This window comes from Trifolium pratense, linkage group LG2, assembly GCF_020283565.1.
Source record: "Trifolium pratense cultivar HEN17-A07 linkage group LG2, ARS_RC_1.1, whole genome shotgun sequence".
In the NCBI taxonomy this organism is placed as follows: Eukaryota; Viridiplantae; Streptophyta; class Magnoliopsida; order Fabales; family Fabaceae; genus Trifolium; species Trifolium pratense.
The window spans coordinates 60,817,764-60,889,426 of NC_060060.1; the positions used below are offsets into that span (position 1 = coordinate 60,817,764).

Here is a 71,663-nt window from a genome sequence, read left to right on the forward strand (position 1 = left end):
TGCCCTAGCAGAGCTAATCATAACGTTTTTCTTAATACTCTAAATATATATATCCTTTATTAATATCACAACTTTACATTGTATTAAAATATTAAAAAATAAACATTGTTTAATATAAATGACACTGTTATGAATAATATGTAATGAATGTTCATTATTGTGTAGGTTTTCTTGTCCCCTAATTGTGTCCTATAAACTAGTTAGGGCACCCGTGCAACGCACGGGGACACAAATACCTTATATGATTAAATAATGACATAAGATTTTTTAAATATAACAATTAGACAAATGTTAATTAACACAATACAACCATATAATAAGGAAAATATAATAAAGGTTACATAAAATCATATAGCTCCCGTGCGTTTTTTACAGATATAATCTTATGTCATTATTTATGCTAAAACTTTGATTATATTACTTTGTTGTATTATAAAGATCGAATTTGTAAGTGAAAATTAATGTAATTAGATGAGATGCAACCATTTTATCATTAAAATTGGAATTCTTAAGTTGCAATCAATCTAATTTGGTAAGATTGAATCCATAATACATAGAAGTTAGAATTACTAAATTGTAGTTAGTCTAATTAAGTGAGAAATATTGAAAGCTTGATATTGAAAGTTATTCCCATATTTCCCTTCAGCTTGTATCCACTTTAACCAATAGATCCTGAAAGACATCAACAACTGTTGAACCTCGCAAAAGTTTTAGAAACAAAATCAGATTGACAAATTTACAAAGTAAAAGGAAACATTAAATTAGGCACAATGAGTCTGAAATTTTGCAAGTTTCAGATCAATGCTTATACGATTGAATCAAAATTTCAAAATACATAAACATGATCGTGACTAAAATAATTAAAAGAATGGTATCTTGGGAAAAAGATAAAATGAATATGGTAGTCATTGTAAACTTAAGGAGCTGATTCAAAATGAGACTATGGCTTCAACGCATCTAATCTAACCCGGAGCATGGAGTTAAAGTAGAAAAACCATTCAAATATTATAAATTATTATTCAAGCAGATTCAAACGCATGTTTGAAATTAGAAATATCAATCAATTTCTATATAACACTATACAACTTCACATGTAACACATTGAACTGGAAAATTAAAACTTTAAATTAAAACACATAGAAGCTATATATAAGTTGTGTTTAAGACATAGTAAATAAGCTTACTTAATATAATAATCATGAGGCATGAAAACTTCATTTAGAGGACCAAAGTAGCCAATAGTCTACAAATCTTTTGGCCTGCAAAGTGCAAATAGATTATTACAGTTGATTTCATACAGGTTATGCAAAAATATAAATAAATCATTAAAAAAAATATGAAGAAGAAGACACCATTTTTATAAATACCTGAAAGTTGGTGATGTAAAAGCTAACAAATTATCTATTTTCACTAAATCTTTCACTAATCCTACATAAACATGGTGTCTTCTTAAAATGCCTTCTTCTTTGAATCCAAGACAAAACTCTACATCTCGTACTATCCGTTCTTTTATGTGTGCATAATATATAGTATGAAGTATAAAACAAACAACAAAACAATGATAAGATGTGCCTGCATCTTTTTTAGTTCATTCAAAAAATTGAAACACCCCATATAATAATCACAGAAAAAATGACAATTCTTCATCCACTTCATAATTATACTATTCAATCATATAAATAGCAAAGTCTCATTGCAACTCAAGCGTGTCACACAATGTCATATTAGACCCTACACCAAAGAACATATTCAATATTAAAATATATGAACAATTTAGCACTGCCCTGTTTTCTTGGTGTTCAGATTTTCTTTTTCTTCCCATTATAGGATGGTGATAATAAAAAACTAAATATATAGAGCCTCTCATCATCTAAAATATGCAGGCATAAATAAATCATGTACTCTGTATAGACCTGAATAACATTTATAATTTGCTTGGTTGCCCATCCAAATAAACTTGTGCCAATTAGGAAAGAGACCAGTGTTATCTTTTGTAAATTACTTGATAAAACATGAAAATAGAAACAATTAAGAAACTAAGATGATCGGAAGAAACCATCTAACTATCATAGAGTAGCAAAGCAAATCCCTTTTTGCCATTAAAGAGAAGAGTCCGTTTATTCTTTACCGAAACCTAAGAAGCATAAAACAGGTAAAACTATATTGCCATATTGTCTCTCTAGACTTTCCTCTTGAACTCCTTACTTGTGTCATTAGCTTTGTCCATACAAACAACACCAGTAGACAACTACATATTAGGATGATTAGGTATCCCTCTAAAGGTTAATCCACGATGTAGGTTAAGTGATAAATAAATATCAGTTCTGAACAGAAAATCACAATGAGCAATAAAAATGAGTCTTAAGGCATTCTATAAATATCAGTTATGGTTACTTGCTAGTGGAACCCAAAGCATTATGGTAGTGTTACTAACACAAACTTTTGAAGTTCTGACATATGGTAAGTAGTTAGATGAGTGACCATTGTAATGTATTCAATTGAATGTTGGTGATCCTAAAGAGCTTTGTGTAAATTTTTTGTCCCTTGGCTTATCCATCAATAATCAAAACAACTATTATAACATGATCATGATCTTTCAAAAAAAAAGTACATGAAATACAGTAGAAGCTAATAATCACAACAGCTCATTCGACAAAAAAGACTAACCTAACAATTTTTTTTTAACAGCGCTAACCTAACAAATTGCAAATTCAACAAAAAATAGATAGAATGCCTACAATCACAGCCACTATGAGCATAAGTTATCCACCGTGAACAGTGAATCAGGAAGTAATGAAAAAAGAGCATAAAGCATCCATTATTTTTATTCTAATCCTTATTTTGTTCATTCTATATAGGTAATAATGATCACACTAAGAGTAATTGACAATTCTATAAAAAATCAAAGCAATGTGAATTTGAATTTGATAGCAATAATTAAATCACCTTTGAAAAGACATAATAAAAATGGATGCCATAGTGAGCAACATAAGGGAAAGCTTACCATCCTTTCTGCCGAATGCATTCTTGCACCTTTCACATTTGCAGCTAATGGAGCAAACAACACCCCCCTTTAAAAGAAAACTACCATAAGTAATTCATATTATAACTGAAAGTGGAGGTGTACATCATATAATAAGAATCAGTACCTGATAGCATTCACAATATTTCTTTAGGCAGCTTGATTTCTTGCGGTTGCACCCTCTTTTATGGCGTGCCAAAAAAGAATATCACACAGATTAATACATATCATGAAATTTACAGATATGATTTCATATAAAAGCACAAAAAAAAAGACCACAAAGTCATCCATTTTTCATATTGAGACATTTCATCAAACATTTTGAGTGCTCACTTTCACAATAAAAAATTAAATCTATCTAATCAGTATTTTTCAAATACAATAAAGCTATGTATCTAACCAACTCTCACTAAAATAAGGAATTCAAAGAATGACGATAAATCTTTCTATCTAATCAAAATAAAAGTCATTAAAAGTATCACAATATAATTGATGAAGTTATACTGTGACGGAGGCATCACATTGAAGAAATTGTAGAAATATAGTAAATAGCTATAGCTGTGAAAATATACCTTTAAACCCCATTTCTCTTCAAAGCAACAATGAAACCTAGAGGAGAACCTGAAAGTAAGAAAAAATGAGAGATAAATGCAAAAATCAGAAATAAAAATTGAAATCGAAAAACAAATTAAGTAAATAATAAAATAGTGTGAAATCAAATTAAGTAAAGAACAATGGTGAAAACACAGAAAACATTAAACAGAACAATGGTGAAACCCATGAAATCCAAAGCCAAGAAAAACAATACATGTGTGCTGTGCTTCATTGATCTTTGTCATTGCTACTTTTGTGAATCTGAACAAACAATAACATTACAAAAACATAAAATCAGAATATGAATGAAATCATGAAATAAGGAAGGATTGAGAAGCAAGTTAAAACCTTTCTACTTTACAAAGTTGAAGAAGTCACACTCTAATTTGTTATTCGATCTATCATGCTCTTTTCCTTTTATGTGAAGCTGAGAAGGAGGCGAGAGGGGTTTCAAGAAAACCGAAAGAAGAGAGAGCGAGAGATCTGAAGAGGGAATAACTGAAATGAAACCCATGAATTTGAAATTTGAAATTGATTCCACAAAAAAACTATGTCTGATGTAGAGTTTTTCACCAAAATGGTGTTTTTGGGAAGGTGTAAAAGAAAAGAAAATAATGTCTTAGTCAAAAGAAGTAAACCAACCTGATTAAAGAAAAGGACGGGTCAACATATTGTCTCCAGGACAGCTGTTTTTTGTTTGGCCTCAAAGCTTTTCCTCCAGACGGACTGGGCTGGGCCGGATAGCATTGGACTGTCATTTGTTGGCCCATTTCGTAAAGAAACTGAAGGAGGGAATAACATTTCAAAATTTGGCTAAAAGCAGTATGTTTTTTGTCTATTTGTCCAGCTCAATTTCGCTCTGCAGCTCAGTGAGAAGGACACGTGGCAAAAATTACCTTATATCTGTGTTCAATGTGTGTAGTTAGAATGATAGGACCTCTTTGTTACAATGTAATACACACCTTGAATAGAATAATACAATAGTCTATTCTCTCTTCTCTTTCTCTCCTTCATCTATTCTTCCATATTATTGTTCATGCTTAGAAATTGTTCATAACACGTTATCAGCACGATAGTCTCTCCCCTTTCAAGAAAGGTATAGCAACAAAGGGAAGTGACAATTTTATTTTATGTATGATTTTTTTTATTCTATTCTTTCAGATAATTTTTTGTCTTCTTGTTTTTTTTATATTGATTCACAAACCTTCGATCCAGAAGTATCGTGGTTAAATTTTTGAAATATGAATCCTGAAGATTCATAGTGTGATAAATTTTAAAATATGAATCCTGAAGATTCATATTATGATGAAATTTTAAAATATGAATCCTGAAGATTCATGGTGTGATAAATTTTAAAATATGAATCCTGAAGATTCATAGTATGATGAAATTTTAAAATATGAATCCTGAAGATTCATAGATATAAGTAAAATGAACATCAATCCCTGAAGGATTGGATAAATAACTGATTGAATATATATTTGATCCGTTATACAGTTCTTAAACAATTTTAAAATCAATTTGTATTACCCACGAATTCCTGAAGAATTCATTACAGATACATCTTTGAAGGATTGTACAATTAGATATATTATAATATAACGAAGAATATGGATTATTCTTATGAGGATTGCATAAAGGATTATTCTTACATTATAACAATATTATATAGTTCCTGAAGAACTTAAAAGAAAAATCAAATTATTTCTTAAGAATTCCAGAAGAATTCAATATACATATGCATCCCTAAAGGATAGTTTTACCAATTTTTATAAAATTTTGGCAATTTACAATTTTCAATGGATTTATTTATTTATTTCTATATTGTACAAAACATAAAAAATGTATATCATATGCCAATTTTGTTATCAATACGTTATATGCCAATTTATTTTTATTTTTTCAATAAGTTACTAATTAATCTTATTCATAACATAGGTTACATTATAATTATTATTAAGTTACTATTTAATTTGCATTATAAATTTTCAGTACGTTACATTACATTAGTATTAATAAAAAATAATTGGAATTAATTTTTTTTATTTGACTATGTTTTTTCTTTTAATTTTTTTTTTTATTTGCTTAATTTTATTATTTGATGATAGTATATATCAATGATAAATGAATGAAAAATCATTCCCAGAAGTGAATGAAGTCCAACCCATTGATGTTACTCCATTCCCGGAAGTGAATGTAGCAACACACGATTACCATGGACAAAATTGTGGCCATCGTTGAGGTAATAGTCATGACCGTGTTAATTTTAAAAGCTCGGCTTCTCGCTAGAATTGAAAGAAAAAAAAAGGAAAAGTAGACAAATTAGCAAAACTAATGAAAATATATGTGATATTAGCTAGTTCCCGAAGAACTAATTAAAGAATAAAAAGGGAAAACCTTAATATTGAAGCATCTTTGAATGATTGCTCAAAGAATAAAATTTTCTTGAAGAAATTATGAAGATTATTATGATCATTATATGAAGATCACTTGTGATATAGTTCTTGAAAAGCTAAAGCTTTAATATTAGCGCATCTTTGATGGATTGCTCAAAGAATATGGATTTTCTTAACCAATATTATGAAAGATTGTAAAATTGTGTTTTTCTCTAGCCATTCTGAATAGAGATTTGTTGTTGAGTTCATGAAGAACTAATTTTTGTTTACAACATGATTAAAGTCCATATGATCTATTTGATCTTAGTATAAATTGGACCAAAATTAAAAGAACAATTATGTATGTCTCTTGAATATGCTCCTGAAGTAGCAAACTTATGAAAATAATTTCAAAAAAAAAAAATATTTGATTAATCATATTTTAGATTGGTACAATTTCAATAATTATCAATTGAAATGTGAAAGTTTTTACATGATAATTCGACTTTATTTCTCGATGTACAACTTAGTAAGATCTCAATCTATCTATTTTATATTTTACTATGAGGTAGACGATTATTATTCCCTATGAAATATATGCCTAAGAAAAAAAGTTACATTTAGCTTTTTATACATTAAACTTTGAATTTATTTTATGGTGATTATGTTTTCTTAAGCTTTGAATACAATTATTTTCTTAATTACTTATAATTATAATTCGGTTACAGTTTGTAAATATAAACTGATTTTAATTATTCTGGTTACATATTTAAATGAATTGATTGATTTTAATTTTAAAATCTTTTAATTGTTACTATATTTTAATTTCTAATTCTACTGAAATTCACATAAAAAAAAAAAATTTGTTATACTTTATTTTTACTCTTTTAATTCTCATACAAATAAATTATTACTATTTTTTATTGGGTTCCACCGAAAAGATTTTTTGTAGAAACATATTTGTTTAGCTTGAAAATATACTATTCATGAAAAATTAAATTTTATATTCGGTAGTACGAAAATTATTGAAGACTCCAGAAGAGTCAATGCATTGTTATATCGAGAAACAAAGTTGCACTTTGCTAATGTATTTTATATTTTAAGTCTTAAAGAAATTTGTTACCGAAGGATATTCACATAAATGAATATCATATTGAAACAAGAAACGACGGAGATATTTTATCTCTATATTACGAGACATATTATCAACTTTTATCTCTAGTTTGTGGTGTACTTATGATATTAGTGCAACTTAAGCACATGTTTAAGTAAACCAGAAGTTTACAATTTAAATGATATTAAGTTTGTAATTGGCAAGATCGGATGGGTCATCCCGAATCTATTATGATGTGAAATATAAAATAATTTTATATGAATTGAAGGGCCTGAAGTTTCTTCAATCTAATAATTTTTATGTGTTACTAGTTCCCGAAGGAAGTTGATAAATTAAGTAAATGAGCATCTTTTATTTTTTAGAATATATATAAGGTGAAATATTTGTAAATCAATACACCGATCATGTGGACTGATTAGATTCCTAAAATTTTAATTGATGCATCAACTAAATGGTCACATGTATGTTTGTTATAAACTCACAACCAGAAGTTTGTGAGATTATTTTTAAGAGATCGTTTTATATATATTATTCTAGAAAATATTTGATAAATATCATATGTTAATTGAAATTTATACCAAACATCTTGTGAAATATGTTCATACAAACAAAAATAATGGACCTGAAGATTCATTCTAAGTTATAGTTGGGAACACTCAAACATGTATGTTGAGATATTGAATAGTATCATGCCAACAAATTATTATATACATAAGCTCTCCCCTAATTTATTTGAATTTTAGTTTATAAACCTATTTTCCCATATAAACATTTTTGGATGTGTTGGGTACGTCTCAATTGCTCCAATATAATGCATTTAAATGGGTAGTAAAAGAATATTGGGAAAATAATTTTTATATGAATCTCCAAAGTGAGCCAATAATTGGAGATTTTTTTACTTATGGGCTGATTATCAATTGGTGAATTAGTTTTCCCAATATTAGGGGGAGATAATAAGCAGCTAAAAATATGAACTAGAAGTTCAATTGAAATGTTTTGAAATAAATTAATAATTGTTATTTTGATCCTCTTAGAAATCAATATGAACCAGAAGTTCAAAAGATAACTCATTTGCAAAGTTTATGAAATCAATCAACAGCTGCTAATGCTCCAATAAAAATGAATGTCCCTGTTGGACAATCTAATATTGCAAATGATTCCTAACCACGCGTGAAGCATGGTAAGCAAATCGGTTCCAAAGATAAAAATCCTCAAATAAGAAAATGAGCTAAAAACAAAGATGACCCGAGTGAGGATATAAAAATAGTATTTGACATAATTAATTTTCCAGTTCCAGAAGAACTTATCAGGTACCTGTAATTTACGAAAATATAGAGATCTCGACAAACTATGTCATGAATGGAATACGATGGAACCGAGATGAAGTCAACGTTGACAATATTTTTGCACATAATAAAGCGCTATATATGTGATAAATGACAATGAGGATCATAAATCAAAGTCTATTAAGGATTATAGACAATGAAATGATTGACTAAATAAGATAGACGCAGTGCTAATTTAGAGAAGAGTATAATAAAGAAGATATAACAGATTTTTCTACAGAGTCAACTTTTAGTAAAACTTTGGAGCAGCTAGTACATAAGATTATTTGATTTTTCATCTCATGTATAATAATTGTCTTTATGAGGGGGAGATATAAATATGTTCTGCACTCTTTTTCCCTTCACCGTGGTTTTGTCCCACTGGGTTTTCCTGGTAAGGTTTTTAATGAGACAGTTCACACACAAATGATGATGTACTCTTTTTCCTTCACTAGGGTTTTTTTTAGAGAAAGAATATCCTTCATGGACATTCAAGGGGGAGTGTTATGAATAATATGTAATGAATGTCCATTATTGTGTAGGTTTTCTTGTCCCCTAATTGTGTCCTATAAATAGGACCTCTTTGTTACAATGTAATACACACCTTGAATAGAATAATACAATAGTCTATTCTCTCTTCTCTTTCTCTCCTTCATCTATTCTTCCATATTATTGATCATGCTTAGAAATTGTTCATAACAGACACATATTTTTCGAAGAAATTTATTATTTTAATTTCAACATTGTTCAGTAGAAATTACACGGAGGGAGGGAGTAGCTGTAGAATTCTCTATAGTCCGCATGTCAAAATTCAATACTCTACCAGCTTTCTTTTTTTACAATCAATATTCTAACAGCCACGTGTCCTAGTTACAGACTAAATTTAAAATGTTTGGTTGAAAATATGAGATTGTAATCAATACTGCGGATAACTACTACAAGATAAATAAAAGAGATAAGGGTTATGCTGACATGAAAAGATAAATTTCAATGCTTAAAAAAAACATAGATAAATTTCAATATAATTTTGATGAGACTTATTGTACCCTTGATACTTTAGATATATTTATCCGACAACTGATTAGAACAAATTAAATCATATAAGGCTCGTTTGGTGCGCAAGATAAGATAGTGACAGGATAGGATATACAACATGATAATGATTGGATATGATATCAGCATGATAACAATTATCTTCTGTTATCCTATTCTGTATTTGGTGCACACAGGATAACAAACATGATAACTATTATATCATATATTTAATACATACTTGCTCATAACAATATGATAAAATACACAACATAATTAAAAGACAAAATTACCCTTGTAAAATAATTGTTATTTTTAAAAAATTATATTGCAATACTTTGAATTTTATAAATAAAAATATAAATAAGTAATCAAATACTTTATAAAATTTTAAATAAAAATCATGAGAAAATAAACAAATTAAATTTTTTATATGAATCATGACAAATAAATAACTCAATTATACATGTTAGATAAGCTAAATAAATATATGATATATCTCATATGTAATAATAAAACTACCATTACAAAAGAATCATATTTAATTTGTTATAAAATTTAAATTAATATCACTTTTTTTTCAATTTACCATTGCAAAAGAATTATATTTAATTTGCTATAAAACTTAAATTAATATCACTTTTTTTTCAATTTTTTAATAATTATTTTACTTTAAAATATTGTAATTTTAGTAGAATTTTGGTTTTTCAGATTATATAAATTACAAAATTACCCTTACGAGAAAATTGTTTATATATTTAAAAATTAATTATTTTATTTTAAATTTAATATCAAATTATTTTATTATTTATATTTTTTATTTATTAAATAATTAATTATTTAATTATTTATATTTAATTATTTTATTATTTATATTTGTTATTTTATTATTTATATTTTACTATTTTTTATTTTTTATTTTCTTATCCTATCCTGCTGATAACCCAGCTCAAACTCAGGATAAAAATTTTAACTAGAGAGACAGGATAGGATAAGTTTCAGGATTAACTTATCATATCCTACTGTCGCACCAAACGCTGAATTGAGACAGGATATGATATCATATCTTGTCTCTTATCCTGCGCACTAAACGGGCCTAAGTAGATTTACATGTGGCACTCACAACTAAGGTATCGATTGGTCTAACTTTTTTTCCTTTTCTTTTTCCTTAGAAGTAAGAAGCTACGCCAAACAACAACTTTTAAAAGCTCTACTAAAAAGAAGAAAAAAAATAGCTTCTACATTTTTTTAAAAAATTAATAATATATTATCAAACATATCTTTTAACCCTATTATAATAATAAAAAAATAATTTTTTTTAAAAAAAATTAAAATTTACCAAACAACTTTAATTTTAGTTTTAAAGCTATTATTTCTGGCTTTATAATTAAAATAGTTTCTACGCCTAAAAAATGTTGGGTCAAACAGTACCTAATTGTAAAAAACTTTTATTTCACATATATATGACTTTCATTACTTGTTGGATAAATACTCCCAAATTATCAAATGGTAGTTTGAAAAACCTATAATTTTACTAAATTTGATTTCATTAACTAGGATTAGTTAGCATTTTTTTATAATAAAATAAGGGTTTTGCTAAACAGTGCCCCCGGGGCACTCTTTAAGCATTCTATTTAAAGAAATAATTTACTCAAAAAGTGGAACATTTCAATTTTCGAGGTGTTGACTTCACACATTTTCATAAAATTTTGACAAAAACTTACTATTTAAGATGCTTAAAGAGTGCTCCGGGGACACTGTTTAGCATTTTCCATAAAATAAAAACCAGATCAGCTGAAAACAAACATGCGGGGTCAGCAAAAATAATTGATCCAGTCAATTATTTTTATTTTTTTTTCAGGAAATCCAACCAATTTTATATTAAAGTTAAAAATGGACCACATAAAGTTAAATACTTAATTGCATATTTGGTCCTTTATCTTTATTTTAAGTTTGAAGTTGGTCCCTTATCTTTTAAAAATTTCAAATTGGTCCCTTATCTTTTTTTCTGTTTAATAAGTTTGTCCCTCCCATCAACTTTTTGACTAACGCCGTTAAATGTGGACAAGTGGCAAACGGAAAGCGCACTACAAGAAATTTAACTTATAGCCGTTGCTATAAGTAAAATTTCTTGTGGTGTGTTTTCTGTTTACCACGTGTCCGCATCTAACGACGTTAGTCAAAAAATCGACGGAAGGGACTAACTTATTAAACGGAAGAAAAGATAAGGGACCAATTTGAAACTTTTAAAAGATAAGGGACCAACTTGAAATCTAAAATAAAGATAAGGGACCAAATATACAATTAAAGCAAAGTTAAACAATTATGCCTCTGTCATACTATTGGTTAGTCCATCGAGTGGATAAAAGTGGCGCCCAACACCAAGAGTTACTGGGTTAAACTTTTGGTGTGCACATTTTTTGTATTTTTTCCTTTATTTTTTTTTTTTTAAAGAAAATCAATTATTTGGTGAAAAAATTTTGTTTCAAGTCATTAACAAGAACATTTTTCGAAAAAAAACAAATTATTACATGCATTTATTTTATTTTCGAATATGAAAGATTAAAGTTAAACATGTCAAAGTGCAAAACTGCAAATGATATTTTACTCAGATCCATATACAAATTGAACAAATTAAATTTCACCTCTTTATTTTTTTTTATCATACAGTGTAATGACTAGAAATTGTACACTTAAAAGGAATAACTGAAATGATCAAAGCTCGAACTTTATCTCCTGCATTTATAATACAATGTCTCTGCCAACTATACTAAGCTTACGGAACATCTCTTAATAATTAGACTTTAAACAATATGCAAGTTAATTTAACCTATGTCTTTTTTTTTTTTTACGCAAATTTACCCTATGTCTAGAACTTCAGAATTATGAAATATAAATCAATTTTTTTTTAATAAAATTACAATTTGCTTACCTTTTTTTTTTCTTCATATATACTATAATTTTCGTCATAGAATTTCTTTATTCTAGCATGATTTATGTAATACTACATAAATATAAATTAAAATACAGTTTAATGGACATGATACGTCATATAAAATATTTTTACACGAACGTCCAATAGAAATTAACTATTCTTTTACATCATATCGTGTTGTGCAATAATTTGGCATAATACATGATTGATATTGAATAACAATGTAAAAATAGTTTACACCATGGTGCATGTCACATTTTTTCATTAAAATAGCACCTAATAAGCATATAAAAAACCACAAAAATATTGTAAATAAATTTGTCTAAGATTATTTAATAAAATTCAAATAAAATCATTTGGTAATGAAAAATGCATTACATCCTAAAAAAATATAGTAAAACACATGATTTTACGAAGTTATATATTATCACTGACAATAATTTATGAAGGTGGGTGCACGTCCAACGGCCTAGCTTTAATAGAAGTCTGAGCAACAATCTTTGTCTATACTATTGATAGTTACGTACATACACCCTCCGAGATAATATATAAGCAAAATTTAATTTTTTAGGTTCATATTTAATGTATTTGTCCTATAATATAGACCAGATACATTAAATATGGAATGAACCTAGAAAAGTGACTTTTAGTTATATATTGTTACGGAGGGAGTATTTTTTACTTTATATAAACGGTGGCATAGTTCCCTAGTTTCTACAATTTTATCTATCTAAGAAACAAGAGAATATCAAACAATGATGATGGCAATATGCACCCAATTAAGAGCACCACCACATGCATGGACACCAACAAAAAGCCACTTAAAGTCCCCATCCAAACCACTCCTAAAAGCCCAAAAGACACAATCATTGTCTCCTGAGAAGAAAGAAATTTTCAAGTCATTAGAGAGTTGGGTATCACAAAATGTCCTGCCACTAGCCAAACCTGTGGAGAAATGCTGGCAACCACATGATTTGTTGCCAAACTCATCGTTGTCAACCGATGAGTTCATCGATCAAGTGAAGCTCTTAAGGGATCAAACGGCTGAACTTCCTGACGATTATCTGGTAGTTTTGGTGGGTGACATGATCACTGAGGAAGCATTGCCTACATACCAATCATGGTTAAATAGGCTGGATGGGGTTGCGGACGAGACTGGTTCAAGCCACAATCCATGGGCCGTATGGACACGCTCTTGGACTGCCGAGGAGAATAGGCATGGAGACTTGCTTAAAACATATCTCTACCTTTCGGGTCGAGTTGATATGTTCATGGTCGAGAAGACTATCCAATACTTGATTCAAGCTGGCATGGTGATACACTTAACACACATTTATATATTATGGAACATGCACAAGCACAACACAACTTTTACAATAACTTGATTATCAAGTTGATCGATTCACATAAATTATTTAGACTTTTTTGCATATACATTTAATTGGGATTGGTTATTATACATAAGCTATCCTTATGCACCATGCATAAGTTACTTAGTGCACCCCCAAATTACTTGTGCACCCCCCAAATTACTAGCACACCCCCAAATTTCTCATGCACCCCCCAAATTACTTGTGCACCCCCAAATTTCTCATGCACCCCCAAATTTCTCATGCACCCCCAAAATTTCTCGCACACCCCCAATATGACTTTTGCCCCCCAATTTTATTTTTTTGGTCCCCTCCACATTTCTAGCCTAAACCATTTTGTTGTGGGAATGATTTCAGAGATATGCACTCCAAAACCATTAAGTGTATAAGATGGTTTTAGAGTACAACCCTATAATTAGAATACAAACAATAATTGTGATTTGAAACCATTTAACCAACATAATGGTTTCCAGAATTTTTAAAACCATATAAACACACATAAAACCATTTTACAATACAAATGGTTTCAGTGTATAACTATCTGAAACCATTTAACCAACATAATGGTTTCCAGAATTTTTAAAACCATAAAAACACACATAAAACCATTTTACAATACAAATGGTTTTAGTGTATAACTATCTGAAACCATTTAACTGGTTTTAAATAATGTTTATAATTGTACCAAAAAAAAACAATTATGATTCTAATTATAGGTTGTACTTCAAAACCATCTTATGCACTTAATGGTTTTGGAGTGTATATTTTTGAAACCATTCCCACAGCAAAATGGTTTAGGCTTGAAATATGGGGGTTAAAAAAAAATTGGGCGCACAAGTCATCTGGGGGTGCGTGAAAAATTTTGGGGGGTGCGCTAGAAATTTGGGGGTGCGCGAGAAATTGGGGGGTGCATGAGAAATTTGGGGGTGCACGAGAAATTTGGGGGTGCGCGAGTAATTTGGGGGGTACGTGAGAAATTTGGGGTGTGTGAGTTGAGATTGGCTAGGATTATTACATGTGGATGCTCAATCTAATGGATGTTATTGACTTATGTACCATGCATAAGGATTACACTTATGTATAATAACTTCTCCCCATTTAATTATAGCCTATCATATAGGTCTGTTTGTTTGAGATTTTTTTAAAAAATAATCTATTGTTTTTTTAAAAAAGAAAATCTATTTTATAATTTTAATAGTGTTTGTTACAGATTCTTTAGAAAATCATTTTGTAAAACAAAATTATTTTTAATCCCAAATTCCTAATAGTTTTTCTAGAATCTATTTTTTTAAAATAAAAAAACTAAGAAACATAAGCGTAGGAGCTTCACATTAAAAATAGTGATTTTTATGATAGTAAACAAACGGAAATTAGCTTTAGATTTTTTTAAAAAAAATTTAAAAAAGAATCTGTAATTTTTTTCAAAACAAAATCATTTTTTTAAAGCTTAAACAACGCACCGTTATTTATGCACATGTTATTGTTAAACTCTTAAATATATTAATTGATTGTTTGTGGTGTAGGATATACAAACAGGAAACGATCCTTATAAGGCTTTTGTTTATGCATCCTTCCAAGAGCGAGCCACTTTTCTATCAGACGGTAGCATGGCCCGACTAGCTAAGGAGAGAGGTGATCCGGCGCTTGCACTCATATGTGGCACGATTGCCGCGGATGAGAAGCGTCACGAGATTGCATACGAGAGGATTGTGGAGAAGTTTCTCGAAGTGGACCCCACAGAGACAATGACAGCCATAGCAGAAATGTTGAGTAACAACATAACAATGCCTGGACACTTGATGTATGACGGACGAGACCCACACCTCTTCGGTCATTTCTCTGCGGTAGCACAACGTATCGGCGTGTATACGGTTAGTGACTACATTGATAGCTTGGAGTTCTTGATTGGACGGTGGAAATTGGAGAAGATAGAGGGTTTGACAAGCGAGGGAAAACATGCACAAGAGATCGTGTGTGGGCTTGCACCTAAGATTAGAAGACTCCAGGAGCGCGCTGATGAGCGAGTGAAAAAGATGAAGCCAAAATTTAGTTGGATCTTCAATAAAGAGATGACTCCATGAATTAGACATTAATTTAGAAAAGTACTATGAAAAAACAATGATTATGTATCACATAATCTCTCCCTACCCTAGTGTTTGCTTATCATGTACTTTTTAGAGTAATTAATATAAATAAATAAAACATTACTGTATTCCTTACACTTTGACTCTAAACACCAACCTGCAACCTTTATTTCTGCTAATTTTTCTGATAGTATATCATCTTTGAGGGCCAAATTTATAGTGCGCATAAATGAGACAAATTTTTCACCATGCACAAACTAATTTTCATCAATAGATCGATCAATAAATCTCACTATTAGATCAAATGTGATGTGAGATATTGATTCAATGTGAGACTTATTCATCCAATAGTAAAACAAGATTGCGCATAGGGAAAAACTTATCTCACTTGTGCATGAGTAATAAACAAAAGCCATCTTTGAGGCCCTATTAGTTCTTAATGTTTTTGTTTGGACTGTTTACCCATTTTGTTTCACCAAAAATAAAATAACTTCAAACACCACAAAAACAACAACAAAATTAACAAAATCCAAATCTAGCTTATCTTGTATTAAGACAATCCCAGCAGAGTACAATTCTTTACATACAAACTTCACAAATTCTCACAAGCTCAATAATCCAAAAGGGATTATTTATGAAATTTATTTATACATAACTAGATAGAGAATTGAGTCCCCCAATAGGGACTATTTCATCATTGTTTTACAGTTTTACTCCTCCATTCTGATGATACATCTAATGGACTCCCCTTTCAGCATGTAATCAAAAGCTTTGTTAATCTCTGAAAATGGGATTGAGTGAGTGATGAATTTCTCAAGCTCCAGCTCCTGCAATATCACAGTAACATCTCATTAGCAAGTAGCAACACAAATAACATATCATTATGCAATACTAAATAATTATCCTAAAAACCGCACGATTCAATATACATAAACTTACCCCTTTCATGTACTGCTCGACAACATTAGGAAGATCGGTTCGAGGCTTGTAGTTACCATAGAAGGTACCCTTAAGAGTCCTCTCATTCAAGAAATTCATTGGATGAGTTTTGAATGCATCGTCTTTGTTTGGAACTCCAACAAGTACAGCAACACCCCAACCCTAAGAAGAAAACATCAAGGTTCAACTTTAGTAAGGTTTATAATTGTTTAAACAACAAGTAAGAGCAAATGAATTTTGTTTTGCATACATCGTGGACACATTCGAATGCTGAGATCATGGCCTGGATGCTCCCGGTACATTCAACAGCACGATCCACACCTCCATCAGTCATTTCAGCAATTACCTGCACAAACAAACACCATTTTAATCCATAGAATCATACTTAAAATTCAAAATAAAAATATAATAAACTACTATATATTAATTTGTCAATGAACTAACCTGTTGAACAGGTTTGTCGTGATCTTTCGGGTTGACGAACTCATTAACCCCAAACTTCTTAGCTGCAAACATGAAAAGAATAAGAAACGCCATCAATAAATGAATATTCATTGAATTTATGCTGACCTCAATCTTAAAGCATTTGACGGAATAAGAAATCATCGTATTCGTACCTAATTCAAATCGGCTAGAAACTAAATCAACTCCAATGATTCGAGAAGCACCAGACATCCTTGCCCCTTCAGCAGCCTAAATTAAGGTTTAAAGCAAATATCGGGAGTTAATATTGGCTCATTTCATTTCAAATCGTAACTGCAATACACACGCGCGCACAAAGAGAAAGGTGAAAGAGTAACATACAGCAAGGCCAACAGCTCCAAGTCCAAAGATAGCAACAGAAGAACCAGGTTTTGGTTTTGCAACATTGACAGTAGCACCAAGACCTAAGAGCATAAATGAAAATTGAATTAGCAAAACATAATTTTTTTTTATTAATATCTTAACTCGAGTCAGGGAACTTCTATATATGTACCTGTGCATATTCCACAACTGAGAATACAAACTTTGTCAAGTGGTGCATCAGGGTTGATCTTTGCAACACATCCCGCATGAACGACAGTGTACTCGCTGAATGTAGAAGTGCCGACGAAATGGTGTACGGGTTGTCCCTTAATAGAGAATCTTGATTTGTTGTCATTGATCATGACACCTCTGTCTGTGTTGATCCTAAGAAGATTACACATGTTACTCTCTTCTGACTTACAATGTGGGCATTCCCCACACTCCCCTGTGAATACCGGCAGGGCATGGTCCCCTGGTTTCAGATTAGTCACACCCTCGCCTACACTCTCCACAATCCTGATTAACATCATACCAACATTATCAAAAACATGTATTCATATTACATAACACATTAGATAATCAAGAGTATATAAGACATACCCTCCAGCTTCATGACCAAATATACGAGGAAACAATGGAGTCTGACCCTGAAACAATGGAAAGCGAGAAAACGATATTAAATTGCTGCAATGCACAACACTGAAACCTTGGAAGGCAACAAATAAACAGTATTCAAATATGAATTTGGCTTAATTACAACCTTTTTTTTTAATCATATGTAATTATATTTGTTTGAATTAATTACACATGAACAAAAGGTAGACAGGTAACAAGCTTTGCAGTTAAATCTTTCTGTATAGGAAAACTCGATCTTTGAAAAACTACCTTCATAGACCTAGGCGACACAACATTACAACTTAGGTCCCTGAACTATATATGGATTTGTTTTTGAATATATAGTTCAGAACGAGTCGAGTGAATTCGACATTACATCTTGACCCAAGACTCATTTTTTTGTCAAATATGAGAATTCAAACTCAGACTTGACACACCAACATCCTTAAACTAACATTAAAGTCCCCAAATTTTTAAATAATTTATAATTAATCCCTAAATTTTTAAATAATTTATAATTAATCCCTAAATTTTAGGGATTCAACTACAAATTTCATTTTCTACTTTTGAAATTCAATTGTGGATGATGTGAAAGAGACAAATAGACACAAAATGTCTTTATACCTTAGCTTCCCAGAAGTAAACATCAGTGTGGCAAAGGGAGGTGAAGAGTATCTTAAGACGAACTTCACCGGCCTGCGGTGGCGCCACCTCTACTTCTTCAATCACAAGCGGCTTACCAGCCTCCCATGCAACAGCAGCTGCATACAATACATATTTCATAAATATCAACCAACAGATTCATTCATTTAACACTAAAAAACAAATGAACAGTAATAAGAAAAAAAATTCCAAAATGGACCCTTAGAAGATAGATCCTTAAAAAGCATAAGAATGGATCAATGATCAAAATGAAAATTATGAAAACATAATTTGGCTTTCACCACCGGTTTAATCTGGTTCAACAGTTCTGACATACATAGTTACAACTTACAACCCGATCATAGTTGCGGGGATCGAACCATGGTACACCCTATAAGTTCAGTGTCAATCATAACTATACCAAATGAAAACAGAATTTGTAATAGATAGATGATCACCTCTGCACTTGATGACCTGACCAGCAGTGTTTGACATGATAAACAGATGATGATGATGATGATGATGATGATGATGATGATGACTGAGTTCTTTGCTTTGGTTTTGTTTTGTTTTGTTAACTTTGTGTTTGTGTTTGGAAACAAGTAGGTGTGATTGATGTTTATTTATAGTAATGGAAAAAGAAAGGAAATCTTTTTTGCTAAATAAACATAGTACTTTTTTAAAATAAAAAATTATGAATACCACTTTGTTGGTTTTGTGTGTGTTACCGCTGTCGCTGTTGTTTTATTTCCAAGCGGCGCATTTCAGCTTTGACTTATTGCTAAGCTAAGTTACCGACAACAACTGTCTACTTAGCTGGTTTTGGAATATCTTCTTCTTATATGCTTTTGGTTTTGGAGTATTTGGATTTTGAATTATTGACCGTTAATTATTTTTAAAATAGATAGTTCCATGGATTAACTTTGTTGATTGAAAATAAATTTTAAAAAAATTATCTAAAAAGATTTGGATTAGATGTGGTAATTGCATCGTGCAATTATTCGTGTTAGACGTTTAATCTAGAATCAACAATTGAGATTGTTTTATTGAAAATTGTTAGTGTATACTCTAAATCGAATTATCTCAATTAAGATATTACATTCAAGTTGTTAATGAGTTTCATCAAATGATAGATTATTCGGGAAAATCTGAGACAATATTTCAACCTTTTTTTATACCATGATATTTGTACGTCATTAATCTCCATCGAAAAACATGTGAAGCACACAATGAAGGCTCTCCCTATTGGTGCAAGCACAAGAACACAAAAAATGAGCACGAGATAATAGATTCAATACTTGTGCATCAGTGAAGGGAATCCTAATTAAAAGACGAAATATTCCTATTATGTCAATGTCATATTAAATCAATGTTATTAGCTGTGAATTCAAACTTTTTCGTATTCTCTGTTTCTTCGAATGATATGATGGGCAATCATTTGCTTCATTGGTTTTAACGGTGGCAACAACAAAATCAGCTATTTGGTTAGTCATTTTTGTGATAACTTTCCGAGTTTGAAGGACTATTATTGTAAATTTTATTGAAGATGACTTCTAAAAGATTACCAAAATACAAAATTATCCGCGCAAGATGGGCGCATAACACTGAGGCGCACCAAGCACTTACTTCGCAAACAAGAAATGAACGCACTAAAAAACTGAAATTTAGAGAATGAAAGAGAGAAAGAGAACGGTTGTAATTCACTTATTCATTAGAGATTAAACACAAATGATTACAACACTATTTATAAGCAATGTCTTGTTAGCTAACTAAGTAAATATTAAAACTTTGTCAAAAAAAAAAAGAAGTAAATATTAAAACATTTCCAAAATTTCACCTATATTTCACATTTGCTCAATTTTAATTTTAAATATTTCGTATAATCTAGGGTACTCGTAATAGTTAAATAGCTAGATTTAAATATAATTTTGACCTCTCAAATTTTATAATTCCTTTAATTTAACCCTTATATTTTAATTGCTCGGTTTTAATTTTTGAATTTCAGATTTTTTACGGGTCGCTCCATTCTAGCTTTTCCAAAGAGTCTTTAGACTCTTAATCATCATGAGTAATACTCATAAATTTATAATAAAAAATTATTTTTTGGGTTTTGGTTTTTCTTTAGATTTTAGATATTCCAATATAAATATTTAAAAATTTTAAGTAATTAATCAATGTTTTGATTTAAAATGGAAATAAAAAACAAACAAAACTCACCATCATTCTCCAATTGGATTAAAAAAGTGACAACTATTCTTGGTTCAAAAGAATAATTAGAAGACTATAATGATATATCGAGTGGATAGTAGGATTGGACTCGTCAGATTAGTTGGTCCTAAGGCACCGGGTTTGAAAAAATAAAATAAAACTATATGAAGTCAAGAACAGCAAATTAACAAAAACAACACTATATATTATAAGTGTTACATCATTCTCTCAAATTATACTTCACAAAATGTCACAAACTCAATAAACAGACACATCAAAAATTTCTTTTATTATTTTTTTCAAAAACCAAGTAGACAAACTCCATTAAATTTTTTAGTGGACTATTACTCCTCCATTTTGATGATACATCTGATGGACTCCCCTTTCAGCATCAAATCAAAAGCTTTGTTAATCTCTGAAAATGGTACTGTGTGAGTGATGAATTTCTCAAGTTCCAACTCCTACAATATCACAATAAACATCACAACATTAGACTCAAATAACTTATGATTATGCAGCATTAATTAATTCTCCTAAAAATGTTACACAATACAATATACTAGTATATAAGCTTACCCCTTTCATGTACTTCTCTACAACATTAGGAAGATCGGTTCGCGGCTTGTAGTTACCATAGAAGGTACCCTTAAGAGTCCTTTCATTCAATAAATTCATAGGATGAGTTTTGAATGCATCATCTTTGCTTGGCACTCCAACAAGTACGGCAACACCCCAACCCTTAAAACAACAATAAATCAAGGTTCAGCGGCCAGCGCCTCATTAAAGATTTGATATAAACTTGTTAGCAACAAGAGGAAAAAAAGTTATGTTCTACTTACATCATGTACACATTCAAATGCTGAGATCATAGCTTGAATGCTGCCAGTACATTCAACAGCACGATCTACACCTCCATCCGTCATTTCAGCAATAACCTTGCACATAAAAATGACAAAACATGTTTAATTCATAACAACAAAATTTGAATTTCAGTATTCAATTAACTAAGTTTAGTGATAACAGAAATGTAATTGTTGCTGAACTAACCTGTTGTACAGGTTTGTCATGATCTTTTGGGTTCACAAACTCATTCACCCCAAACTTCTTTGCTGAGAACAAGAACATTACAAAAAATTTAGTCATATAATTTATGTTGACTTTAATCTTAAAGTATTGGATGAAATAAGAGAGCGTTTTACCTAATTCAAATCGGCTGGAAACTAAATCAACTCCAATGATTCGCGATGCACCAGATATCCTTGCCCCTTCAGCAGCCTGAAATTTGTATTAAAGCGAATGAGAAACGGAGGATAATAGGTAGCTATAATAATTGCAAACACACACGTGCAGTGCACACTCAACAAGGTATAAGAGTAACATACAGCAAGGCCAACAGCTCCAAGTCCAAATATAGCAACGGATGAGCCGGGTTTTGGTTTTGCAACGTTGACAGTAGCACCAAGACCTACGAGCATGAATGCAAATTGAATTAGGAAATCACAGACTCAACCTAGTTAGATATTAACATCTTAAGGTAGGGATCTTTTATAGTGTTTGGATAAACAACTTAATTAAGTGTTTAAAGTATAAACCCTTGTCAGATTAGTCCTTATATATAAGCTATTTCTATAACTACAAATAAAATAAAGTCAAAAGATAGAAACTATTTTCATAAGCTATTTAAGAAAGCTTATAAAAATAAGCTCAAAAAACATGTCACAAGTTGTTTCATAAAATTTATCAAACAGTCTGACAAATATGTATATTAATAGATAAACTCAAATAAATCGATCTAAACATGCTCATACCTGTGCATATTCCACAACTGAGAATACAAACTTTGTCAAGTGGTGCATCAGGGTTGATCTTTGCAACACAACCGGCATGGACGACAGTGTACTCGCTGAATGTAGAAGTACCGACAAAATGGTGTACGGGTTGTCCCTTAATAGAGAATCTTGACTTGTTGTCATTGATCATGACACCCCTGTCTGTGTTGATCCTAAGAAGATTACACATGTTACTCTCCTCTGACTTACAATGTGGACATTCCCCACACTCCCCTGTGAATACAGGCAGGGCCTTGTCCCCTGGTTTCAGGTGAGTCACGCCCTCGCCTACGCTCTCCACAATCCTGATCAATATCATGGCAACAATTAGCAATAACATTCATTTGAAAACTTGGTGTCAATGGATAATAATGTGATTCTACTTTCAATATATTTAGAAGAGAAACATACCCTCCAGCTTCATGACCAAATATACGAGGAAATAACGGAGTTTGACCCTGAAACAGATGGAAAAAGAAAACCGTATTAAGGTATTGCAATGCATATCGTAGAATTTGAGTCAGGTCTAACTCAACACTTACAAAACTGGATCGTGAGGTGAATGTTGCTCTCACTGATAAACTAATGTTCAAATCTTATCTAATGCAATGTGACTCTTAATAGCATAAGCAACATTGAAAACCCCAAAATAAATAAATAAATAAATAAATAAAGGCATCAATCAAAATCACCAACTTTCCTGCAATCTAAAATTAAACCTCAATAGAATCCTAAATCATAGAAAAATAAACATGCAAAAGAAACTAAACATAAAACACCCTATTTTTCTTGTGCAATAAAACCAAACTAAGTCAGAAAATTAAACAAGATCTAAACATAGGTGGAACTTAATATCTAAATTGTCAAATGCATCCAAAGGTTTTAAGTTTTTTAGGTAATAAATAAGTCATTTAAGTTTCTAATTTATTTCCCTGTTACCCTTCAAGTTATTTTCTAATACAAAAAGCTGTAGTAACTTAGTAAGGTGGTAGTGAACACTGCGTTTTGGCTTCCAAATAACAAGAAGCAGCTTTCCGTGCAAGTTATGTTGGCGGTTTTGTAATGGACGTTGGGAGGGTAACAGTGCTAAATTAGAAACTTAAAGACCTAGCATCTATTTGTTACCTAAAAAACTTAAAGGACATATCTATTACAAACGAGAAACTTAAAGATCTCTGAATGCATTATGCCTATCTAAATTTATGAAACCTCATTTATAATAAATTTACCTTAGCTTCCCAGAAGTAAACATCAGTATGGCAAAGGGAGGTGAAGAGTATCTTGAGACGAACTTCACCGGCTTGCGGTGGCGCCACCTCTACTTCTTCGATCACCAGCGGCTTCCCAGCCTCCCATGCAACAGCAGCTGCATACATTACATATTTCCAAAATATCAATCAGGTATCATATAATATATAATGTAAACTAAATTAACACCAGATCATGATGTAAATTGATTATTAGTCTCTTAATTAAACAAAATTTGTAGTGTATAATATATCATAATAATTATAATAATTGATCGAACAAATGTTGAATCAAGTGTTGATTGATTGATATATACCTTTGCATTTGATGACTTGACCAGCTGTACTCGACATGAGTTAAGAATCAATGGATGAAGATTGCAAGAAAACAAGTGAGATTTTGTTGATTAAGATTGTGTTGTTGTATTGTAAAAGAAACAAATTGTGAGTTCTTGTTGTTTGTGGTTTTTACTATTTATAGTGTGACAAAAAACAACCAATGATGTAACAAAGGAAAAGGAAAAGTTATGAAACCATTTGTTGTTTTGTGTCCAAAGGGCGCCTTTGGTTCGCGACACAACTGTGTTCGCCACTATTAAATAAAAATACATCAATTAAGGAAAAATAAATTAAAATCAGATTTTGAGTAAAAAGAAAAATACTAGTGGATAATTTGTAACATTTATATTTTAGATGAGAGTCTCAATCACGTGACAAACATAGATTAAGTGGTTTTTACGTACATTATTAAGTTGTTTTATAAATCTAATGACCGTTCCACGAAAACGATGTGCCATGACACGACGACTAGAAGGAGGACCACTAGTGTTAACTTTTCCTTTACAACAATGAACAACATTGTCAACTTTTCCTTGGTTTTTTTTTTTTTTTTTTACGAAAACTTTTCCTTGTTAAATAGGAGTAAAATGTAAAATACTAATGAAATATCATCAATAATTTACGGTTGGTATTTGGTTGATTTTTTTTAGTTTTGTAATATTTACTTTTAGGCTTAAATGTAGTTTTGTACTCCTATTTTATAAAGGATTTAATTGATATGCACTGACGGTGTAAAATAATTTTACACTGTCAACCAATATCAACCATGTTTTTCGCCACATCACCCCACTTTCTTGACATGACATGGCAAAATAATATTAATACTTGTTTATTGGACGATTGTGCAAAACTATTTTATACCGTTGGTGCATATCAATTAAACTCTTTTATAAAATGTGCAATTTTAATTCTCCTATTTCAGCCAAAAAAATGTTCAGACCAGTGAAATCTCCATCAACTTGAATTTGTTCAATTTCAAATAATTTTCAAAAAAAAAAATAAACCCAACCAAACTAACACCATTTAATTTAGTTCAGCTGATCGGTTTAAAATGTTTTCTTTTATTATTTTTTCAATGTATTTTATCAATTTTTCAAACTAGCATTTTCCGTACGCTTAAAAAATTATTAAAAGTTCACCGATACATTTGTTCTAAAATTAAATAGATTCATATAAGTCAGCATCTTTCATATTTATACTCATATTTATTATAGGGACCTAATTTTTTGGTAGTTTTTACAAGGCCTGTGTTTTTACTAATATATTAATAAGATAGTCTATTTTTCCATAATTTCTACATTATCATTTATATTCAAATATTAATACGGAGACATAAGATTTTTTTGTGATAGTTTTACCATTATTCTTTTTCTATTTTTTTTACCAAATATTATATATTTCATTTTTTCAATCTTTTAATCTACTTCCCAATAAATTACTATTTTATGTTATCAAGTGAGGAGCGGCAACGCCGCGACTCCTGTGCGGACGCACGGGTGTCCTGCTAGTTTGTTCTAAAATTAAATAGATTCATATAAGTCAGCATCTTTCATATTTGCCCTTTGATTGTTGTTATACATATCAATCAATTCAACTCATTGGTTCTTAAAAATAAAAATAAAAAACCAAGCCAAACTAAATCGATTTAGTTCAATTATTGAACCAAACCACTGAAACCAGAACATATCGGTTTTTTTTCCGGTTTGGATCTTTAGTTTTAATTGGATTTTTTATTTTCCTACAACTAAGCCAACACAAGACTCATTTAGTAATCCAATCATCAAACAATACCTTACTTAGAGTCGTAATTTATTATAAAACCGTGTCAAAATTAATCCTAAATGACTAAACATTCCATTCCTGTACCTGCTCGATCCCCTTTATATTTGTAGAGGAAGTAACGGTTGTAGAGATACCTAAATAAGATGTTGTAGAGGAAGTGAAAATTACAGTGATACCTAAATAAGATGCAGGAACTTCACATTAACTGAGGTGCACAAACGTGAAGGAAGTGCATTGAAAATAAGTGAGGAAAAAAGATATGTATAAAATAATCATTCTACAAGAAGGCTATCACGACTGAGCTAATTTTGCCAAAATAACCAAGTCTAAAATCTTCACATCCAATGTGTCATCTACTTTTACAATGCCATCAGTGCCATCAACACCAATCAACTTGCCGGTGGAACCGCGCAACGCCCCGCCCATTATCTTTATTTTATCGGATTTCCTTGGAACTACAGCCTCCATTTCAGCGGGAAGGGCTGTTATTGTTTCACCATTTCCGCTAGACCCAAGACCTACCTTATAAGAACCATCCTGAAGAAAATAATGGCCATGTCAATACCGGAAACCCAAACAATCGAAATGAATGATACCGGATACCCAAACAATTGAAATGAATTATAATTAAGGTTTGAAGATGTGAGGTTTTTTATAACAAATGACACTTTGAATTTGAAATAAAAACTAAGCACTAATCTTCATTTGTATACCAATACAACTCATGACTCTAGTTGGGTAGAGAAGCATGACATTAACCAGAAAACCTTAAAAACCAAACCTCAACAGATAATCATTATACTAACATAAAATCAATATATTTTTCATATGGCGTGCCAAAACACATAAAACAAAGCTTCTAGATCAACATACCGGTAGAACTTCTTTTATAACTCCAACAGACTCATCTCCGGCCCTGTGTACATTGACCAATATGTCTGGCATAAACCAAGGCCCTTCTGTGTCGCCACCTACGACAAAAAATTAAACATTGATAAATGTGTGCGGAAGAAATAAAATGTCATTTCAAATATTTGCTGATAAATTGACGATGCAGTCAAATAAGTGATTCAAGAAATAGATCCGGGAATATGCTTGGTAAAAAAAATTGTTATTTCAAATCTTTGTTGATAAATTGATGATCCAGTCAAATAAGTGATTCAAAAAATAGATCTAGGAATATGCTTGATAAATGATAGGATAATCTCCTCCGCATGACAGGACAAAACCATGAGTTATCTCATGATCTGCGACAAAATTGGAAAGGCAAACAATTGTCTTTATGATGATGTCTAATGTGGGAATTTCACAACATGGCGGGAAGTCGCAACATATGGTTTACAAAAGAAAAATGACCCAAAATAGGTGTCACAATATTTTTTTCAATGTAACACTGTTGTAGACAAGAATACTTTTGAAAACCTGTTGGGCTCTTTCAATAGTTACAACTTTTTTAATATATGTGAAATAACCTAAAGTGGCCAACCAAATACATGTGCAGAGTACTAATCATCGTCATATTGAATGCACCAAAAAAGAGACCGTGCATGTCATAGGCTATTGCTATTATAGATTTTAGAGAATTAGGTCCATCACAATGTGTGGTGATATAACTATAAATACATATGCTTCAAAAACAAATATTTGTACACGCTAAATCTGTAAGTTGACAAAATATAGAAACTTACCTAATACTGGTGACATCATGTCCAGACCACCCGTTCCTGGAGTCATAGGCTGTCCTCCAGGGGTGCCAGGAAGATAAGACGCGGAATTTGGTGTCATAGGCTGACCTGGTGTTGATGGTAAATATGGGCTCGGTGCATTCGCTGCAATATAATCCACATCCCCCCAAATAGAATTAGTATTAAAACAAAAACTACAAATATTCTAATGATTCAGGGGGCAAAAGGTGCTCCTACCATAGGCAGAACTGTCACGTGGCGTTCCGGCCTCACTATAATTGCCACCGGGAGTACTAGCCCACCCAGCACCAGGAGTTGGGGCTTCATATGGCCGGGAAGGAGGGCTTCCAGGCTGAAAAGATTAAACAGAAGGAAAAAAACAATAAAATAAATATCAGCATGGTTCCTTAAATTAATTACATTTGCAGAGTGTCTGAAGTTAGCTAATACTACTGACCTGGTACTGTGGACTGGCACCCCAAGAGCCTGGATTTCCATCTTCCCAGTTATCCCTGAATTTATTTCACCATCAGATTTCATAAATCACATACACTGCACTACTAATATGATGGTGCTGAAGACTGTAAACTGAGCAAAAATACATTTAAATATTAACTAACTGTATTCATTATAACCCTCTTTCCCTAGTAGTTTGATTTTAGAATAATGATACCTATTAAAATGTTGAGAAACTAAAAGATCTTATTGTGTCTTTACTATTACAAAAAACTCTTTTAAAAAAGAACCTTAGCAATCAACATCAATATATAAAATAAAACGGAATGCGGGGGGATCATAGTATATATTATGCTCAGAAGGGAAGGATGATGTTAGGACAAACCTAGGAGGACTCATTGGTGCATAAGGATTCCAAGCTCGGTCACGCATAGGTGTCCTCATTCCATCATGGATTGGAGTTGCTGCAAATAATACATTTAAAAAATATTAACAGTTTACAAGAGACTCAAACGTCAACTCAAAAATAAAGCAGAAACAAAGAAATATACAATTGACCATACCTCCAGGATCTCTCATCGGAGTCATATATGGATGCAAAGGAGTTCGAGATGGATGCATTGGGGTTTCACTTCCCATCCCATATCGAGATGTTTCACTGGCAGAACACAAGAGTTATATGAATGCATATCTTCCAATTCACACAAGAAATCACAAAGTTTATGTAGATATAACTTACCGTTGTGGAGTAACAGCTATATTGTCAGTTATATGATTGCGGTCAACTGCAAACAACCATGTCAGAGACCATGTGAATACAAAGATGCAGACAGCTCAGGTCTTTCACCAAATTACAAGACTTACCTGTTACAACCTTCATTTGGGACTCCAATTCAACCCGAACAGATGTTCCTTTGACTTCAATAACACGCCCACGATAACCTTTATAGGAACCTTGGCGTACTTTAACAGTGGCACCAGTCAAACCATCATGACCCCTTCCACCCCTATGCCTCCCTCCAGCTTTACCACATCCATATAAATCAATATCAGACAACTTTCTTAAACAAAGTATATTATAATAACATATTGATCAAATGTTTAGCATTTAACATAAGGAAAGATTTAAACATACAATCAGATGAAGGCCTTCCGCGAGGAACCCTACTTGGGGACTGTGGAATGCGAGATGGAGTTCTAAGACCGTTGAATCGTGTGTGTGCATCACCCTGGAGTAGAAGCAAATAAATTAAGCAAAACATAATTTTTAAATTTATATGAAAAAGACTTAAAGAATCAAAATAGGAAAAATGGATACATTTCTGTCACCATTGGAGCGCGAACCTCCCACAACTACACACGAGTGGGCCTTAACACATATAAAGCCTGCATGTTCAAGATGATGGCGATCAAAGATGAACAAGATTCCTCTATATATGTGCTCCACGGGACCTTGTTTGCCCTAACCAAAAAAAAAGTGTTAAATCTGAATAATATCAACTTCCATGAAAACAATATAGCTAACAGTCAGAATCTCACTCTGCAGGGACCATCAATTATCTTCACAACATCTTTTGATGATATTGTATTCTTAAACCTATCCTGCACACTTATTTTCTTCTCTATCTTACACTTGATCTCTCTTAATTTAACAAGCACGACTTCAGGTCTGTCAGGAACCCCCTTAAGAACCTAACAAAGGCAAAAGACGATATTATAATGACAAAAAGTCTTAATTTTAATTGACAAAGTCTTAAGTTTTGATTCATGGAGATACTAACCTGAAATGCCTCACTTTCTACACGGATTATCACACCAAAACTCAAATTACTGCACCATGTTAGATTAGAAGTGAGAAAGGTTTGAACCACAGCATAAAGAAGAAAGGCTATGCATCTCAGGCACAAGAAACATGCTTACTCTAGCAATACAAGATCACGAAGTTCATAGTCCCCAATTCTAGTCACACCGGTGGTTACCTCAGAGCTCTCTACAACATCATCTGCAAACACGCGGATCTAAAGAAACAATATTTTTGTCATTTCTGCACTAAATGTAAGTAGAAATTCAGAAATCTTTCATTAGGTCAATCAAAGGACTACAAGACTCACATGCTCCTTTGTGGTATCAGATATTAAGATCAGGACATGCTGTTCCACCTTCACAACCATGCCAGTTGCACCCTCTTGAGCACCAGTAACTACTTTAACATGGTTTCCAGGTTCAAAATATTTAACAAGTTCCTTTTCATTTACTGCAAGAGTTTTCTAAGAAAATGGAGGGGAAAAAAAAGTAGATAGTTAGATCATCATTGAAGCAATTTTATCACGAATCATCAACATGCAAAATGGCAGACTATACAACAAAGGAAACCAGTCGAATATCAATTCATACTTACAGGAAGATCTTTAATTTCTGGTCTTATATGAACATTATCTTCATCCACTTTCTCCACCCATCCCTTCAAATTCTTCAAATCTCCCTTGATGACAATAACAGCATCACCCTTCATGAAATGCCCTTTCTTTCTGTTCGCAAACAGAGTTGACAGACTGGCTACATCACCATCTCCACTCTCACCCGGTTTACGAAATTTTTCGAGCTCGTCAAACGTAGGTTTGATGCTCTGAGCACTAATGGATTTAATAGATACAGTTTTGTATAAGAATCCATCTTTGAACATCATGCCTCCAAAGGCTTCAAACCGTTCCCCATAGGCATCACGCCTATGCTCCACACGGATATGCAGTTCCCTGATAGAAAGCTTAAGCTCTGTCAGACCAGGAACAGAAAAGATTCGTAGAAAGTAGAAATATATTAAGCAATAGCTTATGAGAATCAACAATACCTAGCTTCATCGACGTTCATAAACCGAGGTGGGGGGACAAATGCCTTCTTTTTCACAACTTCTCTACCTTCCTGGATGATAAATGCATTTTGCAAGAAAATAGGGACTCAATAATTCAATTTTCAAGGAATTTAAACATTAAACAAATATAAAGCATGCATTGAACAAGACAGAGAAACATTTTATACCAATTTGTTTGCGAGAGCCTGTAAGTCTATCCGCGGAATTAGTTTCACAGTAACCCTCTGCCGCACATTATCCACATCCACTACCTGTAAAAGATATATAAATTAGGTGACAAATTAAAAACACATGAGACATAGAATCCTGAACTCTCCAGAATATGGTGCATACTTTGGCGAGGTCCCCCTTGTATGTCCCAATCTTCATTCTAACCCAGGTACCTCTAGCAAGATCAATGGCTTTGCTTTCAACCGACAGCACATCGGTCATTTCTCTTATTGGAACAAGCGTTATTTTTTGTCCAAATATATTGCGAAGACCTTTGCAAGCCTGAAACACATGTAAATAATTCACAATTTTATCCACGAAGTATGTGCGATAACAACAGATATTTCACACAATACCTCTCTAACATGAGCTTCTTTATCTGCTTCCACATATATATAATTTTTGAGATGATCAAGAGCAATAGCAGATCTGATTTGCAATTCAGACCCCTTATCTATGTACTTTTGCATGAGACAAACAGCTGTTTCACGCTCACGGCCAATCTGAGTAACATAAACCAAAGGATGAGACATACTCTATATCCTTGCCTGTAGTTAGAACAAATAAATCAACAAAAAAATGAGGGGATCATACCGCACATTTGACCATCCACAGCTTTGGGTCTCTCACGGATGGCAAAAGTGCTTGCTGTTCTACATCTGTAGTTTCTTCATCATAATCTGCCATCCGCTGCTTTCCATATCTCTCTTGTATGCTTCTTGCCATTGCTTCAAGATCTTCATGGTCTTCTTGGTGGGGTGGCAGTCTGTGACGTGCCCTCCCTCTATTATCATCGTCATAGGGCAGATCAGATCCAGTCTCAACAATGAAATCTGCATGTTTTAGATGGTTATTAGTTTATCTACCTAGATAACTAACTACATAGAAAATAAGAGACACACTTTCGAGCATGAGCTGATCAATGCTATAAAAATGTCCAACGGCGTGCAAACCAGTAGAAACACAGGAAACTCAATTCTTTCCCAGTATTCAGAAATACATAAAAGTAAGAAGAACCCAGCATTGTAAAAATATGTACATATATATATATATCAAACAAGTTACTGAAAATAGATCAATCCATATATGTGTATTCAGTATTTCACAAAAAGTACAGCTAGAGTTACTAGGTATTCAGTCCAAAAACAAAAGACAGTGCATTCGAAGGACAATTATTGTATAGCTGTATAGTATAGCCTAGTATCAAACACTAATGGACCAATGGGGTTAAACTACCGGTGTTTTAATAACACCATTTACGTTATCAGAACCTAAGAAAATGCCTCAAAGTCGCGTCGATTTACTGATTACCACATGAATACTTGTTTTCATAATCCTATTTTTTAAGCAAAAACTAGCTCTCTAAACTTAGTTTTCAATATAATTACATCCAAACACCGATACAAAATATGCATCTACTTATTAGCAATGATGAATTCCAATCTCACAAAAACCACACATCACAAATCACCCTCAAATCTCATGGGCAGACTTCATAAATCCCAGATTCAACCCTAATCATATTGATTTCCTTCTTCTTCTAATCTAAACGCAACTAAAATTAATTAAAGAAAAAAAAAAGACAAAAAATTGATGAAATGAAACAAAAAAAGCGCACCATCATCTCCTTCTTCCTCTTCCTCCTCTTCATCAGAATCAACAGCAGCCTCAATATCAAAGAAATTCGAAGCGGAACCCTTCTTCGATTTCTGTCGTTTACGGCTGCTTTTCCCACCATAATCCTCATCCTCATAATCATCTTCTTCTTCTTCTTCCTCATCTTCATCAACCTCCTCCGCATCATCGTCAATGAAACTAGATCTTCTCCGTTTCTTTCCACCGCTTCTATCTTCCTCTTCTTCATCCACTTCCTCTTCATCGAAATCGGCAACCTGCTCCTCGTAATCGTCGTCGTCGTCTTCATCGTCCATTCCACCACGATGACTCATCGTGAACCCTAATTTGGTATGAAACCCTAATTTGGTGATATACGCGAGTGGTGGTGGTGGTTCTTTTGCGAGTGGGAATGAAAGTAAGTTTCACCTACGAAGGGGTTTTATAGGGTAAAGAACAAATCAAGCGAAACGCGAAATTGGATGGATGAATTGGTATGAACTGTAAAATGGGAGATTTGGGTTCTTCGGTAGCCCTAAGAATGAATTTCAACAAGAGGGTTAATTTTTCCCTCGATTCAATTTTCTACACTGTTTGCTTATTTTATTGTAAAAAAAAAAAAAAAAACTTTTTTTTTTCTTCATGAAATGAAATAAATTATTAAATTAAATCGACCATTTTCGTCTTCTTTTCTTTTTTCCTTCTTTTGACTCCATTTCAATTTTTTTTTCTCTAATGGTAATGGGGATGCATCTTTTTTTATTTTTATAGTAACAAACAATCACAAAACTATTTGCATCTTTGTATTTGAAGTGATTAAATTATTATATGGAGAATGGAGATTCTACTTGTACATTTGAAAATTTCAAATGTATCATGATATTAGGTATTAAATTAATGTTTTTTTGGGTAAGGTGGTATTAAATTAATATTTAAATGAGTATTTTTTTAAAAAAAGAAATCCTTTTTTATATCATTAAAAAAATTATAATAACTAAATTTTATTTATTAAAATTGTCAAAAATATAAAATTTGATTTTTTTAAAAAAAATGTATTCCTTATAATAGTCGCTATTGAATTTTTTATGAAAAAATGTAAAAAATTAGTGTAATATTGAAATTGTGTTATTTCTTATGAAATTATCATCGGTAAAATACAATAATCGGCAAAAAGATTTTAAATATAAAGTGTGTGAAATGTTGATTAGACTAATACATTTATTTATTTTTTACGATAGAGTTGAAGATCAAAGACATGATCTTATGCATACAACTCAAGCTCATCACTATTAGAACAAACCTAATGTCTTAAACTAATGCATTTTAAATATAAAAGTGTGTGAAATGTTGAGTTTAAATTCAGACCACAATATATTAACATTCTTAACTACCTATTAAATTGTACTTACGATATTATTCTATAAAAAAATTAATATTAGTATAACGTTCATTTGTTTTTTGGTGTCAAAAAAACAAAAACGTTCATTTTTTTGTCAAGTAGTGTAGTGGCTAGAAATTCCACCGTGAATAAGTGGGATGACTAGGGTTTGAACTCTTACCCCTACATATATAATGTAATGTCCCTACCAATTGAGTTAAATTCACTGAGACATAACATTCATTTGTTTTAATCCTCTTATTCTAAGTGGAAGTTCTGATAATTTGGACTCTAGCCCAAAATAAATATAGTGTAAATTATTTTATTTAAGAGTTGAATTCAAATCCTTCCAAATAATTGAGAGTTACAAAGTTGGCCTAACAGCCTCCCTTAGCAAAAAAAAAAGGTTACAAAGTTGGTTTCTTCTTCTTCTTCTTCATTAGTCTTAAGGTTGGTTACTGATGAATCTAGGTCGAGAAAAGGAAAAAATGCGTTTTTAGTGGGTTTAACGTACTTCAATGATCCCGATTTACATATTGAGTCATCTTCAAATAACGTCACTCTGGTCAAACATATGTTGATGACATAATTCGAATATCAAGCTACCAACATCAAGCTTTTCATGGATGATGTGTCTACCTGTAGAGTTGTCCCATAATCTAGATCAAAGAGGAAGGAGGAGTTTAAACAACTCAGGAAGATCATCAACGCAAATATAATAATCAAGACTTTAGAGGATATGATTCTAAAGGCTAAGTAGGGTAATACCCTTTTTGTAATGCTAAATAGGCATGTGACAGACAACGAGGATGGTTCTTTTACTTGACTAGAAGTGACATGTGTGCTGTTATATCACGGAAACGCCAAGGAGTCAAATTAACCATGTTACTAGTTTGATGCTCTTCATCTCAAATCATTCGGTCAACCGGTGCTACCCAAAGATACCCGGAACAAAAACTTAGAAGAGATGATTTAAGCATTTTGATTTACTCTCAAATCATGTCTTGCAACACATTTTTTATATGCTTTGATTAAGGTAGTTGAGTAGGACAAAAATATGACAAATTTGGAGCTGGTCACACAGATTCATTAATTTCTTGTGGGTTTCGATGTTGTTATCAAGCAAAATGGAGAGCAGGAAGATCTTGATGAGTTGGAAATGGAGATCTCATCCTTGTTTTGTTCCAAAGATGACGAGGGATTGCGTTTTTTGCGATAGTAAATACAGTAAGCCACCATGATGTCCTTGTGTCTATTTGGCTAATGAGACTTAAAGATGTATTTTTGTCAATATCTATCCCTATTTTATTTCAACAAATATACACACTTAAATACCCTTATAAATAGGAAACAAATCAATTAATTCTCTCATTGTTTTTTTTTTGTATTAAGGAGATAGTATGAGTTTGGTCCGTATTTAATGTCATATTATTAGGTCTCACCATTCAGTTTTTTAGAGGCTCAATGGATATCAACAAATCCTTTATTATTAAAAGAAAATTCTTCCAAATAATTCATCATTTAGTTATTTGATAAAATTTTAATAGAAATATTATCTGATTTTTTGTTTTGTTAAATTTTTTTGATTTATTATGAGTATTTCATTTATCTTAAGCCTCCAAACCTACATAGCACCGACACTCCTTAGATTAGGCGTGTTTATGTCGGACACGTGTCGGTGTCTGACACCGACACTTACGATTACACTAAACTATGTCATTTTTCCAAATTTTTATCGATGTCGGCGTGTCAGTGTCCGTGTCGTGTTCGGTATCCGTGTCTGTGTCTGTGCTTCATAGCTCCAAACAAATTATAAATATTTCATCTTGTAATAAAACAAATTTGGATATGCATGTAATACATATTTCATGTATATTTTAAAATATTTTATTATTATTTAGTAGTATTATATTGCTATTATTGACTATATGTGTTACACTCTTCCATTAGATGCTTATATAACAAGCTAGTGTTACACGATAATGCTAACATTACATGTTAATGACAAATATCAAGTTTATGTGTTAATGTTGGTGTTTGTTACATCAACATTTTTTTGTAAAAAATATGATAGAGAAGAACGAAAAGTCAAATCATGTGACAATGTAACATGTCAATATTGATGTAGATCTATCACATTAATATTTTTGTAACGGATAATGATCGATAGAGATGAAAACTATGTGTCGCATGACAATGTTGCCATGAAAAATCAATGACATGTGATATACTCGGTCTATAAGGTTATTGTTATGAATATATTAGTAGATGTCCATTAGTCTTGGCCTATATTCACTGGCCCATATATTATCCTATAAATAGAGCATATGATACAATGTGATATACACTTTGAATAGAACAATACAAGAGTCTATTCTCTCTTCTCTTTCTCTCCTTCATCTCTTCTTCTCTATTCTTGTTATTCTCTAGGAATAGTTCATAACACGTTATCAGCACGATAGTCTCTCCTCTTTCAAAAAAGGTATAATAACAATGGGAATTGACAATTTTATTTTATGTATGAATTTTTTTTATTCTATTTTTTCAGATCATTTTGTTCTTCTCGTTTTTTTATATTAATTCACAAACCTACGATCCAGAAGTATCGTGGTGATATGAATCCTGAAGATTCATAGTGTGATGAAATTTTAAAATATGAATCCTGAAGATTCATAGTATGATGAAATTTTAAAATATAATCCTGAAGATTCATAAGCATACGCTTATAAAAGTAACGTAAAATATCTTTTAAAATATGAATCCCGAAGATTCATAGATATAATATGATGAAATTTTAAAATATGAATCCCGAAGATTCATAGATATAAGTAAAATCAATATCTTGTTAATCTTTTAGAAGAATTCAAAAACATCAATCCTTGAAGGATTGGATAAATAATTGATTTGATTTGTTATACAATTCTTGAACAATTTAAGAACCAATTTTTATTCTCCATAAATCTTGAAGAATTCAATACGGATACATCTATGAAGGATCGTACAATTAGATCTATTATATAGTTCTCAAAGAACTTAAAAATTCAAATTTTGTCCTTCATGAAATCTTGATGAATTCAATTGTGACACATCCCTGAAGGATGTACAAAATAATTGATAAGATCTATTATAGAGGTTTTCAAGAACTTATGAATGATTCAATATATATGCATCCTAAAGGATTGTACACAAAAAAAAGAAAGATTATTCTTACATTATATTATATAGTTCTTGAAGAACTTCCTATACATGCATCCCTGAAGGATGGCTTATAATTTTCATTGGATTTATTTATTTACTGTAATAATAATAAAAACAAACTAAACATACATATATCATGCGCCATTTTTTTTAAAATACTTCATGTATGTTGCTCATAATCTATACATATCATGTTAGAATTTTTAGTTAAAAAAAAAAAGAAAAAAAAAGTACAATCATATGCTAATTTACGTTACCTATTCTATGCATATGCCAATTTTTTTTCAATAACTTACTAATTAATATATGTTACATTATAATTATTATGATAGGTTACATTATAATTATTATTAATTTCATTATGTTACTATTTAATTTGCATTATAAACTTTTATGTTACATTATATTAATTATATTAATATTAATAAAGATAATTGGAATTTTTTATTTGACTGTGTTTACTATGTTTATCTAATTATTTGCTTAATTTTATTATTTGATGATAGTATATATCAATGATAAATGAATGAAAAATTATTCCCAGAAGTGAATGAAATCCGATCCACTGATGTTACTCCATTCCCAGAAGTGAATGTAGTAACACAAGATTACCATGAAAAAAAAATTGTGGTCATGGTAATAGTCATGACCGTGTTAATTTTAAAATTAAAGTGGACAAATTAGTTCCCGAAGAACTAAGGAAGAAAAAGGGAAAATCCAATTGAATGCACAAGGAATAAATTATTCATAATCATTATGAATATCACTTGTGATATAGTTCTTGAAGAATTAATGTTTTAATAATAATGATCTCCGATGGATTACTCAAAGAATATGGATTTCCCGAACCATTGTTAATGAAAAATTATTTGTATAGTTCTTGAAGAACTTAAAATTCAATATTAAAGCATTTCTTGTAGTATCGCTCAAGAACAATTTTTCATAATCAATGTTTATGAATATTGGTGGTATAATTCTTGAAGAACTAATATTTTAATATAATATCCCTAAAGATATAGTTCTTGAATAAGCAAAAATTTAATATCAAGTATTCTAGAAGGATTGGAAAATTGTAATTTTCCATAGCCATTGTTGATAGAGATATATTGTTAAGTTCCTGAAGAACTTATAAAATTTTACAACATGATTACAATCTATATGATATATTTGAACTTGGTATAAGATAGACCAAAATTAAAGGAAATCAATAGAAAAATTATTTATGTCTCTTGAATATGCTCTTGAAGTAGCAACTTTGAAAAGAAAAAAAAAAGTTCAAGAATATTTTGTATATCCATTGTTGTACATACATTGGATGGATATTATTGATATATTAAACTCATGATTGAATGCATGGTTCATACGTTTTTTTTTCCTCTCATAATAATGATTATTTTTTGCTCCTAAAAAAAAAAACAAATTATTCTTTGCAAACATAAACTGACTTTAATTATTCGGTTACATATTTAAATCAATTGATTGATTTGAATTTTAAAATCTTTTAATTGTTACTATATTTTAATTTCTAATTCTACTGAAATCCACATAAGCATTATTTTGTTATACTTTATTTTTACTCTTTTAATTCTCATACAAATAAATTATTACTATTTTTTTTATTGTGTTCCACCGAAAAGATTTTTTTTGTAGAAACATATTTGTTTAGCTTGAAAATATTCATTGATTCTACTATTCATGAAAAATTAAATTTTATATTTGGTAGTACGAAAATTATTGAAGGCTCCAGAAGAATCAATGCATTGTTATATCTAGAAACGAAGTTGCACTTTGCTAATGTATTTTATATTTTAAGTCTTAAAGAAATTTGTTATCGAAGGATATTCACATAAATGAATATCATATTGAAACAAGAAACGACGGAGATATTTTATCTCTATATTACGAGACATATTATCAACTTTTGTCTCTAGTTTGTGGTGTACTTATGATATTAGTGCAACTTAAGCACATGTTCAAGTAAACCAGAAGTTTACAAATAAATCATATTATTTTTGTCATTGGCAAGATCAATTGGGTCATTTCTGGTCTATTATGATGCGAAAAAATTTCTATGGATATGTATTGAATGACCAGAAGTTCATTCAATCTAACACTTTTTGTGTATTACTAGTTCCCGAAGAAAATTGATAAATTTAGTAAACGAGCGTCTCTTATTTTATATATAAGGTGATATTTATAAATCAATACACCGATCATGTGGACCAATTAAATTTCTATAATTTTAATTGATGCATCAACTAAATGGTCACATGTATGTTAGTTATCAACTCACAACCAAAAGTTTGTGAGATTATTTTTGAGAGCTCATTTTATATATATATAAAAAAAAAATTTCTAGAAAGTATTTGATAAGTATCATATGTTAATTGAAATTTATACCAAACATCTTGTAGAATATGTTCATACAAACAAAAATAATAATGGACTTGAAGATCCATTCTTTAGACGTCTAAAGTTAATTACATGGTCGATACTTATGAGATCAATACTTCTAAGTTATATTTTATATTTTGGGAACATTTAAATATATATGTTGAGATATTGATTCGCTGAAGCCAATATGTTATTATACAAAAGTCTTCCCCTTAACTTGCAATTAAGTTTAGTTTTATAATCTAATATTTTTTATATAAGCATTTTTGGATGTGTTGGTATGTTCCAATTGCTCCAATATAATGCAATACGATGAATTATTAAAGAATATTGGGAAAATATATTTGATATGACTCTTCGTCCCTTATAAATTATATTGAGCCAATAATTAGGGACTTGTTTATAGCCTAGAAGGAAAATATTCAAGTGATGATGAATTAGTTTTCCCAATATTAGGGGGAGGGAATAAGCAGCTGAAAAATATGAACCAGAAGTTCAAATAAATCACTTGAAATAAATAGTTATTATTATCTCATCTTGATCCTCATATAAAATAGATTGAACCAGATGTTCAAAAGATATATCATTTGCAAAGTTTATGAAATCAACTATCAGCTGCTAATGCTCCAATCAAAATGGATGTCCCTGTTGGACAATCTTATATTGCAAATGAATTTTAACCACCCTGTAGCGTGGTAGGTCGGTCGGTTCCAAAGATAAAAATCCTCAAATAAGAAAAGGAGCTAAAAAGAAAGATGACCCAAGTGAGGATATAAAAAGATTATTTGACATAATTAATTTTCTAGTTCCATAAGAACTTATCAGGTACCTGAAATTTATGAAAATAAAGAGATCTCGACAAATTATGTCATGAATGGAATCCGATGAAACCGAAAGAAAATCAACATTGACGGTGTTTATTTATATAATATAGCGCTATATATGATAAGAAATAATGAGGATCATAAATCAAAGTCTATTAAGGATTATAGACAATGAAATGATTGACTAAATAGATAGACGTAATTGATACAAAATTAAACTAGCTTTGCAAAGTGGAACGTTTTTGGACCAATAGTCCATTCCATCTACAGATGGAAATAATTCGATATGAATAAATTTTCAAGAGAAAAATAATGAAAATCAAATATTTAGAGTTTGAATTGTTATTCAAGTATATTGATAAATGTCTATCTTTTATTTTCAATAAGCATATTCACCTAAAGTGAATTTCAAAACTTCTTTGTAATTAATTAAGTTGAGTAGCATATGAAATACTCAATTTATGTGAAACATGTGTTTTAACGTATTTGACTGGCTCACTGGATAATGATGATTATATGAAAATCCCAGAAGGATTTAATTTTCGTAAGACACATATATATTGGAGAGATGACTTAATAAACATGAATAAGTCTCCTTATATACTCGAGCAACATCTATATGCATGTTGTATAATATTCCTGTTGAATATTTCCAAGTGAGAAATATGAAAATGACAATTTGTTCATTTTAAGAAAATATTTGGCAATGAATTTGATATATTTAAGATTTATGTCGATGATAAAAATATGATCAAGAGACTCCTGAAGAGCTTGAGATATTGTCATTTCTTACAAAATAAGTATTTGAAGAATATTTTGTGAATCATGAAGTTTATATACAGAAGGTTCTAAAATGATTCTATATGAAAGATAAAATCAGTTACGTTTTGTAAGATCACCGATGTAAACAAATGTCATTTTAGAGTTCGAGTAAATGATGAAGAACTATAATAACAATCTCATGAAATAAAATGATGCGGAAAGTTTAGCACTATATGAAATAGATCAAGAATGTGATTTGTTTTGAAGTACGCTATTCACCAGATACAAGGGGTTGTGATTTTTCTAATAAAGGGTTTTTGCTACAATTCAACATGAAGATCATATCACAAACACTGCTAATTTGAAGAATATAATAACGAAGATATAAGATTGTCAACACGTCATCACCAATCGTCAAAGCTTTGGAGCAACTAATATTGAAGATTATTTGACATTTTTCTTCTTAGATATATTTGTATTTATCAGGGGGAGATATAAATATGTTATGCACTCTTTTTCCCTTCACCATGGTTTTATCCCACTGGGTTTTCCTGGTAAGGTTTTTAATGAGGCAGTTCACACACAAAATACTATGTACTCTTGATGATATTTGTTACATCAACATTTTTTACATAAATAAGTATACTCTACCATGTTTTTTTTTTGTCAAAAAAAAAGTATACTCTACCATATTATTTGGGCTTTATAATCCATTATCCCAATTGTAGTATGTATTGATAACCAAAGAAAGATAAATTTGATTGTGCTCGTTGCACCTATTCACACCCCTCACATTTTACAAAACTCGGTTTTACGAAAGTTCTATAAAATCTCAATCAATCGAGTAATCGGTATATTTGATACCAAATGTGACCAAAGTCTTTCAATAGTTTTTTTTTCCTTGACTTATGATCAACTTTATTATAATTTATTGGCATTTGTATTTTCTCAAATAATTGCTCAAGATCCTCAACATATTTGTCAATTCAAGCATCTTTTCAATATGTTTGAGATTCTCAGCTGACAACTTGCTTTGGTTTTTCTATTTGAAACATTGGTCACTATCATCTTTAAATATGAGAATCTATGTGTGAAGTGAACTACATTGATGATTGACCATCACTACTACTAACAAGAATATGCATTCGTCATCTTATGCACTTTCAGATGTCAAGTGATAAAAAAGATGAATTCAATCGATAATGTGACATTGTCAAAATATACATTAATCTAAAACATTAACTTGGGATGAACAATTTAGATGTACATCAAATCAAAATAAAAATACAATGAGAAATGTAAGAAATACATCGTCTGAAACCAAAGTCATAAGGCAAAATATTAACCATCAAGTAGAAGTTACATCTGAATGTTTAACCACGTCAAAGAAACAACGAACAATCAAGCACTTAATTAACCATCCAAGAAAAGCTACGACTCATGGCTTAACCACTTGGTAGAGGCGACAATAATTCAAGGCTTGACCACTAAGATGAAACCATAATTCAAGACTTAACCACTTAATATAAATTGCAATGTTTAACCATCATAAGGTAGTACTTAGAAGCAAACATAAAAAAAAATCCATAAGACAAAACACTTAACCACCAATCAAAAACTATACCTCAAAGCACTGGAAAAATTCACGAATAAGAGAGATCCATGAATGGAAGAAGTACCATGCATACAACCATTGTTGAAGATTTTTGAAGGAAGTGAGATTAAAGTATTATATGATTATTTATCACGTTCTTTACAAAAATTTAAAAATATCAAATATATTTAAAAATAAAAACTTTCAGATGAAATGAATTAATATATACAGACTAATATATTGAATTTTGATACTATGCATGAAATCTTAATTTCCTTACTGACTCAATTGTAACCTATCATCACTTATATTGACACGTGTTGTTGAACCCTGAAATTGCAACTTTCTTAGTAGAAAAAGAAATAAAATTTGAAAGACAAATATTGGAGAATCACAAACATAGTGGCAACACCAAGTCCACAAAAATCTTATACTCGGCAAACCTTAGCCTTAGATAGATTATAGAACCTCAACTTCCACATTAATCTTTTCCACTAGTTTTTACTACTATTATTATCTGCACTCTTGTTCTCTAATTATATTTTCCTAATCATCGTGGACATGGCAACAACAGCTTTGTCCACAACCACTCTACTTTCCTCTAGAAGAAACCCACAACACATGTACTTTCAACCCTCTTCAATTAAAAATGAAATTCCAAAAACTGTACATGTTTCAGTCTCAAAAGACAGTTTTTCAATCAATGAAGAGAGTGATAAATGTTCCTCTTTGTTGGTGAACAGAAGAACAGTATTGGTTTCTGGAGTTTCCTTGTTGGGTTTTCCAGGAGTGGGTTTGGCTGTAGTGAAACAAGGTCTTTTAGCTGGGAGAATTCCTGGTCTGTCTGAGCCAGATGAACAAGGTTCGTTAACTTTGCATCATCAATATTATATTTTTCATATTGATTACATTCTGCCACTTCTTGGACTATTTGTTCCATTTGTATCCTTTGGGTGAAATACTGTGCCTATGTTTGGTATCACGGTCAGAATCACCGTGATTTATCATATGCACCGTAATACCAATTTATGCTTGTTGTATCCGAGAAAAACACACTTTGTTATGTGGTTTTTCAATTTATGCTTGTTGTAAGGCTTTAGGCAAAGGTTAGCATGCATCAGGCATCTGGGCTTGATCTAGAAAAGTCAGTCCTAACTCCACCACATCATGTCCATGTTTTCTTGCAGCTCTGCCATTTTGAGCAAAAATACTATATATATGGACAAGAGGCTCTTAACTCAATTCCTGAATCCTGATTCATAAGCTAGCCTTTGGAATATTCTATATTCACCTCCTCCATCATACTGCAGTGGTTTGCTTTGGCCAAAAAACATCATAAACTAGATATGCATGGGGAAATACAGAAATAAACTAATTAGTATTATGCATAAATATTTGTTGGCATTTATTAATCACAACATGTTAGAAGTCTCACATTGACTAGAGATATGATATAGATAGCCTTTATAAGGGTAGTGCAAGCCTCAACTGTCATGCTAGCTTTTGTGGTTGAGTATAGGCCTCTCAAATTCTAATATGGTATCAGAGCCTATCCTAGATCTATTTGTTGTTTGTTGTGGAGACCTCCCATATTTGGGCAATCCGTTGTTGTTGATTCCACCTTCCAGCTTGTTCAGACCGGGACGTGAGGGGGGGTGTTAGAAGTCCCACATTGAGTAGAGATATGACATAGATTGCCTTTATAAACTCTCAATCTAGCTTTTGTGGTTGAGTATAGGCCTCTCAAATTCTAATACAACACAAGAGAAAGATGCATATAATTAAGTAAGGCTAATTTCATTCAGTGACATGATAAATCCCCACAGCCCCACTTACACTAGTACCACAAAATGAAAAGGGGTCACTAAGTGACCCTTTTAGTTGACAATCTTTCAAGACTTCTGCTAGGACTCTACTACTAGAATGTCCAAGCCTTCTATGGTTTTACATGTTTAATTCTGAACTTTGTGGTTTTACATGTTTTAAGTTTGAATTCTAGCAATCTCATTTTTTTAATGGATTTTAAGTGAAAATGAAATAATGTAGTCAAGTTTTAATCAGACAGGTTGGAGGACATATCGCAGGCCAGATGAGAAGTCAGGAGGACATGGTATTGGATGGAGTCCTATTATTCCATACACCTTTTCAGTGCCTCAAGAATGGGAAGAGGTGATGATTTATGAACTCTTATGTTTGAAGTTAGAAAATAATCCTATAATATTTCTGAGTTCTGTCTCAACTTGTCCCAAAGTATTTAGAGTGGTCATTGTTTTGGAAGAGCTCATAAAAATAAAATAACTGTTCTTGCTCTCTTTTTAGCCGAGAAAAATTTCATTCTCTTTTATTCAGAAGATATTTTCTCACATTTGATCGTCTAGAGGACATTATATATGTTTAACAGGTACCTGTATCAATAGCAGATCTTGGTGGCACCGAGTTAGATTTGAGATTTTCCAGCTCTAAGGAAGGACGTTTGTTTGTCATTGTTGCACCTGTTCTTAGATTCTCTGACGGTGAGTTTGCCCGATTTCCTTTTGTTTTTTAGCTTTCTGGACACAAGGAGAATAAAATTGAAATAGAATGAACACAAACTTTTACTATACAGAACTTGGTGATAATGCTACAATAGAAAAAATTGGACCTCCAGACAAAGTGATCAGCGCTTTTGGTCCAGAAATGATTGGAGAAAATGTAGAAGGGAAGGTTCTTAGTTCAAGTGTAGCAGAACATGAAGGAAGAACTTACTATAAGTTTGAGCTAGAGCCTCCTCATATTTTCATTACGGCCACTGCTGCTGGCAACCGCTTATACTTGTTTGGTGTGACCGGTAATGGTATGTTTCCTTATTATCTTCTAAGTAGTTTTGCAACATCAAGTCTGAACAATCATAAAGAAAGCATTTAAAAAATTTACAAAGTTAATAGAAAATAATCTAATGTTATCTTAATTGCAGGCCTTCAGTGGAAGAGACACTACAATGATTTGAAGAAGATATCCGACTCTTTCCGAGTTGTATAATTGGAATTTTCATTGAATTGAGAGATTACGTGTATGCAATTTTATGATCCGTAGAATAGTATACTGTAATACAGAAGTTTCCAACTACTTTGCTTGATTGGGATTTCTGTGAATCAAGAGATCAAATATGTAAAGTCTTCGTACCTTCACTATACCAGAACAGTTTTGTTACTTTGTTATGCTAAAGTAAATAGTCTGTTATGAAGTTGAACATTCTTGATTGTTGCTTTTCTACCTGCTAAGTACTCGCAAAATGTTATTCTTTCAGGCTTGATCACAAAAACTTGTAGTGATAATTAAGAAGCCTGGTAATATAATTTTTTCATCAATTTAATGGAACAGGGATATTTTTCTATTAATTCGATGGGCATTGCCGCGGGTCTCAGTAAAGACTTGCCGGTAAATAAGTGACCTATTAATGAAGAATCACCAGTAAAATTGAACTCAAGGCTTCTTTGTTGGATTTTTTTTTGTTGTTGAAAAAACAATATATAATAAAATCTCTAATCTAAGCACAAGATGTGCCAAGATTAGATAAATAAAGAACAATTACACTGCCCAAGCAAGATAATCACTTTAGTCTAACAAATCAACCAAAACAGAAAAACCAAAACTTGTTATCTCCTATCACCACAGGGATTTTAAAAAATAGCATTCCCAACTGCATAATTATGCAGACTGGGCAACACTTTGATACCAAAACTAGAAGATTCTTTGATTTATCTGACAGCCACCTCCTACACCATAACTACTAAGATTTAAGCTTTAACTCCTTGAAGCCTCCCAAGCTATATTAGTGTAAATCACTACTAGTAAAGCTGCAACAACTCGGCTTCCATCCACAAAACCCGAACTGTACAAGAAGGCCGACCACCCAACCTATATGTTGCGCGGTCATACAAAAACACCTAGATCCGACCCATTAACTCAGCTTGCAAAACTAGCAGAAATGATTCCACAGCTTGATAGGTAACTACATGCAGCAACACAATTTGAAGCCATCGGAAGTTTTTGCAGACCAAACAGAATGCACCATAACAGAACCGCCTGCGCCAATAAAACGGCTCTTCCAGACCACGCCACTGCAGGCTGCATCTGCATATAACCCTTCATCAGCCTCTCCGCCTTTATCCGATACACACTAGCTAGACCAAAACTTTCGAAACAAGGCCCAAACAGGCTAATGTAACGGGTTTAACATCATCCAATGCGACAATGAAAAGTTAAACTCGGTGCTTTAGATTTCAACCAATTTCAAGCCGTCACCTTCGAGTACTCTGTAACATTCTCAACTAAAATAGATTTTGCCCGAAACATGCCTTAATTTCTTTCTCACCAAATGGACCAAATACAAGCAAATTACACAATCCTATTTTTTGATTGTAAGGCTCTCCCATACAGCACCAAGCATGAAAAAAAACTAAAATGACTTCCTCTCTCCTTTGGAAATTTCAACATAACCATTTCAATTACTCACCACACTTTTGAAAAAAAAGGTGCATTAACAAAATAAGTGAACCATAGATTCCTCGTTACTGCAACCGCTAATGCAATCTGGATTGTCACGATCAATAGTCCCCCCGATTCACTATGTTAATTTTGGTTGCAATTCTATATAACCGCATTGGCTAAGTGTAATTGTTCCTTATATCCCCCTCTTTTTTGTTGTTATGAGATCCTGTCTGTTGTGTCAACCTTCACCGGCTTTCAACACTTAATATGTGGTTTCAACTTTCAAGCACAACTCCTTGCCCTCATCTGAATCACAGATCAAATAGCTACAGTTATTAAGAACTATGTGAATAAGGCAGCAACAACCAATTGATCATGGCATTTGGCTTGTGGCTCGGAGATACACAGCAGTGTTCATTTTGTTATTTCTACTCCTTAGATTGAACTTTGCCTGTTCATTTGACGTGAAACTTCTTTACTTATACTTAAATCAACATCAGAGTTACCTAGGATGATTGAACTACACCCTGTTATCTTTTCAGACCCTTCATTAACCATGTTCCTCCTTACCATTTCAGCATTCTCCCATTTTTCTGAAGCTGCGTAGATATTTGACAGAAGCACATTGTGGGAATTATCACATGTAGCAGAGTATGCACCAATCATCTTAATAACTTGTTCTGCCATTTTCATATCTGAATGAATCCAGCAAGCACCAATCATTGACCCCAAAACTGTTTCATTAGGTTTCACTGGCATTCTTTTTATTAACTCATATGCCTCCTTTAACCTCCCTGCTCTCCCCAAGAGGTCAACCATGCATCCATAGTGCCTGATGCCTATTTCAATTCCATATGCCTCCATTTTAGATATTACTTCCAAAGCTTCACTCACCAAACCTCCATGAGCACAAGCTGAGAGTACAGAAATAAATGTGACAGCATCAGGTCTTATGTTTGACTTCTCCATCCTTCTCAAATACTCAAGGACCTCCTTGCATTTTCCATTGATAGCAAAACCCGAAATCATAGCATTCCAGCAGAAAACATTCCTCCCATTGCAATTTTCAAATACCAACCTTGCATTAACCAAGTCCCCACATTTCGAATACATGTCAACCAATCCACTTAAAACAAACTGGTTCACAACCAATCCTTTATATTCTATCATATTGTGGATTTGTTTGGCAATATGCAGGTCTCCAAGCTGAGCACAAGCAGATAAAACACTAACAACAGTGAACTCGTCTGGCTCAAACCCTTCAACTCTCATTTCCTCAAAAGCCTGCAATGCTTTCTCACCAAATCCATTTTGCACATAACCAGCAATGATTGAATTCCAAATCTCCAAATTCCGAACCGGAATCCGTCGAAAAATAGCCTCAGCCTCCAAGACACTACCCTTCTTGCAATACCCACAAACCATAGATGACCAAACAAAACAATTCCTTTCCGGCATTAACTCAAAAACCTCTCTTGCAGCTTCCATTTCCCCTTTCTTAGCATACCCATCAACCATCACAGTCCATATCACCACATCCTTCAACTCACATGGAACCTTATCAAACAACCTCCTAGCAGTTACAGTGTCACCATTTCTAGCAAGCCCACCAATCATCTGACTCCAACTCACCCTAGTTTTCCCTGGAATTTCCTCAAAAGCAATCAAAGCAGAATCAGTGTCACCATTTCTCAAATACCCACCAATCATTGCATTCCAAGTCACAACATTTCTTTCAGGCATAACATCAAACAGCTTGCGTGCATCCAAAACAACGCAGCATTTTGCATAAGCTGCAACAATTGCAGTTCCAATGAATACGTCGATGTTTGAACCTGCTTTGATGGACTCTGCATGTAGACCTTTAACGTAATGAAGGAAGGGAAGAGAATCACATGCTTTGAGTAACTTAGGGATCACGGCAGGGTCGTGTGTTCCTTGGTGCCGAGATTGTTTGTACAAAACAAGAGCAGTTCTGAATGATGTTTCCTGAGTAATGTTGTTGCTTATTGAACGAGACCAATTTGATGAGTTGAAAATTTCTGCGATTTTGTGACATGTTGCATGTTTCATTTGTATTTTCTTTGGATATTGTAACGGACAGTGTACTCCTACGTACGTAGTAGTTTATTTTTTCTTGTGACGCTTTTAATTTAATTTGTTTTTTAGGGGTGATAAAATGCATGCGGTTCGGTTTGATTCGGTTGATTTTTAAAAAGTCATCCAAATCAAACCAAACCAAATCAATACGGTTTATATTGGTTCGGTTGGTGCAGTTTACAACATATCGTTTCCGTACCGAACAATTTTAAACTAAAAAAAAAAACTAGAAGTTTCAAAATAACATTGTAGTACCAATAAAAATTGTTTCTCTAAAATAACATTATAGTATCTTACAATTTTAATATAAAAAAAAAAACTTGAATTTCCAAAATAACATCACAATACCGATAAAAGTTATTTATCTAAAATAACATTACAACACCGATAAAAGTTGTTTATCTAAAATAACATTACAACACCAAAATAACATTACCGTACGAAAAATAAAAACAACTTGAAGTTCCATTGATTTGGTCGACTAACTTGATAATTGGGCTATGTATATTGGAATATAAATATATAATATTAACTTAATGCGGTTTTTGCGGGATCCACAATTTTGCGGTTTTTACGGTTTGCGGTTCAGTAAGAAAGTCATCCAAATAATCCAAACCAAATGCGGTTTTCGGTTTGATTTGATTCGGTTTGCGGTTTTATTTTTGGATTGGTTCGGATACGATCACCCCTAGTTTTTTTTATTACATTTTAATTATTTTTTTGCATTTAACCCAACATATTTGTTTATATATATATATATATATATATATATATATATATATATATATATATATATATATATATATCCAAAATAATTACACATTAATGAAAGTTAAACGGACAACAAACTGCGCCGCTAGTCCTTTCTGAATGGCAAAGCCAATCCGTTTGAAAACCACATCCATAGACCTAGGAGAGACAACATTGTTATGCATGACCCTTTGAACTCTTTTCAAAAGATCAACAACATCTGGTGCTAAGAAGCCAAAAGTGTCAAACGCGAAAGGTATAAAAACATGTTGATTGTCAGAACATGCTTTTTCATGTTTGAACACTTTGCTTGAAGCAGCTTTGAGAGCCTCTTGACCCACAATAAAATCCCCTGTTCTCAATCCTACAAGTGGGGAAACTCTAGTCAAGTCCACACAAGCATGCTTCCTTCCTATCCCACCGTAAACGAGAACATCTGCAGGTCTAAGTGTCGATCTCCCTTCTTGTGGATCAGTCAAAAAGTTCACAGGTACCTCTTTCTTCACAGATACACCCGCGCGCTTAAAAATGTCACAAAGAACATCCATAACAAAGTCATGCCTATATTTGAAGCCTGGAAGCTCCTTACAATGAACTGCATGCTCTCCAATTTGATCCAGACACGATTTACGGCAAACAGGGAAAAACTCATCAATAGGAAATATAGGAATCATGAGGCGGTATCTGAGAATAATGCGGTACTCTACCGGCGGTGACATATGTTGTCCTAACCCATCGATGGGGATAGCTAAAAGAAAATTTTGAGCATGAGATGCTTGCAAACACCCAAAAACTGCTTTCTGCCTAATGGTCATGTCAAAATTGACTTCCATATCCTGAACAATTTTACTAAAAAGGCGACTCGCCAAAACATGTTGGGCTTTTTGGGGGACGGTGTCCTTGCTAGCAAAACTGCTAATGTCAAAAGTCGGAAGCATATCACGAAGACCATCTAAGGCAATGTTAAAATCGGAGTCCATACCATATATTCCACCATCTCTTAAAATATAGTCTTGCAAAACCCAAGTCAGGGCCCTGGAAGCCACAAAAGCATACAATGCAACCTCAATTGTTGAATACAAACCCAATCCTCCGACCCTAATATGTAAAGAAGCAACCCTCCATTGAAGGTCCCCAAAGTAAGGACCTCCACCAACCACAATATCTTCAACTACACCCCGCAACTCTTTATCAAACAATATAGTTGCTTGCTCCATGTGAATCGGTTGACACGTTCTTAAACCGAAAAAAAGTTTGGCTATGCCCATGCATGATCGGAGTAAAAGAAGCTCACTTTGTGGGTCCTTTAACTGAGGAAGAAGACGCATTAACTCAACATCTCTGACAGCTCTCTTCATAGCTACCCCTTAATAAAACCTTTATCGCGACTAACAGCCCCTCCAAGCAATTTCACCCCCAACACCGGCCTCCAAATGTCTGAAGGGAACAACCCCACATAAAGTTTACTACCATCACACGAAAGCCAAAAGGTCTCAGTCTTACGGATAGCATGCACACCAAGAATTTATGGGGAAAGAATTTATCTTGCGTGCCTCACCTATTTTTTAATGGAGATTAATCATTGTTAATAATAGTGGAAACTTCGTATTAATATCATGGTAAAAAAATAACAATGCTTATAAAAAAAATGGTAAAAAAAATAATAGAGGTTTGTTATTTAAACATCAAAATTGAGAAACAAAATTGACATCAACTTTCTTTCCACTCACAAGCACGCAAATCGAGGTATGCAGAAAATATTAAAAAAACAAAAAGGTATATTTGTTATATTTTTGTCAAATAAATGTGTTTAAATAACATTTTCCAAAAAAATAACATAATAGGAAAAAGAAAACTCATTCATTTGTATAGCTTATTTTTTTTTTAGCAAAGTAACTTAACAAATAAATGTCCCATAAGACGTAGCTCATCCGGCAAAAAAATGTCGAAATTGTTAGGCTGGACGTCGTGACCCGGGTTCGAATCCGGGATCTCACAATTATGTGACTTTAATTTCAGTGGATTATCACTTCATCTAAACAGGCTATATGTTGCTATAATTTCTTTTCCCGCCCCCATAAATTTTCACGTGCCTTACAAAATTACTAAAATACTCCACTCACAACTTAAGTTGCGAACTCAGCTCGTACCTTATCATGCGAACGACAATTTATTCATTTTCAATGTTTGCTACATAACTTGCAAACATCTCATGCGAATTGGATTTTCAATGTTTGACATAATAATTGTTCGCTACATAACTTGCAAACATCTCATACAAGTTCGCATTTTAACATTTGAACTACTCGACCCAATTCGCATTTTAATAGACGAATCTTTGCCCTATATAACACGAACCCCACCACCTCGCCCCTCATTTTAACGATTTGTAAAAAAAATAATTAAACTTCTCCAAAAAAATAACTCCAAATCTCCAAAACTCGAAATAACTCATCAAATCCACTATTTTTTTCACATTTGTGGTCGAAATCCCTTAACAAGTGATGATCAAAACCAACTAATAAGAGGTTAGTAAAAAAAAACAACTAATAAGTGGTTAGTGCACATTTGCTTACTCTTTTGACTTATAGATGAAAATAGTCCCGCAAATATGAAGAGTTTTAATTTTAATCCTTGTAAATTTTTATTTTTTAGTTTTAATCCTTCTAAATATTTTCATTTTATTATTTTGACCAATTATTTATTGATTTTTATATTTTCTCTAAAATATTGAATGCTGCATCAAAAAATAAATAATTGAATGATTAATTATTCATATTCATTAAATGAAGAATTGATAATGTAACAAAAAACAAATAATTTATAATCATTATTAATAATTTTCAACTCCGTTCGTGGTGCTTATCAGCTATTGGTTTCCCAGGAACATGTTACTTTAGAAGCGGTTGAAGAACCAACAATGAATTGGTCAAAGTGGTAGGTGTCTTGGTCTCCTTAAACTTGTGGTCAGGGTTTCGATTCTTGACTCATGGGTATGGAGAAAATTCGGTTGGGATTTGGGAGGGGAGAATCCACCTTGTGTGCCCCACAGGTTTCCTGACGGAGATTAGTCATCGCTAACGGTGGCGGAAACTTCGTATCAATATCATGGTAAGAAAAAAAAATAGAAGTAACTGAAGAACTTATTTGGCACAAACAAGTTCCCTTGAATGTGTCTATCTTTTCTTGGAGACTCTTGCGAGACAAGTTGCCAACAAAAACAAATTTGGTAACTCGAGGCATCATCACTCCATAATCTCACTTTTATATATTCGGTTATGCTGGTGTAGAATCGGCTCAACCTTTATTTCTCTCTTGTAGCACTTTTGGCTCGCTTTGGTCGTTAGTCCGGTCGTGGATTGATTTTTCGTCGGTGGACTCTCAAATTTTATCAAATCATTTTCTTCAGTTTACTTCTCATCAGGCGGTCTTCGAGCGCAGCATTCCTTCCTGCAACTCATTTGGTTCTTATGTGTTTGGGTTGTGGGGAACGAAAGAAATCAGAGACCATTTAGAAATTCAGAGATGTGCCTACCTCAACTGTTGGACAAGGTCAAACCCAATTCCTAACAGTGGTTGACGACAATGAACATTTATCTAGTTTGAAACTACCATGGTTGGTGGCCGAGCCCGTTTACATGCTTGAACATCGATTAATTATTCTTGTTGTTTACTTTTATTTTGACATTTTTGTAGTTTTTTTGGCACACCTTGTGCTGAGGAGATTATTTGGTTAATATATCTCATTTTTACTTGTTAAAAAAAAATTCAAAAGTAATATCTATTATTTTTTTACCACAATATCTACCGTTTTATTGAAAAGTAATAAAAGATATGTTTTTCATATTAAAATAATATTATATACTATTTAATTTCTTCATATTTTATATTTCATTTTATTTCGCTATATTTTATATTCAAATATTTAATATTTTTCATATGCAATAGATGAGTCAATATAATAATGGTTTTTATTTGACAGAGAATATAAATATATTTTGAGAAAAAAATTATTTACTATTTACTTTTTTTTGGCAAACCAAAAGTTAGGGATGACCATTGGTCTGGTTCGGTCGGTTTCGGGCCCAAAAAGTCGGGTGACATGAAACCAACATACAATTATTAGGCCCAATTTCGTCCAATGGCATGCTCGGTTTTACCGGTTTCGGTTTATACGGTTTGCGAGTAACACAGGTGGGTTCTTTCGGTTATGGACCACACAAAAAATGACCCAGCTTTTTTTTTTTAAAAAAAAATTGTTCTAAATTTTTAACTGGGCTGAGCCCAATCCTATAAAAAAATCTAATATTTTTTTATTGGCTTGTGCTGTTCTAAAAAATTCCTATATCCATTTGTCTAACTGTGTCTTGAGCCATAAATTTGAAAAAAACAGAAAATAAAAATATTAACCATAAAATCTAAAAGCAAGTAAAAAGTTTTTTTTTTTTTTTACAAAAAAAAGGAATTAGAAAATAAAATAAAAAAGATATACACATGAAGCCCTCTGGTTTAACAAAATAAAAAATAAAATAAAACTATAAACTCTTTCTTCTTCTTCCTCCCTCCTTCAACATTCAGTGTTAAAAAGAAAAATAAATAAGTTTGTTCTTCTTTTGAACTTATGAAGGGATGTTGCAAACAGAAGAATAGAAAGAAAAACAATGACAATAGTTCATTATTTTACAGAATCGAACTAAAAGAAGAGATGATGGTGATGATCGAATTAAGTTTGTGTTTGAGTTGGTGTTGGATTGCTTTGAGATGAGAGAAGAAGGAGAACGCAAATTCATTTTGTAGGGTTTGAGACTTTCAGTCGTGAGAAACGGCGCTGAAGAAGAAAGTTTATGACTTTATGTTGTTATATATACTATGGTTTCTTTCTCATTAATATTATATTATTATTATAACCACCTATATATATATATATATATATATATAAGTGAGTAGTATGCATATTCACCGGTCGGGTACGGCCATCACGGTTTGATTTTTTCAAAAACCCGGTTTTTTTGCTCAGCCCTAACCAAAAGTATGTACCAACAAATGTTTTCCATACGCACCTAAAATTTCTTTTTCCTAAAAATTAAAATTTGGAAAACACAAAAAATAAAAATTGACGGATCCAAAAATATTTTTTTTACTAACAGTTCTTTTTCTTTTAGTTATAAAAAAATAATACTGATATAATTAAAATAGTCAAACAAAAAATTGATATCATTAAAAACAATTGACCGGATATTAATTAGTTTTGAAAAGTAGTTACACAATAAATCCCGTGTAGAAAAATGTTCACATTTTTTGCCTATAAAAAGGATAAGAAGGATTTGTTGTCACAAACACAAAGATATTCGAGCAACATATCTTGCCGCACTTCTCAATCAATAACACAAGTAATCCCTCTCGTCACTTTCTTTTCCTCTTGTTTTTCGTATATACTCATTCATTTTCGTTTCAAGTTTTTCTCTTTTGTTTTATATATTATATAAATTTTGACTTCAAAAGAGAGACCTCAGATCACCATGAATTGGTGACGACCACAATTATATTTATCGCTCAGATTTTATATCATTTTTTTAAATTGTAGGTTTATTCTGAAATCTCTTATAATCTGTAAATGTTGATTATGTTGAAATTATAATTGTGATCTCGTTGTTGTAATTAACTTAATTCTGGTGTTGAATATTATATTAATCAAGATAATTAGTATTATTTACCCTCTCTTACATATCTCTTTTGTATGACACAGTCAGATCTAGAAAAAATAAGAATGATTATAATTGGATATTCAATTAAATGACTACTATTTTTTTTAACGGTGTTTATTTAATCATATAATCATTAACTCATTTTGATAACAATGATCTTGGATTTCACTTTTGTGTGTGTTTTATTGTTGTTATTGAATGAATTGAGTAATTTCATTTGCAGTAATGGTAAGAGAGGTTATGTACCCTTGTTCAACGTGCAAGCATCTATATTGAAGATGCGGCTCAAACTGCGAATTAGCTAAGTTCTTTCCACTAGACAACTTGCAACGTTTCAATGTCGCACACAACGTATTTGAAACGAGCAATGTGTCCAAGCTGTTGTAGAAATAGATTTTACACAATGTGAAAAAGTAGTTAATTCATTGGTGTTTGGGGTTGAGGCTCGTCTAAGGGAGCCTATTAAGGAAAGTTTGAATTTTATTCACAAATCGATCTTCAACATAGGTCGAAGAAAGTTCAACAGAAAATCAAGAATGTGAAGACTAAGTTGGCTAAATACCTCGGCCTTGATGTCATTCAAATTTGTTATAAACAATCCTGATTGTTTCGGCTTTGAGCCTAACAACAATCAAAATCCACATGGAAATCATGCTTAGCAACAACCAATTGCTCGGCTGTTGATCAGCTTTAATGCTTAGAACTACTGCGATAAAAGATTTATAGATTCGACACAGGGTTCAACCCAATTGTTGAATCTCGCGTCGAACCTATAAATTCTTTGTCGCAGTAGTTCTAAGTGTTGGTGTTGATCAACAGCCGTCAACTAAGCAGTTGATGGTTGCTGAGCACGATTTCCATATGAATTTTGATTGTTGTTAGGCTCAAAGTCGAAACAATTAGGATTTTTCATAACAAATTGAATGACCTAAGGAGTGAGGTATTTATCCAATTCACTCTTCACATTCTTGATTTCCTGTTGAACTTCCTTCAACCTATGTTGAAGATGCGGCTCAAACTGCGAATTAGCTAAGTTCTTTCCACCGGACAACTTGCAACGTTTCGATGTCGCACACAACGTATTTGAAACCAGCAATGTGTCCAAGCTGTTGTATAAATAGATTTTACACAATGTGGAAAAGTAGTTAATTCATTGGTGTTTGGGGATGAGGCTCGTCTAAGGGAGCCTATTAAGGAAAGTTTGAATTTTATTCACAAATCGATCTTCAACATAGGTCGAAGAAATTTCAACAGAAAATCAAGAATGTGAAGACTAAGTTGGCTAAATACCTTGGCCTTGATGTCATTCAAATTTGTTATAAACAATCCTGATTGTTTCGGCTTTGAGCCTAACAACAATCAAAATCCACATGGAAATCATGCTTAGCAACAACCAATTGCTCGGCTGTTGATAAGCTTTAATGCTTAGAACTACTGCAATAAAAGATTTATAGATTCGACACAGGGTTCAACCCAATTGTTGAATCTCGCGTCAAACCTATAAATTCTTTGTCGCAGTAGTTCTAAGTGTTGGTGTTGATCAACAGCCGTCAACTAAGCAGTTGATGGCTGCTGAGCACGATTTCCATATGAATTTTGATTGTTGTTAGGCTCAAAGTCGAAACAATTAGGATTTTTCATAACAAATTGAATGACCTAAGGAGTGAGGTATTTATCCAATTCACTCTTCACATTCTTGATTTCCTGTTGAACTTCCTTCAACCTATGTTGAAGATGCGGCTCAAACTGCGAATTAGCTAAGTTCTTTCCGCCAGACAACTTGCAACGTTTCGATGTCGCACACAACGTATTTGAAACGAGCAATGTGTCCAAGCTGTTGTATAAATAGATTTTACACAATGTGGAAAAGTAGTTAATTCATTGGTGTTTGGGGATGAGGCTCGTCTAAGGGAGCCTATTAAGGAAAGTTTGAATTTTATTCACAAATCGATCTTCAACATAGGTCGAAGAAATTTCAACAGAAAATCAAGAATGTGAAGACTAAGTTGGCTAAATACCTTGGCCTTGATGTCATTCAAATTTGTTATAAACAATCCTGATTGTTTCGGCTTTGAGCCTAACAACAATCAAAATCCACATGGAAATCATGCTTAGCAACAACCAATTGCTCGGCTGTTGATAAGCTTTAATGCTTAGAACTAATGCGATAAAAGATTTATAGATTCGACACAGGGTTCAACCCAATTGTTGAATCTCGCGTCGAACCTATAAATTCTTTGTCGCAGTAGTTCTAAGTGTTGGTGTTGATCAACAGCCGTCAACTAAGCAGTTGATGGCTGCTGAGCACGATTTCCATATGAATTTTGATTGTTGTTAGGCTCAAAGTCGAAACAATTAGGATTTTTCATAACAAATTGAATGACCTAAGGAGTGAGGTATTTATCCAATTCACTCTTCACATTCTTGATTTCCTGTTGAACTTCCTTCAACCTATGTTGAAGATGCGGCTCAAACTGCGAATTAGCTAAGTTCTTTCCACCGGACAACTTGCAACGTTTCGATGTCGCACACAACGTATTTGAAACGAGCAATGTGTCCAAGCTGTTGTATAAATAGATTTTACACAATGTGGAAAAGTAGTTAATTCATTGGTGTTTGGGGATGAGGCTCGTCTAAGGGAGCCTATTAAGGAAAGTTTGAATTTTATTCACAAATCGATCTTCAACATAGGTCGAAGAAATTTCAACAGAAAATCAAGAATGTGAAGACTAAGTTGGCTAAATACCTTGGCCTTGATGTCATTCAAATTTGTTATAAACAATCCTGATTGTTTCGGCTTTGAGCCTAACAACAATCAAAATCCACATGGAAATCATGCTTAGCAACAACCAATTGCTCGGCTGTTGATAAGCTTTAATGCTTAGAACTACTGCGATAAAAGATTTATAGATTCGACACAGGGTTCAACCCAATTGTTGAATCTCGCGTCGAACCTATAAATTCTTTGTCGCAGTAGTTCTAAGTGTTGGTGTTGATCAACAGCCGTCAACTAAGCAGTTGATGGCTGCTGAGCACGATTTCCATATGAATTTTGATTGTTGTTAGGCTCAAAGTCGAAACAATTAGGATTTTTCATAACAAATTGAATGACCTAAGGAGTGAGGTATTTATCCAATTCACTCTTCACATTCTTGATTTCCTGTTGAACTTCCTTCAACCTATGTTGAAGATGCGGCTCAAACTACGAATTAGCTAAGTTCTTTCCACCGGACAACTTGCAACGTTTCGATGTCGCACACAACGTATTTGAAACGAGCAGTGTGTCCAAGCTGTTGTATAAATAGATTTTACACAATGTGGAAAAGTAGTTAATTCATTGGTGTTTGGGGATGAGGCTCATCTAAGGGAGCCTATTAATGAAAGTTTGAATTTTATTCACAAATCGATCTTCAACATAGGTCGAAGAAATTTCAAAAGAAAATCAAGAATGTGAAGACTAAGTTGGCTAAATACCTTGGCCTTGATGTCATTCAAATTTGTTATAAACAATCCTGATTGTTTCGGCTTTGAGCCTAACAACAATCAAAATCCACATGGAAATCATGCTTAGCAACAACCAATTGCTCGGCTGTTGATAAGCTTTAATGCTTAGAACTACTGCGATAAAAGATTTATAGATTCGACACAGGGTTCAACCCAATTGTTGAATCTCGCGTCGAACCTATAAATTCTTTGTCGCAGTAGTTCTAAGTGTTGGTGTTGATCAACAGCCGTCAACTAAGCAGTTGATGGCTGCTGAGCACGATTTCCATATGAATTTTGATTGTTGTTAGGCTCAAAGTCGAAACAATTAGGATTTTTCATAACAAATTGAATGACCTAAGGAGTGAGGTATTTATCCAATTCACTCTTCACATTCTTGATTTCCTGTTGAACTTCCTTCAACCTATGTTGAAGATGCGGCTCAAACTGCGAATTAGCTAAGTTCTTTCCACCGGACAACTTGCAACGTTTCGATGTCGCACACAACGTATTTGAAACGAGCAGTGTGTCCAAGCTGTTGTATAAATAGATTTTACACAATGTGGAAAAGTAGTTAATTCATTGGTGTTTGGGGATGAGGCTCATCTAAGGGAGCCTATTAATGAAAGTTTGAATTTTATTCACAAATCGATCTTCAACATAGGTCGAAGAAATTTCAAAAGAAAATCAAGAATGTGAAGACTAAGTTGGCTAAATACCTTGGCCTTGATGTCATTCAAATTTGTTATAAACAATCCTGATTGTTTCGGCTTTGAGCCTAACAACAATCAAAATCCACATGGAAATCATGCTTAGCAACAACCAATTGCTCGGCTGTTGATAAGCTTTAATGCTTAGAACTACTGCGATAAAAGATTTATAGATTCGACACAGGGTTCAACCCAATTGTTGAATCTCGCGTCGAACCTATAAATTCTTTGTCGCAGTAGTTCTAAGTGTTGGTGTTGATCAACAGCCGTCAACTAAGCAGTTGATGGCTGCTGAGCACGATTTCCATATGAATTTTGATTGTTGTTAGGCTCAAAGTCGAAACAATTAGGATTTTTCATAACAAATTGAATGACCTAAGGAGTGAGGTATTTATCCAATTCACTCTTCACATTCTTGATTTCCTGTTGAACTTCCTTCAACCTATGTTGAAGATGCGGCTCAAACTACGAATTAGCTAAGTTCTTTCCACCGGACAACTTGCAACGTTTCGATGTCGCACACAACGTATTTGAAACGAGCAGTGTGTCCAAGCTGTTGTATAAATAGATTTTACACAATGTGGAAAAGTAGTTAATTCATTGGTGTTTGGGGATGAGGCTCATCTAAGGGAGCCTATTAATGAAAGTTTGAATTTTATTCACAAATCGATCTTCAACATAGGTCGAAGAAATTTCAAAAGAAAATCAAGAATGTGAAGACTAAGTTGGCTAAATACCTTGGCCTTGATGTCATTCAAATTTGTTATAAACAATCCTGATTGTTTCGGCTTTGAGCCTAACAACAATCAAAATCCACATGGAAATCATGCTTAGCAACAACCAATTGCTCGGCTGTTGATAAGCTTTAATGCTTAGAACTACTGCGATAAAAGATTTATAGATTCGACACAGGGTTCAACCCAATTGTTGAATCTCGCGTCGAACCTATAAATTCTTTGTCGCAGTAGTTCTAAGTGTTGGTGTTGATCAACAGCCGTCAACTAAGCAGTTGATGGCTGCTGAGCACGATTTCCATATGAATTTTGATTGTTGTTAGGCTCAAAGTCGAAACAATTAGGATTTTTCATAACAAATTGAATGACCTAAGGAGTGAGGTATTTATCCAATTCACTCTTCACATTCTTGATTTCCTGTTGAACTTCCTTCAACCTAAGTTGAAGATTGTGAACAAAATTCAGCCATCCTTAACAGGGTCCCTCAGACGAGCCTCGACCTCATACACCAACGAATTAACTGCTTTTTTATGTTGTGTAAAGTTTATTTCTCGCAACAGCCTGAACACGTTGCTCCTTTCGAACACAATTTGTGTATGACACTGAACCGTAGCAAGTTGTCTGTTGGAAAGATCAAAGCAAGTTTGCAGTTGGATAATTTAATTTGCAGTTTGAGTCCCACTTTACATGATTTCATAAAAAATAAAATAGGTGAATGTGAGGTTAATTATGGTGGAGGTTTTCTAGTGGCCATGATAACTCTGTTATAACACGCTAAAAGTGACTTAATTCAAGGGTTTTCGAAGGACAAATTGATAGTTTTAATCCTTGGAATAAGTGAGAAATACATGGATTATGTAGGTAGCTTCTATGGCAAGAATTGACACATAAGGAGCAGGAAAGTTGAGTTCTGAGTGGCAAGTCTGCCACTTGCGCATGATGCACAAGTTTTGGCGCATGAGGCGCAACTTAGAGTGACAATGCTGCCACTTGCGCATAATGCGCAGGAACTAGAGCATGAGGCGCCAGTTCTAATAGTTGACCTATATAAGAGCTGTTCATGCTCTTGGGAAGAGGTTACGCATTTTGGGACTAAAATTGATCATTGGAGCTCAATTGAAGTGGATTCAAGCAAGGATCAAAGGGTGGAAACACCTCAACAACTCTTGTCATGATGAATTATTCTTTTCTTCTTCATATAATTTATCTTTTTACTGTGAATTGCTAGATTCTTAGATTGGATTTTTACGTGATTCTCATGTAGTTTGTTTGAACCATGTGAACTTGATTGTACACAATTGGATTCTGAACTAGCTTTAATTGATTAATCCGTGCACTTAATGCTTCATATTATTTGACGAAATTGTGTGATGAACTCAATAATTGATTAATCATGAGAATGGAAATTAACTATGGATCTAAGATTAATTGAACAATTGATAATCACTTTAGTGATTTAGGTTTATTGATTGCGACCCAAATTTATTATTCACTAAGTGTTTATTTATTTGTGACGTGACTTTTAAGTAAGATAATAACTTTAAGTTATTTATCGAGAGCATTAGTTAACGATCGAGTCTATGAGAGTTAGAGCGTGTTGGGCCATGTTAGTGGGCTTTTGGCCCAATGGGCCTTGGACTTAAGGTGGGGGGCACTATATGATGCCCTTAGAGAGAGAGTTCATTTTCTCTTTGTTTTTGGAGAAGTAGAGAGAAGGAAGAGAAGAGGGGAGCTGGGGCAAGCTTGAGCAAGAGAGATCGAGAGCAAATTGTCGAGCTTTCGTCGGATTAAGGTAAGAGAGTAGATTTCATATTCGTGAGTGACTCGAGAAAGGGGAGAATGTCGATTTCTCCGTACCCGAACTTTCTTCACTCCATTTTCGTTTTGGGTTGAGGGATCTTTTCTAAACAAAAGTGAAATCTATTGATTAAAACATGTATATTACACTCTTAACATGTTATACAAACGATTTTGTGGGTTAAAAGTGGGAATTTGTTATGTTTTGAATGAGTTGTTGGGTTCTTGAGCTTTTGAGCTAAAAATGGTAAATCTCTACTTTTTCATAGTAAAAAATGGTAGATCAGTGAAATGAACCGTCGTTTTGTGTTTATATATGTCTATTACACTTAGGAACAAACTTACTCTGGGTCTGGAACATCAAAAATGGGATTTTTAGGTGGATTTACGTCCAGAATCACGAACAGAGCAATTGCTGTCTGTAGCTGTTCGCTTAGCGAGCGTTGGCGAGTGTTGGCGACCGTCCTCGCCAGTTCTCGCCAAAAGCTGTTTTTACACGGACTTGGCTCGCCAGTCTTTGCCAGTCTTCGCTTAGCGACTAGTACTAGGTCTGACTTATTTTGTTGATGTTTTAAAGTGTAATTAGACACTTGTAACATGAATTAATGGTATCCTAACATGCAATTAAGTGTTTGTAACCATGATTGATTGTTTGTCGATGAATTGTTGATTATAATTGTTGTTGATTGTGTTGATGATGTTTGTTAAAATGTCAAAGAAGTATATTAAAGTGTTAATCAACTTAATAAAGAAGGATATTAGAATTATATTATCCTAATAAAGAAGGATATTAAGGTATAGTGTTATCTTAATAAAGACGAAATGTTGGATAGTGTTCCCCATTATAAATGAAGAGCTTAATGCTATTGATTGTGAGTGAATTCATGAAATACATACATGCATTAATGAATTATATGTGATATTGGATATTCCAATAAAGAAGGATATCAAATTATATTTATCCGATAAAGAAATATATTAGAGGTGAGATACTCTAGTAAAGACGATGGTACCACATGCATTGATGGATTCCTTGTGAAACAAGGTTTCAACAAATGCAAGTTAGAATATGGAGTTTATGTACAAAAGTCAACTTCAAGCATCATTCTTATATGTTTGTATGTTGATGATCTCTTAGTAACTGGGAATGACATAGCTAAGATTGAGAAATTCAAAACTTTCATGATGACCGAATTTGAAATGACAGATTTGGGAGAAATTTCTTACTTCTTAGGAATTGAATTTTTGAAAACTTCAAAAGGATTAATGATACATTAAAGAAAATATGCTGGTGAGATTTTGAAGAGATTCAATATGTTTGATTGTACCTATGCTATAACTCCAATGGAAACAAATCTTAAGATGGAAAAGAATGAAAGTGAAGATGCAGTGGATCCTACAATGTTCAAACAAATTGTTGGTTCATTGAGATATCTGTGCAATAGCAGGCCAGACACATGCTTTGCAGCTGGCTTGGTTAGTAGATTTATGGAGGATCCTAGACAATCTCATATGAAAGCTGCTATGAGAATATCGAGGTACATAGCTGACACACTAGATTTTGGAATTCTCTTTCCAAAGTCAGCAGTGAATGCAAAATTAGAGATAATTTCCTATTCAGATGTTGATTGGTGTGGTGATAAAGTGGATAGAAGGAGTATCACTGGCTATTTCTTCAAGTATTTGAATGCTTCAGTTGCATGGTGTTCAAGGAAGCAACCAGTAGTTGCACTTTCCTCATGTGAAGCAAAATATATTGCTGGTTCTTATGCAGCATGTCAAGCTCTATGGATTAACTCAGTGCTTAAGGAATTGAAGATCAATGTGAAGAAGCCAATTACACTGCAAATTGACAATCAATCTGCAATAAACTTAGCTAAAAATCCAGTGCTGCATGGAAGAAGCAAACATATAGAAGCCATATTTCACTTCTTAAGGGAGCATATGAATCAAGGTAGCTTGGAAGTAATTCATTGTGCTACTGGTTCACAAGTTGCAGATATTATGACTAAGAGTTTGAAGATTGACATATTTTTTAACTTAAGGAATTCACTTGGTGTGTCCTAACTTAGATCATGATGTTGAACATGTTGCATAGTTTTGAAAATTAAGGGAGCATGTTGTTTTGTAATTGTTCAAACCTAGTTTAAAAAGTTAGTTTCATTTCAAGTTAGTTGGTTGTAACTACCTGGTTAGTTAGTAGTTGGTTAGTTGGTTAGTTGGTTACTTGCTTATCAAGTTAACCACCTATCTTTTGTTTTCTATATGTTGGGTTTTTGAGATTGGCTACATTTTGCAAAAGCCAACTAGCCAGATGCAGGACAAAGATGCTGTAGCATTATCGTACAGAATTATTGATGCTCTGTTTTGCGCATAATTTCTTTTTTCACATCGAAGGAAGATTTAATTCGTTTTTATATGCAAGCACGTGTGACTATCCAAGACGTGCCTTGATCCACAAGTTTTCTTGAAAATAATAATTTATATTTTTGTGTGACAAACAAATTATATTTCTGAAATAATATAGGGCTGACCGCAATTCCTCCAGCTGTGTTTGTCTGAAGACCTAGCTTGCACATCAAGACAATTGAAGACTATAAATATGTGAAGCCTCAAGCTATACAACTCATGTATTCTAAACCGTGTTCTTTACAAAGTGTGAGTTTTTAGGGTTTAGAGTTTGTGTCAATTGTGAGTCTTTCTTGTGTCACTTTGATGCAAGTTTAGACTGTGTTTTAATTGTTAATTGTAAGCTACTCCTAAGCTTTGAAGCACGGAGTTAGTGTGTGTGATTCGCTCAAGAGCTTTTAAGCGAGAGTGTGGTCTAGTTTCTAGATCCGGGTATATAGACCAAGGTCCGCGGGCCGACCCGTTTAACCCGCAGCCCGCACGGACTTAAAACTAAATTTTTTTGGCCCGTTTACATTTTTGCCCGTGTAGGTTGGACTGTTAAAACCGCGGGTTATGCGGGTTAAATCCACGAGTTCGCGGGTTAGCCCGTGGTCCGCCTTCTTTTTTTTATATAATTAATTACAAAATTTATCAGATATAAATAACTTGGTTCATGTCCAAATTCAACTTTTTTAACCACAAAAAAAAAAGAACTTAATCTAAACCCTAATTATAAAAAGCAACAACACACTCCAATTTTAATCAAGTAGACAACAACACAGAACATCAGGATTCAGTCATGTTCTTCTACTTATAATCTTTTGTTCTTTTTCACTATCTTTTACTTTGTCTTAGCTGTATATACATTTGCTAGTATTTAAAAGATACATGTCCAAATGAGTAGTTATTTTTCTTGGGGTATTTTCCGCTATTATGTTTTGAATAATTTGGTTATCTTGATGTGATTTAGTTAAGTTGAATATGTTAATCTTTTTATGATTTTTTGGGTACATGTAGAAAGTTTTTCTCACTAAAATGGACGGTACAAAAATGACAATAAGAATCAGTTGAATTTGATTTTAGTTGCATTACTTACAAAGAAAAGATAGATAAACTCAATGATATCACAAACTTTATTTATTTTTATTCGTTAGTTACAATTTATATGTTATAACATAAAATTATTAATAATATATTTTTTAAGCTTTCATTATATCAATATTTTACTAATTAAGTTTATTTTTTGAAAAAAGTGAATTTTTATTTTTTTTGGTAATAGTGCACGGGTTAACCGTTTAACCCGCAGACTTATGCGGACCGGACTCGGGCTTAATATTATAACTCGTTTATATTTGCCGACGGGCTTGTTCGTCCGTTTAATATGTGGGTTTATGCGGGGCGAGTTAAACGGGGCTGGCTAGCCCGCATAGCCAGCTCTACTAGTTTCTAGGAGAGTGTCTCCATCTTGATTATTATTATTGACAGCAACATGGTACGTGTTGTTAGAGGGAATTTGAGACGGGGTCTCATTATCTAGGAGGTTCCTAGATAGGATTGCACGGGTAGTGTCTAGGCGATAAGTCAAATACCGGGTGTTGGTCGAGGGCTTTGAACTAGAGCTATTATAGTGGATTCATTCCTGGATTGACATCCCCCAGAGTATGTGACGTTGCACTGAACTGGGTTAACAAACGATCTGTGTTATTTATTATTCTGCTATTTATTTCTTTATTTTATTCGGCGCATGTCTTGCTGCAGCACATGTTATAGCATCTTGTGCAGCATTGTGTTCACTGCGTGCCAGATTTCACTATAAGTAGGAGTTAGAACAAGTGTGTAAATAACTTTTCTCATATTCTCTAATCAATAAAATCTCCTTTTCTTTCTCCCTAAATTTTCTTCTTCTTCAATAACACAAAGTATGTGTACTTGTTCTCCAACATTTTCATCATCTAAGATGTCTCTTTTTATTGTCTTTTATTCAAATTTGTACTAAATATAGGGCTGGCTTTGCGGTTGATTTCAATTCCAGGGAATCGTGAATCCAAACAGACACATATCATCCATAGACAATTGCTCTTCTCTTCCGTGTTGTTCAGAATCTCTTTGATCCCATAAAAAATTATCTTTCGACCGTGTATAACAATTAATGTATTGCTTGATTTAGATTTCGAAACTTGGATTGCTAATATTTTTTCTAACATGCACAATAGCACAAGTGAATCAAGTTTTGCACCATACACTAATACACTATCAGTCTATCATCAAATCAACAAGACATGGTTGGTATAATGCTAAACCACCTACACCAAATGTTTCCACTCACCACCACAAACCCAAACAAAATTTGATTTAAAAGCACCCCTTTCTAGAATATATATGAACGTGCCATCATGCAATGCAAGCAAGTGCCTCCGACAAAACCTTGTTGCAAGCACCACCTAAATAGTATAGTACGTTTTACTACGGAAGTAGCTTAAATAAGCTACGGTATCATTATTAGTGTTTGGTTATAATAAAACATTTTTTTTGAGGCAATATAACAAAACCTTTTATCATCATTAAATACGGTATCTTATATTTTTTGCCAAGCAAAATGTGACGTAACATCGAAGATATCAATTATTAGTAGTATGTGAAATTGAAAGTAGGTTCCATGAAAAAATCATCGGAGATACTTTTAGAGTATTTTCAAAGGTTTTTTTTAAAAGAAATTAGTTTAAAGACTCGCATTCGCACGAGTCTATTGACATTTATTCGATATTTGAGTTTGTCAGTATATTAATGTAGAAAATTTATTTAAAATTAAATATTTAAAAATTTGTTATATAATATTGTTAAAATATAAGTGAAATTATTGTGTTAATTACTTCTTGTAAATATATTTGTTCAATTTTTATGTTTAAGTGATAAATAATGGTCCCGTGTATATTTTTAATCAAAAATTTGAAATTTTATTAGGAATATTTAGGATAATTTAGTAAAATTTGTTGTAATATTATTTATGTTTCGTTTATAAAATAAAAAAATTGTTTATCTTTTTTTTTTTTATGTAAAATATTGTTTATGTTTTTTTATTTCTATATATTTTTATTTTTATGCGGTTTCTTCTTATTTTTTCTATATTCTTTCTACGTTTTTTTTTATTGGCTAAACTTTCTATAATTTTTTTGATTGTTTTTTTTCCTCCTATTTTTATGTATAGTTTGTTATGTTTTTGTTATTATCTATAATCTATTTTGTTCCTATATTTAAGCATATCATCTGTTTATATTTTTTTAATATTTTTTTTGAGAAATTACAATCAAGTATATAAAACTTGCAACGTGGTTAAAAGTAATAAGGATAAATTAGTAACTTTGGTGGTAATCAATTTTAATATATTAGTAATAGACATACTTTGAATTTCATTCACTATTAATAAGTGATCAATCCCCACAACATTACGTCATACGTATGCAACTTAATTTGCCATTTTAAGGTTCCTTAAGGTCTGTTTGGTTCAACTAAGTGGAGGGGAGGGGAGGAATTGTAATGAAGGGGAGAGAAAGGGAGGGGAGGGAAGGAAATACATTTTAATTAAATGTATGTTTGGTTCAATAGAGGAGAGGGGAGGGGAGGTGAGAAATTTTAATCAAATATATGTTTGGTTCACAAGGGGAGATGAATTTTAAAACCATTTTACCTTTTTATCCTTGTTTTAAAAAAGTACTAATATTGCTTAAAAAAAGTACTAATATATAAATTGAACACGTAAATTTTCCTTAAAAAAAATGCTAATATATAAATTTAACACGTAATATATTGCATGGTAATTGGTAACTAATAAGAAAAAACGTAAACTTTGTACCCAAAAAAATAACGTAAACTCTTTTCCTTCTTTTTCATTATCATTTTCACTCACTAATACAAGTTAGGATTGAATTTTTTATTAATTTTGATTTGCATGTATTATATAGTCTTGACCTGACACTACACTAGTATAAAATAGGTTAAATATATTCATTTTTGCTAATCAGTATCTCAGAGTTTTTACGTGCTAAGTGCAAGACAGTGAAAAAGAAGAGATGCAATAAAAGTTGTATGGATCTTGGTGAATCGTAATACGAAGAAGTATCATGACTTGTTTTACGGGAAAGAAATAATAATGATAGATAATGTAATAATAATTTGACCAAAAAAATAAAAACTTGACAAAAAAAAAATATAATGTAATAATAAACATTGTAATAAGGGTATTATTGGAATTTTAATATGAATTAAAGATAATTTTGACACTTTAATAAAAATTAAAAGAGCTTCCTTACCCTCCCCTCCAAATCCCCCAATTTAGGGGAAAGCAAAAAGAGCTTCCTCCTCCCTCCTCTAAAAAATTGCACCAAACACAATTTTTTTTAAATATTCCCTCACCTCCAAAACCCCCAAATCAAACAGACCTAAATGAAAAGAAAAAGTACGGAACAAATTTATTCTCTATAAAACTGACTTATCGTTTGTTTCGATAGATTTATGAAAGAGAAATAAAGATGAGAGAAATAAAGATGAGAGAAATAATTTACTTCTTCAGTTTGGATGAAGAGAGAAATAAGGAGAGGGATAAGTTTTTTAGTGGGTCTCATGCCAAAAGAAATCTCTCCCCAATACGTGAGATTTGTGAGTTGAAGAAGTTGAGAGTTGTAATTTTCTCACAATGTCCTTCTCTTTATATTTAAATTTTAAATATGAAGGATAAATTTGTCTTTCATCATTTTTATTTTTTTGATTTACAATGAGTTGTGAATCGAATCCAAGACCTATAGCGTACTATCCAAATCTCTCACCACTGGACTAAACCTAGTGGCTTAATTTCTCTCTACCAATTTTTCTACTCATCCACTTCTCTATTTCTATTCATCCAAACAATACAGAATTCATACTCAACTTCTCTCTCATTTCTCTCTCTTCTTTCTCTCTTTCTATTTTCTTTGAACATCCAATTGAATTAAGGCGTGACTTTTTTCCTTTTGTAATGCATTTGTTAAGGCTTCTGCATCATTAATTATATTACTGAGTCCACATTATAGAATCAAATCCAATTAACATTGTCGGATAACTTGTATCATGGCAACCTAAAATTCCTATCAATTTAGCTTTACTTAATTAAATGTGTTTTTACAGATTATCATATCAGCACGAATTTGCTTAAGATTAATAGTACTTCATTTAGTATGATCTATTTAATTAATTAATTTATTTTTGTTGATATTCATGAAAAGTATGTATGGGTTCAGGATGAATATTAGTCTCTCCGTTCCAAAATAAATAACGTATTTTTGACTTTGTGTATTATTCACATGATCTATTTTGACTATATTTTTTTACTAATATATAAATTCAAATATTAACATATGAGATGTTGTTTGATTTGTCTCGATGAGTATTTTCAAAATTTATAATTGTTATAATTTTTAATAAAATATAATTTAAGATATTAACGATTACAGTTTTTTTTTTACAATAACGATTACCATTGTACATTGGCAAACGTGACAGTGGTTAACTATGTCATTTATTTTGGGACGGAGGGAGTATTATTTTTTGTCTAATACTAGTATAGTTTCATCTTAAAGGTGAATAAATGCATTGTGTCCGAAGTTCGAACCCAAACTTCTACATATATAATGTATAGGAGTCAATTGAGTTAACCTCACCGGGACTTAGCATGAGTGTTTTTTTTTTCTTTTTCTTTTCGAGAATAATAACTGTCCGTCCTTAACGTGGATCAGAATATATGGACAACAAAGAACGGTTGATAATGGGATAAGAGTGAATCATTTTACAAAATATCAACTAATAATAGAAGAACTTGTAGTATAAGTACCCATTTTAATGGAACCCAACGTTTAAGTGTTATTCTAAAGTTCTAACTAGCGATTATTCTCACTTTTGTGGCTACTTTATAACTGCATATAGCTTTTTAGTGGACCTGAGAGGTCCATACATAACCAATTATTAATAGATGCGCGTGCCCAGGGATTTGACACCATGAATACATGTACACTAAACAATCTCCACTATGAAGTTTCGATTCATAAAATGATAAAAATGTGCCGATATTACGTACTTCCTTCTTTATCGATATTTGTGCATCTTGTGCAAAGATCGAATTATTAATATATTTGCTGTTAAAAAAAAAAAAACTATCTCATAAAAATGTCTTTGATCAGCTGAGTTGAATTTTTGTTTTGTTAGAATACTATCTGTATTTCTTGGTAGAGTACCTCTTATCATTTTTAAGATATTAAGTATGTTAAGTTTATTT

The 71,663-nt window shown here is 32.4% G+C and overlaps 7 protein-coding genes and 1 long non-coding RNA gene across 9 annotated transcripts; 3 read left to right on the forward strand and 5 right to left on the reverse strand.

Annotated features, from left to right (window-relative positions):
• Positions 1-216: 216 nt before the first annotated feature.
• On the reverse strand, positions 217-4,233 carry LOC123909340. The gene is made up of 7 exons (XR_006809867.1): positions 3,965-4,233; positions 3,831-3,877; positions 3,595-3,643; positions 3,150-3,204; positions 1,914-3,071; positions 1,185-1,259; positions 217-689 (listed from the first exon to the last, which is right to left on the reverse strand). It is a non-coding gene; the product is annotated as an uncharacterized LOC123909340 (long non-coding RNA).
• An 8,867-nt stretch (positions 4,234-13,100) lies between these two features.
• LOC123909338 (stearoyl-[acyl-carrier-protein] 9-desaturase 6, chloroplastic-like) lies at positions 13,101-15,986 on the forward strand. The gene is made up of 2 exons (XM_045960169.1): positions 13,101-13,710; positions 15,291-15,986. The coding sequence occupies exons 1-2, from the start codon at positions 13,153-13,155 to the stop codon at positions 15,846-15,848; spliced, it is 1,116 nt and encodes a 371-aa protein (XP_045816125.1). The 5' UTR covers positions 13,101-13,152; the 3' UTR covers positions 15,849-15,986.
• Positions 15,987-16,370: 384 nt separating this feature from the next.
• Positions 16,371-19,643, reverse strand: LOC123909341 (alcohol dehydrogenase 1). Of its 2 annotated transcripts, XM_045960171.1 has the most exons (10): positions 19,292-19,643; positions 18,816-18,952; positions 18,177-18,223; positions 17,767-18,092; positions 17,595-17,677; positions 17,408-17,483; positions 17,235-17,296; positions 17,041-17,136; positions 16,791-16,952; positions 16,371-16,678 (listed from the first exon to the last, which is right to left on the reverse strand). In XM_045960171.1, exons 1-10 carry the CDS (start codon positions 19,326-19,328, stop codon positions 16,562-16,564), a joined length of 1,143 nt encoding a protein of 380 aa, XP_045816127.1. In that variant the 5' UTR covers positions 19,329-19,643; the 3' UTR covers positions 16,371-16,561. The 2 variants fall into 2 exon arrangements, with proteins under 2 accessions (XP_045816127.1, XP_045816126.1); XM_045960170.1 differs by having other exon boundaries at positions 17,235-17,483; positions 19,292-19,454.
• A 1,582-nt stretch (positions 19,644-21,225) lies between these two features.
• LOC123909342 (alcohol dehydrogenase 1-like) lies at positions 21,226-24,743 on the reverse strand. The gene is made up of 10 exons (XM_045960172.1): positions 24,435-24,743; positions 24,100-24,236; positions 23,282-23,328; positions 22,850-23,175; positions 22,424-22,506; positions 22,241-22,316; positions 22,089-22,150; positions 21,881-21,976; positions 21,618-21,779; positions 21,226-21,502 (listed from the first exon to the last, which is right to left on the reverse strand). The coding sequence occupies exons 1-10, from the start codon at positions 24,469-24,471 to the stop codon at positions 21,386-21,388; spliced, it is 1,143 nt and encodes a 380-aa protein (XP_045816128.1). The 5' UTR covers positions 24,472-24,743; the 3' UTR covers positions 21,226-21,385.
• Positions 24,744-26,411: 1,668 nt separating this feature from the next.
• On the reverse strand, positions 26,412-33,812 carry LOC123909343 (putative transcription elongation factor SPT5 homolog 1). Its single transcript, XM_045960173.1, has 22 exons — positions 33,077-33,812; positions 32,053-32,291; positions 31,815-31,961; positions 31,582-31,740; positions 31,416-31,499; positions 31,228-31,298; positions 30,778-31,132; positions 30,491-30,646; positions 30,300-30,397; positions 30,161-30,209; positions 29,919-30,071; positions 29,698-29,841; positions 29,515-29,608; positions 29,244-29,402; positions 29,119-29,164; positions 28,943-29,037; positions 28,765-28,843; positions 28,381-28,435; positions 28,161-28,275; positions 27,927-28,067; positions 27,112-27,209; positions 26,412-26,775 (listed from the first exon to the last, which is right to left on the reverse strand). Exons 1-22 carry the CDS (start codon positions 33,405-33,407, stop codon positions 26,530-26,532), a joined length of 3,114 nt encoding a protein of 1,037 aa, XP_045816129.1. The 5' UTR covers positions 33,408-33,812; the 3' UTR covers positions 26,412-26,529.
• Positions 33,813-43,609: 9,797 nt separating this feature from the next.
• LOC123909344 (psbP domain-containing protein 4, chloroplastic) lies at positions 43,610-46,445 on the forward strand. The gene is made up of 5 exons (XM_045960174.1): positions 43,610-44,084; positions 45,288-45,391; positions 45,624-45,735; positions 45,828-46,055; positions 46,176-46,445. Exons 1-5 carry the CDS (start codon positions 43,784-43,786, stop codon positions 46,238-46,240), a joined length of 810 nt encoding a protein of 269 aa, XP_045816130.1. The 5' UTR covers positions 43,610-43,783; the 3' UTR covers positions 46,241-46,445.
• Positions 46,446-46,866: 421 nt separating this feature from the next.
• Positions 46,867-49,828, reverse strand: LOC123909345 (pentatricopeptide repeat-containing protein At3g21470). Its single transcript, XM_045960175.1, has 3 exons — positions 48,139-49,828; positions 47,215-47,359; positions 46,867-47,093 (listed from the first exon to the last, which is right to left on the reverse strand). Exons 1-3 carry the CDS (start codon positions 49,763-49,765, stop codon positions 47,006-47,008), a joined length of 1,860 nt encoding a protein of 619 aa, XP_045816131.1. The 5' UTR covers positions 49,766-49,828; the 3' UTR covers positions 46,867-47,005.
• Positions 49,829-64,315: 14,487 nt separating this feature from the next.
• Positions 64,316-65,038, forward strand: LOC123905148 (secreted RxLR effector protein 161-like). The gene has a single exon (XM_045954782.1). The coding sequence runs from the start codon at positions 64,316-64,318 to the stop codon at positions 65,036-65,038; it is 723 nt and encodes a 240-aa protein (XP_045810738.1).
• The last annotated feature ends 6,625 nt before the right edge of the window (positions 65,039-71,663 follow it).

Excerpts from the sequence above, each read along its gene's own strand:
- LOC123909343 (XM_045960173.1), bottom strand. The coding sequence starts at position 33,407 with ATGAGTCATCGTGGTGGAATGGACGATGAAGACGACGACGACGATTAC. Across the intron at positions 30,210-30,299 it reads CGTGATCTTGTATTGCTAGA|TAATTTGAGTTTTGGTGTGA; the intron begins GTAAGCATGTTT and ends AACATGGTGCAG. Across the intron at positions 28,436-28,764 it reads GCACCAATGAGTCCTCCTAG|GGATAACTGGGAAGATGGAA; the intron begins GTTTGTCCTAAC and ends AAATAAATTCAG.
- LOC123909342 (XM_045960172.1), bottom strand. The coding sequence starts at position 24,471 with ATGTCGAGTACAGCTGGTCAAGTCATCAAATGCAAAG. Across the intron at positions 24,237-24,434 it reads TCAAGTCATCAAATGCAAAG|CTGCTGTTGCATGGGAGGCT; the intron begins GTATATATCAAT and ends TAATGTATGCAG. Across the intron at positions 22,317-22,423 it reads TTGGAGCTGTTGGCCTTGCT|GCTGCTGAAGGGGCAAGGAT; the intron begins GTATGTTACTCT and ends TACAAATTTCAG.
- LOC123909338 (XM_045960169.1), top strand. The coding sequence starts at position 13,153 with ATGATGATGGCAATATGCACCCAATTAAGAGCACCACCACATGCATGG. Across the intron at positions 13,711-15,290 it reads ACTTGATTCAAGCTGGCATG|GATATACAAACAGGAAACGA; the intron begins GTGATACACTTA and ends TTTGTGGTGTAG.
- LOC123909345 (XM_045960175.1), bottom strand. The coding sequence starts at position 49,765 with ATGAAACATGCAACATGTCACAAAATCGCAGAAATTTTCAACTCATCA. Across the intron at positions 47,360-48,138 it reads ACGTCAAATGAACAGGCAAA|AGGCTGATGAAGGGTTATAT; the intron begins GTTCAATCTAAG and ends ATAAAGGCGGAG. Across the intron at positions 47,094-47,214 it reads AAATTGTGTTGCTGCATGTA|TTCGGGTTTTGTGGATGGAA; the intron begins GTTACCTATCAA and ends CTTCTTGTACAG.
- LOC123909344 (XM_045960174.1), top strand. The coding sequence starts at position 43,784 with ATGGCAACAACAGCTTTGTCCACAACCACTCTACTTTCCTCTAGAAGA. Across the intron at positions 44,085-45,287 it reads GTCTGAGCCAGATGAACAAG|GTTGGAGGACATATCGCAGG; the intron begins GTTCGTTAACTT and ends TTAATCAGACAG. Across the intron at positions 45,392-45,623 it reads TGCCTCAAGAATGGGAAGAG|GTACCTGTATCAATAGCAGA; the intron begins GTGATGATTTAT and ends TATGTTTAACAG.
- LOC123905148 (XM_045954782.1), top strand. The coding sequence starts at position 64,316 with ATGGAAACAAATCTTAAGATGGAAAAGAATGAAAGTGAAGATGCAGTG.
- LOC123909341 (XM_045960170.1), bottom strand. The coding sequence starts at position 19,328 with ATGTCAAACACTGCTGGTCAGGTCATCAAGTGCAGAG. Across the intron at positions 18,224-18,815 it reads TTTACTTCTGGGAAGCTAAG|GGTCAGACTCCATTGTTTCC; the intron begins GTATAAAGACAT and ends CCATTGTTTCAG. Across the intron at positions 18,093-18,176 it reads TTTGGTCATGAAGCTGGAGG|GATTGTGGAGAGTGTAGGCG; the intron begins GTATGTCTTATA and ends GATGTTAATCAG.